Source organism: Ambystoma mexicanum, chromosome 1q (assembly GCF_040938575.1).
Source record: "Ambystoma mexicanum isolate Mex_15411 chromosome 1q, UKY_AmexF1_1, whole genome shotgun sequence".
NCBI classification, from domain to species: Eukaryota; Metazoa; Chordata; class Amphibia; order Caudata; family Ambystomatidae; genus Ambystoma; species Ambystoma mexicanum.
In genome coordinates this window covers 1,034,858,537-1,034,930,625 of record NC_090922.1, presented here as the reverse complement: position 1 = coordinate 1,034,930,625, position 72,089 = coordinate 1,034,858,537, and the positions used below count along the sequence as shown (strand labels likewise).

The 72,089-nt window shown below is 44.0% G+C and overlaps 1 long non-coding RNA gene and 1 pseudogene across 1 annotated transcript; one reads left to right on the top strand and one right to left on the bottom strand.

The window, feature by feature from the left end:
• Positions 1 to 2,561: 2,561 nt before the first annotated feature.
• LOC138521992 (uncharacterized) lies at positions 2,562 to 4,038 on the bottom strand. Its single transcript, XR_011283206.1, has 3 exons — positions 3,811 to 4,038; positions 3,090 to 3,206; positions 2,562 to 2,991 (listed from the first exon to the last, which is right to left on the bottom strand). It is a non-coding gene; the product is annotated as an uncharacterized lncRNA (long non-coding RNA).
• Positions 4,039 to 44,288: 40,250 nt separating this feature from the next.
• Positions 44,289 to 68,578, top strand: LOC138559977 (vitellogenin-A2-like; annotated as a pseudogene).
• The last annotated feature ends 3,511 nt before the right edge of the window (positions 68,579 to 72,089 follow it).

Sequence of the window (72,089 nt, the reverse complement as noted above, 5' to 3'; positions counted from 1 at the left end):
CGTACCCTGCTGATGTCACGTGTGAAACTTCCCCTGCACCCCGAAATACACGTACCCTGATGAAATCGCGTGTGGAACTTCCCGCGCACCCCTGAAATACACGTACCCTGCTGATGTCGCGTGTGAAACTTCCCCCGCACCCCGAAATACACGTACCCTGATGAATTCACGTGTGGAACTTCCCGCGCACCCCTGAAATACACGTACCCTGCTGAAATCACATGTGGAACTTCCCACTCACCCCTGAAATACACGTACCCTGCGGAAATCGCGTGTGGAACTTCGCGTGCACACCTGGAATACACGTACCCTGCTGATGTTGCGTTTGAAACTTCCCCCGCACCCTGAAATACACGTACCCTGCGGAAATCGCGTGTGGAACTTCCCGCGCAAGTCTGGAGTACACGTACCCTGCTGATGTCGCGTGTGAAACTTCCCCCGCACCCCAAAATACACATACCCTGATGAAATCGCGTGTGGAACTTCCCGCGCACCCCTGAAATACACATACCCTGCTGAAATCGCGTGTGGAACTTCCCGCGCACCCCTGGAATACATGTACCCTGCTGATGTCGCGTGTGAAACTTCCCCCATACCCAGAAATACATGTACCCTGATGAAATCGCGTGTGGAACTTCCCGAGCACCCCTGAAATACACGTACCCTGCTGAAATTGCATGTGGAACTTCCCGCGACCCCTGAAATACACATACCCTGCGAAAATCGCGTGTGGAACTTCCCGCGCACCCCTGAAATACGCATACCCTGCTCGCACGCGGCCAATCGCATGAGGTACTTCCCACGCACCCCAGTGATACACGTAGCCTGCTTGCCGTGCTGGTACAGGGTTAGCGCAGCTCTTTGCGCTGGATTGGGGATTTTGATGGCTTTTCCCTGCGCGAGAAGCGTTCTTGGGGGCGTAACTGGCGCTGCTGCAGAGTCGCTGCGCCACTGTGCGCCACGGCTGGTTTTGGTGGCTGGAATCCATGAATATGCTGTGCGCGGAAATGGATTTTAGCGCACGCGGCTGGCGCAGGGATTCGCACGCGCACACTGTGCACCAGCCGCGTGCGCCACTTGTGCGCTGCATTCTATGAATTACCCCCTAAATGTCTCCACCGTGGAGGCAAAGACCTATCCATGCATAAAGCTCATATCTCCCCCAATTATATGCACCTTCTCAAATGTTCTGGTATTTTCAATGCAAATAATCCTACCACATTGCAATTCAAAGTGTGGTTCGACATACAACTGCACTTGGCTTGACATGGACGAGAAGGTCAATGGCTGCTTCCTGCTCATGCCTTGCAGATTTGATCTGATGAAAATGGAATGCAGTATGCCACTGTGTCCCACAAAGAAGTCACCAAAAATAATCACCCTTTGTTTGAACATCACCGAAGTGACCTGGGAGGGTGAACGTATGAAGCCCCAAATGACCCTGACTGTCTGGTGAAATCTCTTTTGTTTTATATCTCTAAACTAGCATCAGATGTTCCCTGCTTATTAGTCATGGCCCGTTCTTGCAAAGCAAAAGAGCATACAACTGAAATATCTGGTACACCAACCGTCCTATATGAAAGAACACTCTTGGTAATTTCATGCCCAAAATGTGGAAACCTGCTAACATACCAACAATTTACACTAATCATTCTATTCGGCAACATCTGTCCAACGTTTAGCCAATGCCGGTTGAGAAGCCCGCCAAATGATGTCAGTCACTGGTCATAGAAGTGCCTCCTCTATTGATAGCTTTTGGAAGCCTCTTGCAAATGCACGTCATAAATGGGCATCCATCCTACATCATGCCAGTTCACCTTCTCCTACAGAGTGTGCTTCCACGAATCCACAACTTTACCCATCCTTCCGATTCTACTTTCCTCACTACTGCCTCTTCTACTGCCTCTTCTACTTCCTTTACTAATGTTTTCAGTAATCCTCAATTTGCTAACTGTTCTTTCACATTTCATGGACATGTTCAATTTAATCACCCTCCACAGTAACCCTATTAATAAAACATACTCTCTTTTAGTGTTTTCTATGTATTTCCATGCCAAATGAACACTTCTTTGTTATATATTTCCACAACCGCAGTTCATATTTTTTTTGTATGCTGCCATAATCTTCTACTCATTGGCTGGATCTGTTAGGTGGTTTACCCTCACATTATGTGACACCTGATCATTGCACAGTAAGTGCTGTGCCTTTTTTCATATACCACTGTGCCGTTAGTGTTTTTTTCTTGTTGCATTCAGTTTTTTAATTTAAATGATAATCTGTTCCCACCTACCTGTATACAACAAATGATTGAGGGGAAATTATTAGATGGCCCCAAGATTCATCCCCCCTAACATGGGCTTGTGCAAACTTCAAGACTTAGGAATCCTGTTGCCTTTATGCTGGACCCCATAGGAAGTGCGAGGAACACTATACAAGAAAAAGCCTGTGCTTGTTCGCTAAAAACACACCACGGCACTCAAAAAGTAGTACATTATAACACATGACTTTATTAAGATAATAAATCTATTAAAAATGTATTAAACAATTCATATAATCATTTCATATTACTAAAAAACTATTTAATATAAACATTCTAACCTCTAAAACTCATAACACTACGAAGCAATCTCAGGGTGCAAACGTACTTGCTTGTTACTCACAAACCTCTCATACCTATATTAAATCTCACTCACATACCATACAAAGTTAAATAGACTACTGTCGAAAATACAAAAAAGAGAGCTCTCAAATTCTAAATTGCTCCCTCCAGCCAGTTTGTGCCCTAGTTAGATGAATCCTTTTAAATGAAAGGTTCTCATTAATTAAATTAATTTTTATGTAAAGTTGCCTATTAATAGGGCAACCACAATGCCCGACATGTTTCGTTCTAATAACGATGTAAGACAAGTGATAGAACTTCTTCAGGAGAAATTCGACAACCAGGTTCTCTCGGTCTTCTTAAACTTTGTGGGGAAATGTTCCTCTGGGATCCTGTGGGGGACAGCATAAAAAACAGCTATAAATAATGCTGCTATTTAATTACATATGGTCATACCATTCGTGTGCCAAATCTCCCATGGTTGACTCACCGTGGTAACTTCAATATTTTAATCCGTTCCCGGTTACGTAGGCTTGTTTCCAAAATCAAACAATCCACCGTTGTAGTTGACTACCACGCATGCAGGTGTCACTGTCCTGCTACAGTACTGAAAGAAACACGACAACTCTAAATGTCGCTCATCAAGCATCATTGTGCATGCACTATTTTTAATTCATCAAAAAAGTGTCATTTTAGGAACCACCTATCTTATTATAGTAGAACTATTGATGACAGCCTATAAGATACTTTAAAAATTCCCACCTTAATAGGTGGCTTCAGTCTATTCTCGTGCCCTCCCCAGAATACATCTGGACACTAGACCCACATTGGGCCATTGCTGCCCATCCATTCATTAGTGTGGAGCAGATTTTACCCCGTATTTTTTAATACATTCTTTCCTTCTCTTATTTGAATATTATTTAAATGGTGTTCACAACCGTGAAAAAAATGCTATACACATTAACATGGGCGTAAATGAAACCATTATAAAGAGATAAACACTTCCGCGTGAAACATCGATTTTACTCTAAAGGCAAAGGTTAAGCGACTTAGTTCGTTTGTATGGCGCCTATCTGGTGTTCTTTTTGGAATTCTTTCTTGCACTTAAATTATCCTAATGGCATTATGTTAGCATTCTCCCAAACGTGCACAAATGTTAAACTCCTCGTAACAGCCATGCCTGACAAAATTACAGCGAGAAAAGCACTTACATGTAGAGTAATAAATTCACTCAAAAGCGAAGGTTGCTGACCCGAGTTCGCTAATTCTTGTAGCCGGGGTAACCCCCTCTGCTATGGCGTCAGATTGCCACTGTTGTTTGGAACCTCTTCACTGTTCTGCAGTGAATGGCTGTGAACAAACCAGTGAAGCGTTACATTCCATAAATACCACAACAACACGCCTGGACCGTGCATCTGCTGACTGTCAGCCTTACACAAACTAATGCCATAAATCTTACAACTCCTGAATGTAATCACATACAGCGAGTTGAAATGGTAAGCGTTCCACAGTCAAAAAGCCTCTGCACTTAATTTCAATTATCTTGACGTCTCGCGTTGTGTCCTCCGTGTTCGCGTGCGTGTTGCCTCAATTACCTGGTACAGGGAGGGGCATTTTCCCATCTTCTTTTAAAGGTGGAGTGCGCACAGCACATGTGCCTGTAATTAACATTCTTCCCTTAACGGGCGGGGGGAGAACGGTGTAACACGAACCAATGACAAGTGTTGGAAACACTGCTGTCATAAATTACTTCAGTCGGCTGTTTTTTTAAAAAAAATGTATTCCCTGAGAGCAAGTGTTACAAAACATTTCACATTCAAACGAGGTTATTTAGTATCACAAGCAGCCGAAAAGAGCACTAAAAACCCACGAATATTCAAAGTATAAATTAGAGCTGTAAACGATATTTTCTACGAGATGTCGACGTTACGTCTCTACCCACGTCCGGTAAAATGGACTTACCGGTCCAGTAACCCAAGGCTTATAGGGGGTACCCTGATAAAGTGGGATTGTTTAGTCACAATTACACTATTCAAAAATAATTAAAATACTATTGCACGCTATTCCAATCCACCATTTCATTGTGTCCGGTGACAGCTGTGCTACACAAAAAGATGAGCCACTGTTCCTTTGACTGTAATTTCTTTGAGATGTCTATTTCACTTCCCGAGGAGATATGAAGTAAGACTGTCCACTTAAAGTCATTTGGACCATGGTTCATCATCATAAAATGACTGACCATGGGGGCTGTAATGACCTTATTTTTAATGCAGCTCCTATGTTCAGAAATGTGAATCTTGATTTTCCTTTTGGTCACACCAATGTATAACTTTCCACACTGACACCATATCGCATACACAACATTACTCCTGTTGCCGTTGCTGAAAGACACTTGAGCCCAAGGTCTATCCAGCCCAATGTCTACTTGAGTGGTCCTGCTAGTCTGAGAACAATTGACACATTGGCCACACGGTGCATGGCCTGACATTTTTGGGAGACCCCATGTTTCTGTAATGCTCATTTGTTGTATCTGTTTTTTTGAAATGTCATTTTTTGTCATAAGATCTTTCAAATTGGGACCTCTCTTGAATGCACATAACGGAGGATCGAGTGGACACTCTCCTCCTGTCAGTATCCTCCAATTTTTCTTAACGATATTAATGACATGGTTTGTTTGAGGGGTATATGTGCTTACAAACACTATCTTGCTCTTTAACTCTGGTGCTATAGTCCAACAAACCCGCACGATCATTGTTTTTCGATCTTTTTAGCGCGCGGCGTACTAACTTAGCTGGGTATTTTCTAGCAGTCAGTTTTTCACTCAAAGAAAAATTTCTTTCGTTGAGCTATTTCGCTTTAACCGTAAAAATTGCCCAACTGGCAGGTTCTCCCTTGTATGTCGGGGATGGCAGCTGCCAAACTCTAGAAGTGAGTTACTGTCAGTTAATTTGTGGAATGGTCTGACTTGTAAGATGTTCCGGTCAGTATCAACCCAGATTGTAATATCTAAAAAATTGATCTCAAGATTACTGTGTGGAGGTGAACTTCAAGTACGGGTTCTTACCATTGATCCAAGACATAAAGTCTTCGAACTCCTCAGTAGTTCCATCCCACACTATTAGAATGTTGTCAATGTAACAACGCCATAACACCAATTTACCAATGAATGGGTTGGTAGAATTATAGATGGCCTTACGTTCAAAGCTTTTGACAAATAAATTAGCTGCCGAAAGGGCTACTGAGGAGCCCATTGCTGTGCCATGAACTTGATGAAACAGTTGTCTGTCGAAAAATGAAGTAGTTCTCATTTAGTGACATTTCTGCACACCACAAAATGAAACTATTCGGTGTGTTCCCTTCAGTTCTTTTAGTGAGGAGCACTTCTTGCAACACCTGCACACTTTCCTGTTGTGGGATGCAGGTATACAATGACATTATGTCTAAATTTACGAGTAACTGTGTGGTCGGGTCAAACTGCATTTCTTCGATTATGTTAATGATTTCAGTGGTGTCCTGCACAAAGGAGTACATGGTATGCACGTAAGGTTTCAGATACCTATCTGCAAATTTTGATAAAGGCTCAAGTATAGCACCAGTACCGGACACAATTGGGCGGCCAGGTGGATTAACTATGGTTTTGTGGATTTTGGGCAGGATGTAAAATTTGGGTATGGTGGGGTTCCTCACCATCAGATATTCACTTTCTTGCAGGCAGATCCAGCCTATAGCACAGGCTTTTTCAACCTTATGATTAATAAAGGTTGCAAGTCTCTTCGTCGGATGAACCTCTAACGGTTGATAAAAATGTCTGTCTTGCAGTTGGCGTTGGCACTCAGTGATATAATCTTGTCGGTTGAGCATAACTATTGTCCCACCCTTATCTGCATTCCTCAGAATAATGTCGGTATTTGTAGCGAGGCTTTTGAGGGCTGTTCCTTCTAACCTAGAGATATTCTGAAACAGGTTATTTAACCCTTAACTCTCTCACTGATGTAAATCGTGCCACACTCTTTTAGCGAACACCACCGCTTCAGGAGTATAACTGCTTGTAGGTGGATTAAAAGATGATTTATTAGGGAAACCACTTTCATTTTTCTCCATATCAAACTTTTGGTCAGCAAAGAATTGTCAAAAATGGATTTTGCGCAGTAACTGTTCTATTTCTGTGTGTGTTCGAAATTTATCATAGCTGACAGTGGGGACAAACCCAAAACCTCTATTAATCAATTTGACCTCTTCCACACTTGGAAGATACGAGGAAAGATTCACTTATGGGGTCGGCTGCTGCGTAGCTGCCTCGGTTCGTCTCACATATCTGGAGTCTGGCGGGGATCTAAAAAAGGTTGTGGTTGTTGTTGTTGGGGGCCTCCACTTGTGAAGCCCTGGTTTCCCGCATTATAATTCCTCTTTCATCTATTTATTTTCTCACACTTTCACCATTAACTCATTTTGTGGAAAGTAGTTTTTTCATTGTTGCCCTCTACTTTTAGAAAATCAGCATTGCACCTGCAAATCATTTTAGTGCAATTTGTGTTAAAATATTAATACAGTTATATTCCCTGTCAGTATTGAATTCATGAAGTTTGTATTTTTTCAGTTTTATAAGCCCTCTGATTACACCAGCCATAATGCCCCACCTCCTCGGGTTCTATTGCTACTGTTCTATATACACAAGGTAAAGATATTCCAGTGAGTAAGTACTATTTCAACTAATCAACAAAATAGAAAACACAAGCAATACTTCAGGTGAGTAAACCAAAAGTAGGGAGTTATGCAGATCATGAACACAGTTCAATGGTAAGTAAACTCACTTTTTATAGCAACTCAGAAAGTGTTCTGTTGAAGGAATAAAAAGGTTATTTAACATCAGCAATAGCTTTTCAATATTTAAAAAGACTTGCCATACTTTTCAGAGGCCTAAAGGATTTAGCAGTCCATCCCTATCTAGGTATGAGTTCTTCGAAGTCAGGCTAGAAGGAAAGACGGTAAGGCAGAGCAGCAGAAAAGACAAAGTTCCAGAGGATTCTTCAATTACAAGTAAGTAAGATGCTTTTGTGGGTCAAAACATTTTTCAGGGACATTGGGAAAAGCTCCCCATAGGTGCACAATCGTTAGGCCTGGGAAAACAGTATGGGCAAACACCCAAACACCAGAATCAGCACTTCAGTAGCACAGGCGTGACACAATGCAGGCGTGACACAATGACTTGAGGTAAGTACTACCATGAGTTCCATAGTACCTGAGGAGTGATGAAGAAGGCGCTGCTGGTTTCTTTCACTGTGCAACAGTGGTGTACCAGGTCTCCTGTTCCTTGGTTGTGGTGACAAAAGGATGGACTTTGAAAAGGATGTTGGAGCAGCAGTTGAGAGAAAGGACTCCCAGCAAATACTTCTTAGTGCTCCAATATCAGTCTGCCGTTTTGGTGATGTTTCAGCGACACCAAGAGGGAAGGTTTACGCCCAGTCAATCAGCCTTGATTCTTCAGCCCTACACTTTAGTGAGGGGACTGTGAGTTAGCGGATGTTGGGCCTCATTACGAGTTTGGAGGTAAGTAACTGTCCTTAACCGGCATGGAGCAAATACTGTGTCTGTGTAGTAAACAGCCCGCTAATAGAGCTTTGCGTCATGCAGGTAACGACATTACCGGCATGCCGCTAAAGTCCAAAAAAAGGACTTTAGCGGCATCACGGAAAGCGCTGACAGCACTACTGTCATCAATGGATATGGCATTAGCGGGAACCGCTATTAGCGGTGACGGTTAAGAGCGGTGACCGCTATTAGAGGTGTCCATAAATAAGCGGAACCGGAAGTAGCGTCATCACACAGGAACGGGAAAGAACACGGCGGCCATCTTTAAAAACACAATCCATTGCCAACCTCAGTACCCAGGACCTGGAGCATATTGCTGCGTACATAGGTCAACCTCCAACAAATATATAATGCCCAAAGCAGTTAAAAAAGGTGCCTCCCGCCAGCGGAAGGAGCGCTTTAATGAGAATGAGCTCACCATGTTGACTGAGACCCTGGCTGACTATGCCAATGTCGTATTTGCAAACGGCCTCCAGAGGGTTGCAATCCTCAAGAAGAAGGACATTTGGAAACTAGTCGCCCAAAGGTCAGCACGGTAGTGTGTAGAGGAGGTACCAAATATGGCCTGCACTCCAGCCACCCATTTCGAGATATCAAAAGCATACTCGCCAAGATACCTGACGTATAAGGAGCAAATGAACCAACAGAGAGCCACAGTGGGGCTCTGTCCAGTACCCATCAGAAAGACTTGTATACCTATTGAAGCGCCAATAACCAGTGAACCATGGACTGCAAGGTGCCCATTAATAAAACCATACCAGCAGCTGACGCAAAATGAAGACCACTTACAAACTGTCCCTGAAGAGACCCAAAAGGCTCTTATTGGAGGCGAATGGTGACAACACAATGGCCCGGACAGACGGTCAGATGAAAGAAATGACAACCAAAAAGGAGATAAAACAAAGATGAAATGTTGCGAACCATGATGTAATGGACATAGAAGAAGAAACAATGCTGAACTTTAAAGAAATGTAACCATTGAGAGCAGGATGGAAATGTTTAACTGGCCAAAAGCTTGTAAATATACTTGGAACGCAAGAAGCGAAGGAAACGGTACTGCTTGCAATGCTTAGTAGGAGGATAGAATGGCAAACACCAACTATATGTCTGCCTCAAGAAGCAAATTATACAAGTGCGACTCCATTTTACGAAAGCAGAATTAAGCCCAGGATGGTAGGGGCCTAACAGGACAGGATTCATGTACCAGCACAAAGTCGGACGAAAGAGCGGAATCGAAACTTAGCAAGAAGCAGCTCATGGCTAGGAATTCAAGGTCAACCCAAGGAAGGGAGGAGAGCAGCAACTCCGAAGAATTGAAACCTAAGAGCATAGAAGCCTGCCCCGTGAAGGTCGAGATAAGGAGGCCCATGCAGGTGGCGAGGCCGAACAAAGAATCAAATATGCAAATAGATGGAAACTGTAGCAGCTTCGCAGTGTACTGACACGTGACCAGCCAAGCGCGAAGAGGTACCAACGTCTGATGTCACCCAAAACCGGAGGATGCCATAACTTTTCCCCGATAAGAAGTTACAGTTTCAAGGCCATCCTCAGCCAACTAATTGACACATGGGCCTGAGGGTAGTGATTGATGGAAGGGAGGCATGGTAAATCTTGGGCCATCCCGCACCTAGCCAACCATTCTTCATGCTGCTAATTAAAGTGAAGATTTATGCCAAAGGGTGTAACCCACCCAATCACAATGGACCAAATAATCTAGGGTCCCATAGCTAGTAGAACCAATGAAACGTAGTACTTTTAGTGACGTCTATCACGAGTGATGTAGAGGGATGGGCATAGACGCCCACCCGATGAGAGTTATCCAATCCCCACACTCTGCCGCCATATACAAATATAGTACCTATACTCAAGTTACCTTTTCCAACCAATAGAATTGCATGTCAAACTTATGAGTTTTACACTTCAATGATGACGAGAATTCGCTATAAAAGTTACTGTTTGCATGAAGAATTTGGAAGTTGAAGTGAGACAAGCAATCGCAGCTCTGATGATTTCCATTTGTTTTCCGTTTTTTTACACTTGTCATTAAACGGACTTCCCTTTGCCAAACCATTGACTTTTCCTTATTGAGTGGTGTTGGAGTAAGAGAATCCTGCATCCCATCCTCCTCAAGGTGCAGCTATCTCGACTTAAGGCGCCGGAGGGTGAGCTCTGAATCTCATGGGCCCGTTCAGAGGTCGCTCTGCCCTCCAGTACAAGACAACACCCCCCGCACCACAAAGGACGTCCGCAAGAGATGGAATGACCAGCACCTGCGAGTCAGGAACATCCTGTCCGCAAACAGGAGCCAGGCCATGGCTACTGGTGGAGGAGCAAATTCACCAATAAAGCTGATTGGTGGGAGGAGATCTGTGCCAGCATGATTGTGATTAGAGGCCATCAAAGGAGTGGGCGATATGGAGTGTGGGCCACGTCATCGGCAGAGGGACGTGAGTTGCATAAGAAAACACTGTAATGCAAAGTCTGATGACAGTCCACCAATTTGTCTGTCTAAAGAGGCAAGGCATGGCCCAATACATACACATTCCCAGCCTAGTTGTTGTCTGCAGCGCAGACACATGCACATGCCCACAGCATGGCAATGCCATACCTGACACACACCACACAAATATGAAAATGGCATAAGTCATACTGCACGCAGGCGACAACAGAAATGCATGTCACATAGCATACGCCCGCCCCAACATGAGTGACCCTGACGGATGCCTGCATGATCCACCCATATAGTAAGCAACTTGATCATCAAAAACTCCACTGCCCATTCCCCCTCTAATGTATAGATGAGCAATAATACAAATGTCTGCAATCAATGTCATGTTGCAATCAGAGACATATGTTCTTGGAAATGGGGAGCGGGGCTTGTGTATGCTGCCAGTTCACCAGTCGAACTACAGAAGTTTACATTGGGTTATCTAGACCATGGGAACAGAAGATGTTTTCTAATTGAAATTCCCAAAATGTAATATGCTATATGGTGTCCATGTCCGAAATTATATATCGGTAAAACAGAGCGAAAAATTAAGATCCGTATTAATGAGCATAGAAGCTGTATTAGGACTAAAAACCTTACGGCTCCTATGGTTGGCCATTTTATAATGCGTGACCACAACTGTAATGACCTAAAGTGGACTGTGCTAAAAAAAACTTCCTATTACTAATAACAGAGCTGTTATCCAGAGAGGAACTTAAACTCATTTATATGAGTAATAGTCATGTGGTCGGCCTCAACAAATTAATCAATTGGAATATATAATTTACGCCATTTGAATATTTCTCTTTATCTCCCACCCTACGAGAATGACTAGAGTACTATTCTCAATACGAATATTAGTCCGATATGTACTGGGTTATGATACTCACAAGTTACGATATAAAGGGCTATATATTTGAGGTACGTAGTGATCCTGTTACATTGCTCGTTCGCAACTATGTTGCACGTACAGGGTATGAAGTAGGGCTCGGGGCCTTTGACAATAATAATGTAGAGGGGCTTGCCAATGCTATGCGAATATTTTAGATAGCGTGATGGGTCAGACATCGATGTCAAAAACGCACAAATTACAGTGCATTTGTTGCCGATCCCTTATGTCAAATGACGCTTGATACGCGGTGGTCATGTGACTATATGAAAATCAATTATATAATTCTAAAAATTCAGAAATTCATCAGAAGTACCTATAACTGTGCAAATCTAGAGTCAATTAATGATAAAATAACCTATCTGATTAGGTACCACACAAATATCATATCTCAAAGCCAGAATACCTCAGACATACTTCCTTCATACACACTCAAACATTCTAACCTTCTCATTTTTGATACATTCAAATTTAAACACTTATATCGAAAATATAAAACAAGTATCTAAAATACAATCACAAGTCAATATTATTTAGAATAGTGAAATAATGACATATCAACAACCTTCTGAGGTTTAAATCGCTACTACCGTTGTGATATGATCTGATTAACAATGATATACAAAATAGGATTGTTTTTCCCAACCCAACATGTTTCTTTCTGTACTCAGATTATTATGCAGAAATTCATCAGGGGTTAAGTATATCCTGAGTATTCAGAACTGAGATATTTTTCAATGTAGATCGCCGAACAGCAGCAAGAACTCTCCTATAGAAAACAAACACAGAAACACGCTCAATCAGGCTCTAAATGCAATTGTATACTGATTGATATAAGCTATCTTCGTACTATTAATGGGCGAAGTGCACAATTAAAGAGGTAATTCTAACCTCTCTAATATCGTCTTCTGAACAGAAGAGGTCACTATTACCAAATGGTAAAGTAACTAGGAGACCAACTCAATTGGTCTAATCCTAACATACTCCCACAATTGTGATCACCGCTTGACTCACCCATACCACCAAGACTATATGGTTCTATTAGACACACTGTGACAGTGTCATTAATTTTTATAATCACAGGTGTGGTCCGAAATAGACAAAGAGAGGAAAGACGATTATCTTATAACCCAGTCACCAAATGTGGCTCTATATTACAGAAAACCAGCAGGTGGATAGTAAAGCACAATGTGTCATATACTTCGTAAACATAGTGAACTCACTGTTTGAGAGCAATTCCAATTCTTTCGGGTTTACGTCTCTGAGCAATTTCGTCTCTGAGCATCAGTTGGTCACAGTCTACTATTTTATAAATAAATGTAGCTGCTATCAGGCCCCTCGTAACAGGAGGTCTTGAGTGTCCAATATACTGTGGACCATCTCTACAGAAAAGAAAGAATAACAATGAAATGGCATGAAAGCCATTGAAACCCTTTTATGATGTCGAGTTTCATTTTCAAAGGGTATACAACAAGGGTCTATTATTAATACAATCTCTCTCTCAATCTTAACAAGATGGCCGTAGCCGTACCCACCTTATCACTGACAGTAATAAATACTAGCAGTTTTCATTGTGTAGAGCATCGACACAACTATTAAATGTCGTGAGCAACCAATGGGACGTGTTCTCCTCATATTACGTTCCACATTATGAGCCCAATCTGTGTATACAACAAAGTGGGAACTGTATTTTAGTTCGAAAGGTTCAAACTCCGACTTTATTACATTTAAGTTCCATTCTAAGTCTTCCTTGTTACCCGATAACGGTAAGACTATAAGTATTGTGAATCGATCTGGATAAGCATACGTTGTCAATCTAAAAATATCAGTAATTCCATAATCTATAAGTAAACTTACCGATAAGCGTTCGTTGTGTCCCTAGTCGGTGGCTTTACGGATAGCCGGCTCCGTCTGCAAGGCAGTACTCGGGCTATAAATACGCTCTTTGGTCACCTTCTTTGAATCCATACGCACTCCGCTAGGTGATAATATGAATCCCAAGAATTCAACTTCAGTCACGTTGAAAACACATTTTTCCAACTTAGCGAAAAGTTTGTGTTGACGCAATCTCTCGAGGACCATTTTCACGTGTTTCCGATGTTCAGATTCCGATGAAGAATAAACGAGGATGTCGTCAATGTAAACAACAACACACACATCTATGAGCTCTCAGAGGACATCGTTCATAAAATATTGAAAGGCGGCCGGGGCATTGCAAAGTCCGAAGGGCATGACCTGATATTCAAATAGCCCATACTTGGTGCGGAAGGCCGTCTTCCATTCATTGCCCTCTTTTACTCGTACCAAGTGGTAAGCTCCTCTAAGATCCAGCTTTGTATATATGCATGCTTTTCTGACTTGGTCCAGGAGTTCAGGGATCAATGGTAACGGATATCTATTCTTAACGGTGATCTGGTTCAGGGCGCGATAATCTATACAAGTTCTAAGGTCTCCTTCTTTTTTTAGAACGAAGAACAAAGCTGAAGAAGCAGGGGACTTGGAAGGACGAATAAACCCATTCGCTAGGTATTGATCCAGGTATTGTCGGAGGTGAAGGTTCTCAGGCTCGGTGAGGGCATAAATTCTACTACAAGGAGGGGTAGATCCAGGTATCAGGTCTATCTGGCAGTCATAAGACCTATGAGGAGGTAGAGAGTTAGCCTGATCCTTCCGGAAAACATCTTGGAATTCTAGGTATTCGGGAGGTAACTGGGGAGTCTCCGAAGAAATTGCTGCCAGTGCAACACCAGGTGGAGGGTGACAAGTAGAGACACATTCTGGAAACTGAACCGTTCTTACTCGCCAATCGATCTGAGGATTGTGTTTCTCTAACCAAGGTATTCCTAGAATAATCTGGAACTGAGGGGCCTTGATCACATCGAACACGATCTTCTCATGGTGTCCATCTTGACTTACTAGCGTCACTTCTTGAGTGGTATGCGTTACTGGTCCGGAGGCTATCTCCGTACCATCCACCGTAGTAATGACGTCCTTTACAGCCTTGGGACAAAGAGTTAGATTCATCCTCAAAACCATTTCATGATCCACATAATTGCCGATGGCACCGCTGTTGACGTAAGCTTCAATCGCATGTAATCGATCCGGATGATCAGGGCTAATGAGGACCATAGGTATCACGAAATGCGAGGTCACGGAACTGGTTTTAATGCTCGACAAGAGGACCTCTATTCTTGTTGGGCGAGGTCGTTTCCCTGCTCAGAGTTTGTGACCTTGGTAACTGCAGCTCCTACTGCCTTCTTGGCTGGTTTCACCGGACAGTCTCGAAGAAAGTGCCCTGAGTTTCCGCAATAGAGGCATAATTGCAACTGTTTTCTCCTTTCCCGCTCCTTTTGTGTTAGTGGTCCTTTCAGGCCCCCTATTTGCATGGGTTCCCCGGAGTCTACTCCTTTGGAAGGAGTTGGTGGTTTGGAAAATACTCGAGCATCAAACTTGGAACGATCGGCCTTCCTGTTCTGCAGTCTGTGATCTATTTGAACGACTAAGTCTATATAGTCCGAACAGTCTTGCGGGGGATTCACTACTTGGGCTAACACATCTTTGAGCTCTCCACGTAGACCTCTATAAAACAGCGTAATCCTTTTGTCCTCAGGCCATTGAGTTTCCACTATCAGTCTGTTGAAAGACGCAATATAAGCCAAAAGGTCTTGATTACCCTGTCGCAACGAAAGAAGCTCATTGTCCAAGGCCTGCCCCTCTGAATGTCTTGCGAAACGTTTTTCCATACTGAGCTGAAAAGCTTGAAAATCATGGAGAACCGGATCATCTTGATTAACTAGAGGGATCGACCAATCTGCCGCATTGCCACTAAGGTATGAAAGCACGAAAGCTACTTTAGCTTGATCAGTTGGAAAGGCTGCTGGCCGGGATAAGAAATGCAACCGGCACTGATTAATAAATACTGCAAACCTCTTTGGGTCACCAGAAAATCGTTCGGGCGGAGCCAGAGGTACATTCCCAGGTAGGTTGATCTGCACTGAATTCATAGAGGATGTTGAAGGAAGATTTGCCCCTGATGCGGGTAACGGGGTCTGTCCGGCTTGTGACTAGCAATTGTCTAGCGAGATCGTCTGTTCGCTCCTTGGAAATAATCAGTTCCCTTCTTAGAGCGTTCGTTTCCTGACGGGCTGCATGACTTCTGCTCTTAGTTCCCCAAGTAACTGGGCTAGCTGGTCGGTATCCGAGGTTTCCATAGCGCCTGGGCGGGAGTTTTGCGGTAGGCTTTGCGTTCTGTAACGCTCACCTGATTCCCGCAGAGGCGCCGGTCTTGACTGGGCGAATACCGTATCTTCAAAGGTGATGTGTAACACACGGTTGGCTCTTTGGGCTGGACCTCTGTGCACTGTATGTCTGACTCGAAGAGTAAGATGTCTGCAGATAGAAAATATGGGATTAATGACCTGGGTTATTGGGTGTCTCTCTCTTCTTCCCTTTCTCTTCTCCTGTAGAACCCCAAAGGTTAACGCTCTCACCTTAGGTAAGTGAACGCCGTGCTCTCCATCTGCCTCGGGGCAGGGTGCCGTAACCAGTTTCTTCACTGGATAAGGGTGCAGGCCTCTTGACTTCAGAGGACTGCTGTCCGTCGTTTACTGCACGAACGGTAAGTTCCGAGCATTTCAAATGTCTTTAAAAGTCTTTTGTAATGATGTCTCTTGTTTTGCAGGGTTCCGGCGATGGCGGATGACGGGCCGAAGTGAGTTGAGGATGGAACCCGTGTGAGGAATAGAAGCGCCTGGAAGCACGTAAGTAAGTGCTTGTTGCCTGCTTCACGATGCGCACTAACTGTCCTTTTATCTTGCAGGTACAAGTTCGGAGCTGCTGAAGGGTGCCGGAAAACCCACTGGGTTCGGCGTGGGAAGGAGTAATGGCACGTGAGTATTAAAGTTACCCAATGTCTTTAAACGCACCTTCTTTTGTCTTTCAGATGCAGGATGCAGCGCCGAAGGCCTCCGGAGCGTGCGCAGAGTTGGTAAGCTTTTGTCTTTCAGATGCCGGAATGCAGTGCGAAGACCTCCGGAGCACGCGAAGAGTAGGTAAGCCTTTGTCTTTCAGATGCCGGAATGCAGCGTGAGGCGTTGGTGACAGCCAATGGACCAGGTAAGAGATGCGCTGTCACTGAAGACCGTAGTGCTAACCTGTTCTTTCTTGTCTTTATAGGTGTTGCTGAAGACTGGATTCAGGATGGTAAGCCTTTTTCCCTTAGGCCCAGGATCAGATGCAGAAGACACGATGAGCGTTCTGCTGCAGAGGATGCAGAATAACGCAAAGCAAGATTCATCCATCAGGTGTGGTTTAAATAGCCTCCTGTAGTGCTTAGGTGTCTCCTTCCACAGCCTCGCCTAGAAGAAAAGAGTTCCTGCTTTCCAGAAGAGTTCCAGTGTTCTGAACCTAGGGAGTGGCTCCTGCCCCACCCAACAGGAAAAGTAGTCCCAAACAGAAGAGGATCAGAGGCTCAACTGGCAGGTAAGTAAGCAGCATGGTCTGCTGCAGGTAAGTCCACCCAAGCATTATGAGCCCGGCGCTTACAGCGCTGAGACTGGGCATATTTATGAGCCTGGTGCCACTGGCGCCAGGACAGGGTCCAAAAGGTCCCAATTGGGACTGATTGGCACTCGGAACCTGGGTTATGGGTCTGCTTCCAAGGGAGTTGGGTAAGTCCTGACCTTTTGGAAGCAGATATCATGACACCCGCCAAAAAGTGGAACAAAGGGCCGACTTGGGTTGGAGTCACAGAAGCGAACACAAACGCCATTTTGGAACCAAGTTTCAGCAAAAAATACCAACCAGTGATTTTATATTAATGTAATAAACCGGCCGTATGTTCGAGGCTATATTAAAAAGTGGTAACCTCGAACAATGGGAAAATCCCATTGGAAAATATTCGCGGTCGAATATAAAAAGTAGTATCCACTGCCAACAGCGAAAACTCGATCAGGGGGGACGGAGACGTGCCCCCTCGAACAACTGACCCCGGGGCAATCAAATTGCCCCGACCAGTACGTCCACAATATGATGGTTTGTAGTGGTTTCTGTTCATAATTTGGGACTAGTAAAGTCAATGGTGACTTTGCATGCCCTGGGAGACAGTAGTCAGTCCCAGGGTATGGAGTCTATGTTTGGGGGTCACTATGACACCCCTGGGTTACTGCACTGAGGGTGCTGTGTAACCCACATACCAAAACACATGAAGCCCTATGGGGAAAAGGACCCCATAGCCCATAAAACACATTCAAAGTCAAAGGAACACCTCAAATCATGTCTAAGAGTGGGAGAAAAAGAGTCTCACTCTTAGCAGGAGAGAAAAAAATAAACCCCAAAAATCCAGCAAAGCTGCTGGGGGACTCACTAGGTTTGGGAAATTAGCCTTAACAGAGAATTCTCCCTAAAACTCGCCCCCCCCAGACTAAGGGACAGGAGGATTTAATCCACTCCTGGATGAATCTCATACCTCTAGCCGGTTACAAACACCCTAGAGAGACCATCAGCATATCGGTGGAGACACCACAACCTATGTTCAGTGGTAGAGTCAAAGGTTTTCCTTTGTAAGCTATATGACCTACAAACCCTTTGAGGAACATTAGTCTTTTTAAAGTTATAGGGGATCTGGTTGACCAGTCCCTCAGAAGTTGTTACAACTTCTGAACCTGTGTTAGGCTTTTTCAAGGGATCCTTATGAAGGATTCCCTTAGATTTAGAGGGGCCTCCAGAGGTCCTCACCATCTCTCTGTTGGGAGAAGGTTGGGTTTTGGGCCTCTTGGTTGGAGAGCATGGTGATACGCAAGGTACATTCTTCTCCTTCCTCTTAGATCTACCTTTACCTACTTTAGGAGTTTCCCCCTTAAGACTAGGAATTAGTTTGGAGTCTTCTGTGGAAGGTCCAACGGTCTGAAGGTTTTCGGCCTTAGACTTTTCTTTTCTGGTTTTCCACCAGTACTGAGAATTACTAGTTCTCTCAGGCCTAGTTAGGGTTCCAGTAGGTCTATCCACATCTTCCTCAGAAGCAGGGGGAGTCACAGACTCTAAAACTGGGGGAACAATGATTGAGCTTGGTTGGGGCTCCCATTTCCCTAACATTTTAGCCTGAAATGTGCCTGGGTCAGAGGTCAACTTACCAACACCAGGGCTTGTAGTGGGGGTCTCAGTAGAGTTTCCCAAAGGCTTAGAGTGGTTCCTTATGGTGGCCTCTCTAGCCAATTTGGTTTGGTTCTGGGTCTCCATACTGGGAGGCCTGGGGGTACTGGATACTACTCCTAGAGTTCTTAGATCATTCCCCAACAGGACTCTCCCAGGCACCTCAGTCTGAACACTGACAGGAATCAACACTGTCATGTCATTACACTGAATGAGGGCTGGTAGAATTGGAACCATTTGGACAGGGCCTCCAGGCATCTTAGTGGGACCTTTGGGTGCCTTAGCAACAACCTCAGGACTGCAAAAACCTTTCATCCACTACTGTTCTGCTGGCCCCAGAGTCTCGCCTGGCAGGAGTATCCTGGCCATTGACAAGAACACTGTCCATATAATAAACTTTAGAGTTTTCTGGTATGAGTTGTACACACTCCTATTCTGATCACTAACCAGATCTATGTACTCTACTGTTACACTTGCTTGAAGACCCAAAGGTTCTTCAGCAAAGACTTCAAAGTGAGCACTTTCCATTTGTACTTCCTCCTCAGGAGTGAAGGCTAAGGAGACTGTGCTTATCCCTGTAGGTTTACCCTTACATCTGGGATCCCCTTTGATGTGGTCAGTTGCCCCACCGAGATAGCATGTTCCAAATGCTCTCTGAAAGGGTGGCTTGGTCTGACCTCCTTCTGGTTTGTGACCAGAGGGTACACTAGCCTGTTGTGGTTTACACTGGGCTTACCCTGGTTATTTTGTTGTTTGGCGCCGTCTTTGGGTTGGGAGGTATTAGAAGTCTCTTGGTTCCCTCTTGGTGGCTGCTTTCCCTCATCCTCTTTCTGAGTGACCCCTGAATCCTTGTGAGTAGCCCTGTTGGCAACCCACAAGTCAGCAGCCTTAGCTAGTCTTCTAGGATCTAATTCCTTTGAATGACCCAAGTGCTGTCTGAGCTCAGGAGAGCAGGCATGATAAATTGACTCCAACATTACAAGATTTCTCATTCCCTCATAAGTGTTCACCTTGTAACCCTTAATCCATCCCTCTAGGTTTTTCAAACACTCACTCACCCAGGTAGCCCAAGAGGTATTATCATTCTTTTTGAGGGTCCTAAACCTCTTAAGGTAGTGGGAAGGGGTCTTCCCAAATCTAGCTATCAAAGCTAGCTTCACACATTCATAATCCTTCCTATCCTCCTCCCCAACTCCATTACCACATCAGTTGCAACAGGGGGTAGCCTAGAGAACAACCCGGAAAGTAACTAATTTCCTGTAATGTTCTGGAGCCCATGATTATATTCAAACAAACTCAACCAGTCCAACACATCCAACTTAGGCTCATACATACCCACCAACTCCTTAGGCATCCAGGGTCTTTTGGGACTGGAACTCCTAGAGGATTCGTAGAGAGAAGCACTTTCCACAGACAACATTTTAATTTCTAGCTCATGGTTGAGCTCCATTTCTCTGAGCCTTAGTTCTTGGTGCCGTTGTTCTGTTTGAGCATTAATTCTTTTGAATTCTAATTCAAGCTTCATTTTTTCTAGTTCCATATATTGAGGATTAAGTGTGGGAACTGGTAAAGGTCCAGTAGGTACAGCTGGCAGGGCAGGTAGAGGCCCAGGGGAGACAACTCTATCATCTTCCACCTCCTCTTCTGCTTCTGACTCAAAGTTATCAATACTAACATTCATATCAATATCATTGCTGTTACCAACAGTTGCTGGAGTGGTATTTTCCTCTGAACCACCATCCAGACTTTGGTTTGCTAACAACCTTTCTAGTAGCTCAATTTTCTTGCCCTTAGTCAGGAGGTTTGTATGCTTACAGAGAACTCTTAAACAATCAGCAGTTTTTGTAGCAAGGGACTCTTGACTATAGCTTTCTATAGTTGACATGTTTTAGAAAATACTTCTTTAGTGCTAAGCTTTGTGGTTAGTTGCACTAAGGTATCTATAAGCACACTAAAATGTATACTCAATACAAATCCCACCGCTGTACACCAGTGTTAGGCAGAAACCTGTGCAGTTCCCTTAGGGACCACTGCAAAAGACTTAAGACTACAGGTGTTTGGCAGTAAACCCACTTGGTAGCAGTCTGTACCACACAGATTCACTTGCTAGCTGTGGCTGAGCAGTCAGACTTCCCTCAAGAAGAGTTAGGCAGTATATAGAGTATACACAATAGGTACATGGATACAGTAGCACAAGCAAACACTGACCAGAGCTTTGGTGTAAAAGTATATAGTTATTTATTTAAAGACACACTTGTAGATTACACTAGCACAAAGAGAAAAGTAAATTCAGCACACAGTCACTATTATATATATATATATATATATATATATAACCCTAATTACTTATTAGACAAGTCTTAATGAGAAACACCACTTATTTTCAGACAGAGGTGAGTGCTTTACATAAGATGGCACTCTAATAAGTTATGAAAAAGGGAGGGGAAAAAGGCAGAGTTATCGAAGCACACAAATTTCAATACTTTTAAAAGAACCACAGTAAGGCACGATAGGCAGAGTTCTACTGGAGAGCAAGGAAGTCTATTGCAAGGCCCACTCTTGGAGAGAGCAAGCAGAAGGGGTCCAGGTCCACACAGTGGGGTTATGCCCAAAGAGTCTTGTAGATAGTTCGCACACAAAGAATGAAATTAAAGTCAAGAAAAGTTAGCTAGGTTACCCAGGCCAGCCCAGGTTAGAAAGTCGAGGCTTTACTGTCACCCCGAACGATCTGTCGCAAGGGAAGCCAGGCGGGACACAGTACCTTAAGTGTGAAGGAAGCTCCAGCGAGGGCAGTTGTTCCTGGCAGCGGGTGCAAGTCAGTGTTTCGTCCAGAGGAAGAGGAGGTCTCGCCGCGGAGGAAAGGTAAAGGTCGTTGCACTGCCAGGGAAGAAACCAGCCGCGGTTAAAAGGTAATACCCTTGTCTTCGCGGTAGTGGTAAGCCGTGGTATTCCGGTTGCCGGGGTGCTTGGCACGGGCCAGGCGGCCACGAGATGCTCCAGGAACGTGAAAAGAAGGCAAAACTGGTTATCCCCACCAGTCAAAGGAAGAAGACTCTCCGGACTGGAGATCTCCTCTGTCGTCGGAAAAAGTGGTGAGACGGTTCAGCAGAGCTCCACCGGTGGTGTCGTCATTGCAGGTCGGCTCAACTTCTCCCTCTTCGGATTCTTAGGTCCTGTTGTGACTTCTGAAGTTCCAGTCCCCAAAGCCCTGCTTTTATGCAGCAAACCCCCATTCATTCAGCCTAGCTGTCAATCAAACATGCTAAGTGGTGAGCCGGCCGGCTCACCACTTGGGCCAATCACACAAGAGTGCGACTTGAGTTGCCAAGGCAGCTCAGTCCAGGGTGCCTAAACCCCCTCCCACACCCCCTGTGGCACCCAGACAGAGTGGCACCACTTTTGGAGGCTTCTGTGGAGAAGCCCGCCAAAAAGTGAAACAAAGGGCCCGACTTGGGTTGGAGTCACAGAAGCAAACACAAACGCCATTTTGTAAATGAGCTTCGGCAAAAAATACCAATCAGTGATTTTATATTAATTTAATAAACCGGCAGTATGTTCGAGGCTATACTAAAAAGTGGTAGCCTCGAACAATGGGAAAATCCCATAGGAAAATATTCGCGGTCGAATATAAAAAGTAGTATCCACTGCCTCCAGCCAAAACTCAATCAGGGGGGACAGAGACGTGCCCCTCGAACAACAGACCACCGGGCAATCGAATTGCCCCGACCAGTACGTCCACAATATGATGGTTTGTACTGGTTTCTGTTCATAATTTGGGACTAGTAAAGTCAATGGTGACTTTACATGCCCTGGGAGACAGTAGTCAGTCCCAGGGTATGGAGTCTATGCTTGGGGGTCACTATGACACCCCTGGGTTACTGCACTGAGGGTGCTGTGTAACCCACATACCAAAAACACATGGAGCCCTATGGGGTAAAGGACCCCATAGCCCATCAAACACATTCAAAGTCAAAGGAACACCTCAAATCATGTCTAAGAGTGGGAGAAAAAGAGTCTCACTCTTAGCAGGAGATAAAAAAATAAACCGCAAAATTCCAACGAAGCTACTGGGGGACTCACTAGGTTTGGGAAATTAGCCTTAACAGAGAATTCTCCCTAACAGCTGCTGATGTGCCTCTGCCTGTACCCTGGCTCTTGCTGCCTGCACATCCTCCTCCGGCTGGGGTGCAGTTGTTGAGGTGGCCACCCCTGCCGGACGTCCGACTCCCGACTGTGGCAGGGATGTGTCCTCCACCAGCCTGGCCGCAGGGTCAGAGGCAGCTCCACAGGGTACCCAGGTGATAAATAGGTGGGAAGATGGCATGGAGGACGACTGCTGCATAGGGGGTTCAGTTGAGGAGGGGGTCGAAACAAGGTCCAGAAAACGGAGGAATCCGGCCTTGGTGAGCTGTCCCAGTAGGTCAACGCGGTCAACGAGCCATCCGAGAAGACGTGCAGTCTCCTCATGAAAAGACTGCAGGTCAGCTCGCATGGCCTGTTGACGCAACGCCACCCCACCCAGGACAGGCTCAACCCGGTCCCGGATAGCCACGTCCGCAAGGAGAGGAAGGCCAGTTGTTGTAAGCGGATCTCCTCCCTGAAAACGGGTCTGGACGTAGGCATCCCTGCTGGTGCGGGATGATGCAATCACAGGATCGGGGACAGGATTACACACAGGCACCTCTTCAGTGGCCTGTGCTGCCTCCTGTCCCTGCCCCTCTACTGCACCACAATCACCAGTGGAATCCCCACCTCCAGACCCTGTGTCTGTCCCTTGCACAGCCTCCTCCTCCACCAAACCCCCCACCAACCTGGATGACTCCGTGCCATCTTCCTCCGTCGGACCCTGTGGGGTCTCAGCTGCCCCTTCTGCTGCCGAGGAGTCTAACTCCGACCTCCGCCTCTTGGACCTACCCGCGGCAGCTGCGGCCTGGAACACGGCACCGGACTCCTCACTCCCGGACGAGATCACAACCTGGGAGGGGAGCCGGGCCTTGCGTCACCGGCTGGTGGTGAGGTCCCTGCCACTGTGCTCCACAGCACACTCTCCTCCCTCTTCATCAGTTGACGCTGCAGACAGGGAGAGATAGGAGACAGGCATCAGGGCACTGTACAATGGACTGATACACACATGACAGTTCCACATGAGTGGCAGTGTCAAACTTCAGACATGGCATCGCAATCTCCAACACACATGTCATTTCAACTCACACACATGAGCTATTCCACAGCCATATCACAACGGCCAGCAACATCCATAAACATACAACAGCATGAGCAGCCAAACGTGAGCCATACATCACATGAAACACAGGGAGTGCACTAGACATGCACACACACACCACCACACTTACATCCATGTCTACATCTCCTGCAACTGTTTCAGTGAAGAGATTGCCATACATGTGACATCTGCCATTCATCCTTCTCCATATCAGTGTCACGTGCATCCATGATGCATCACATTTGCACACTTGTGAAATACACATACATGCACATGTACACAGTGCAGATACATGAATTATGAACCACCATCCGTGCCACAACCATGCCAATGAACATACGGAGAGATGGAAACCTGTGTGCTCCCACACCTGCATATTCCCAGCATGCTTACCAACACATACACCATCAATGTGTCTCACACCTGAGAGGACTCACATGTGGCAGCCACACACCCATGTTCATACAAATCCCTACAAGGCCCTACATAAACACATGTGCAACCTGCACACTACTGGCACAACACGACAGGCACAGCATACCATCAACATGCATGTACACTTACCGCTCGACTCCAGACGGGTCTGCCGCTCAAGGATCTGGACGTAGAGCGCTGGGCATATGCGTTCCAGGACCCTCATTTGATGGTCTGACAACTGGCCCCGGCGCCCCTTGGCATCCGCTGCCTTAGCGAGGCGCCGGGCCGTGTTGAGGGTCCTGGACCTGAAGTCCTCCCAGCGCTTCTTGACATGTTGTAAGTCGCGGACTGCCACCCCTCCGCGTTGATGGCAGTCACGATGTCCATCCAGATCCTGGTCCGTCCTTCCTTTTCGGCGTGCGAACTTCCAAAGAGGGCATCATACTGCCGCAGGACTTGCTCCACCAGGACACCAACTTCGGTGGCACTGAAGCTGGTGGCCCTCTGCCTCTCTGGCTGGGGGTTGCCAGTGCTGCCAGATGGTGTAGTGCTGGAAATGGCAACCCCAGAGGCAGGAGTGGGTGGGCAACTGGGTCCTGGGGCTGGGCTGCGGAGCGATGGAATCCCAGTCGGGAGTCTTCGGTTCCAGCAGGGGTGGTCACGGCAACTACACCCCTGGCTGACATGCAGGCAGCAAATGTCGAGTTAATGGGATTCCTTGTGTGCTCCTAAGAGGCGCGTTGGAGCAGTTATTAGTTTTTTGGAACTTCACTCGCCACTGCGAGCTTGAGGCTCTTGCCGCATCTAATTGGAAAAGCGCTTCCTGGAGGAGGCGTGGTGTGCATTGCACCTGACTACATCACGTGACTTGGCTTCCCTTCAAAGCCCGGAGGCTGCCGCCCGCCCAGTGTGAGCGAGTTCATGGGATTCCTTGTGTGCTCCTAAGAGGCGCGTTGGAGCAGTTATTAGTTTTTTGGAACTTCACTCGGCACTGCGAGCTCGAGGCTCTTGCCGCATCTAATTGGAAAAGCGCTTCCTGGAGGAGGCGTGGTGTGCATTGCACGTGACTACATCACGTGACTTGGCTTCCCTTCAAAGCCCGGAGGCTGCCGCCCGCCCAGTGTGAGGGAGTTAATGGGATTCCTTGTGTGCTCGTAAGAGGCGCGTTGGAGCAGTTATTCGTTTTTTGGAACTTCACTCGGCACTGCGAGCTCGAGGCTCTTGCCGCATCTAATTGGAAAAACGCTTCCTGGAGGAGGCGTGGTGTGCATTGCACGTGACTACATCACGTGACCTGGCTTCCCTTCAAAGCCCGGAGGCTGCCGCCCGCCCAGTGTGAGCGAGTTAATGGGATTCCTTGTGTGCTCCTAAGAGGCGCGTTGGAGCAGTTATTAGTTTTTTGGAACTTCACTCGGCACTGCGAGCTCGAGGCTCTTGCCGCATCTAATTGGAAAAGCGCTTCCTGGAGGAGGCGTGGTGTGCATTGCACGTGACTACATCACGTGACTTGGCTTCCCTTCAATGCCCGGAGAGTGCCGCCCGCCCAGTGTGAGCGAGTTAATGGGATTCCTTGTGTGCTCCTAAGAGGCGCGTTGGAGCAGTTATTAGTTTTTTAGAACTTCACTCAGCACTGCGAGCTCGAGGCTCTTGCCGCATCTAATTGGGAAAGCGCTTCCTGGAGGAGGCGTGGTGTGCATTGCACGTGACTACATCACGTGACTTGGCTTCCCTTCAAAGCCCGGAGGCTGCCGCCCGCCCAGTATGAGCGAGTTAATGGGATTCCTTGTGTGCTCCTAAGAGGCGCGTTGGAGCAGTTATTAGTTTTTTGGAACTTCACTCGGCACTGCGAGCTCGAGGCTCTTGCCGCATCTAATTGGAAAAGCGCTTCCTGGAGGAGGCATGGTGTGCATTGCATGTGACTACATCACGTGACTTGGCTTCCCTTCAAAGCCTGGAGGCTGCCGTCCGCCCAGTGTGAGATGTTAATGGGATTCCTTGTGTGCTCCTAAGAGGTGCGTTGGAGCAGTTATTAGTTTTTTGGAACTTCACTCGCCACTGCGAGCTCGAGGCTCTTGCCGCATCTAATTGGAAAAGCGCTTCCTGGAGGAGGCGTGGTGTGCATTGCACGTGACTACATCACGTGACTTGGCTTCCCTTCAAAGCCTGGAGGCTACCACCCTTGCGGCTTTAAGCCAGGCGGAGTCAAGCCCATTGGCTGTTGTGAGGCTGTTGGGGAGCTGGTGGGGCTGAAGTTGTGAAAACATTGTGCAGTGGTCAAGTAAGGGCACAGAGTTTGATGTTACTCCTTAGGGGTATTTATCAAACGAATAACTTGTATAGTATTTTAAAATTTTAGTAAAAATATATTGTTTTATATACTTGCATGGGATTACTCGAACTGTTTACTTGTATTCATTTTTAGTACTGCAGCGTGTTGTGGTATTTTATTTTCTATTCTTGGATGGTCAAACAAATGATTGGGTAGGACAGCTTCTAAAATTTTTGTAACATTTATTTTATTCAATTCATATTTATATCTGATTACTTAGCTTCATAAAGAGTGGTGACTCTTTTGGGTTTATATAATGGGAGTCACACTCAGAAGTATGGGAAGTATCCCAGAGGAAACCATAGTACAGGGCGGTAGAGTCCCACCACAGGTGGTAATCTCTCTACCACATTTTTCCCAAGTGACACAAGCAGTTAAAGTGGGTTCAGTTCCTTCCATGGGAGAAGAGACTCTGGTAGTTCCTCAGGGAAGTTCCACTTCTCTAGGTAAAGAGGTCCCCACGGATTTTGGACCAGAGCAAACTAATCAAGTGGACTCTATGGTAGAGGAGGTGGGAGTTATAAACCGGGCTTTGTTAAACATTGAGTCAAAGATGAATTTTTTGGCTGACGAACCAATGGCGGCGGAGCGAGATTTAGTATCAGATACTTCTATATTAGCTCCACTGTTGTCACATGAGCTTTCTAGGAAAGTTCACGGCCCAAGAGACCCTAAATGGAAGGATTCAGTAACCGCAGTCTTCTCACCTAAAGAATGGGGCTATAAGGAGAAACTGTCACAGTACCAGTTTAGTCATAAGCAAGAGAGGGAAATTGGTCGAGTGGATGAGGCTACCTCACTAATAATTCGGGACAGTGAAAGTGTTAAATCAGGGGACGACGACTCCATAGTGGAGAACTCAGAGACTAAGGTTGAAGAAATAGAGGCTGAAGAAATAAAAGAAGTCTCTCAACAGGATCAGCTACCCCCAGTAGATGAGCTATCATTCCCAGTTCTTTCTAGAATCATGGACTCTATGGATAGAGGTTACGACACATTGAATTATGAAATTTGGGAACTTAGCCAATGAATGAAGGAAGTACTGAGTAAAGTGTATTTATTGGAAGGTTACATAATGGCAGTCTCAGTCTTAAATACTGTAAGTCCAAAAAAGGTGGACAGTGACAGGGCTGGGGTGGTACAAGGTAACAGAATGGAACTTAAAAGTATGGAAACACAGGGGGAGAAGGTTGAGTTAAAGGGAGAAAGTATTTTGGTAGTAACGGAGGTATCAGGAACAGCCCTCCCTTCGGTATCAATGTTGGGGAAGGAACAGGTACAGGAAAATAAGCTGATGAGTAGTAGCCCAAAGGCGAGAAAATTTAGTAATATTAACAAGCAGTATTCTCAGCAAAAAAAATCCAAAAACTGTAAGCTCCCACCTTCACAACAGAATAAAGGGTCACGGAAATTCCTGCGTAACCTAAGGTTGGCAGTGGCAAACATATGCAAATTGATAGAGATATATTAGATCAGAGAAACAGGAAAGGGGGTATAAACAAGGAATTAGAAAGGGTTAAGGAAGCTGATAAGGTTTCATCTGTGTTGGAAAATGTGCAGGAGGGGGATAGTCCTTCCTTCGATCTAAGTAATATATCCGTTTATCCAGTAGACATGGAAGAGGTAGAGATTGAATGGACTAAGGAGTTAGAGGTCCTAAAAAACATTGAACCTGGAGTTGGGAAAGGAGTTGGCAAGAGTTGTACTTTGGTGGAAGGATTGTTGGTCCCACCGCACACAACAGTAGGAAGGGGACTGGTGAATCCTTTGGTAGAAGTTCCAGAAACAGGAAATTTATCGGCTCCTAAATTGTATGCAATTCTTTCGAAACCCGGGGTGGAGAAGACGGACTTGGGGAAGTTGCCTCCGCTAAGGGTTCCTCAATAGTGCCTTTTCCGACCCCAAGATCAGTGGAGGAAGTGGGTCTGGGGACTCCAAAGTGTAAGTTTTTGGGTTTATCGAAGGGGGTGGGGGAGAGTATGGGGCAAATAAGATCGCCCAAAAAATGGAATTCAAGGCAAGAGTCAAATTCGCAAAAAAAGATGCCAGTTAATGGTGAGCTAACCATCTTTTTGAATCGTTTGTTTGAAAGTTCAAATAGATACCCTCTAAATAGACACTATATCCTGGCTTTAATGCAGGAAATCCCAAATCTGAAATTGATATCCTCAGGGGACATTAAGACGGTAGAATTCGTCTACGACGATTGCTTAGACATTGTAAGACTTCATTTAAGGTCTTACTTAACAAAGGAAATAATATTGGGGGGGAGAGAGTGCTTCCTAGCCCTTGGTTTTGAAGTAACAGATACAGGGCCCTCAATTTTATCAAGTTTGGTACCCATCCACCAAGTAAAGAAAGGCAAGATACAAGATGAAAGAGAAAGATATAATAAGGAGATTTATAGTTCCAGAGGGTATACGCAAGTTCCATTTGGTAGAGGGGTAAATCAGGAAAGGGAGGAAAATCGATTCCAACATACATGATGGTCTAACTGGTCATTAATTACATGGAATTCAAGAGGGTTTAAGAACATCATGAAGAATCACAAACTTTTCTTAAATTTTGATATTATTTGTTTGCAGGAAGCTTATCTGTTAGATACACCCATGATAGATGGATTTAACACAGTCTATGTCAGGGCCCAACGGGGAGCGAAGGGTAGGCCGTTTGGTGGACTTTTAATAGAAGTTTAATAGAAGTTAAACGTTCTTTGGGACTTTCAATGCAGGTAATTGATAGAGACAAGTCAGATATCCTGGTTGTACTTTTAGAATGGCAGGAAGATGATGAGAGTCATGTAAGCAATTGCCTTTTGGTAAACGTTTACTTTATTCCCCTAAAGGATAAGTTGGAAGAAGCCTTGATGGCAATCTCTTTCACACTATTGGGAGAATTCCCAGACGATGGGGCCTCAGTGATAATTGTTGGAGATTTTAATGCAGAATGCCTAGATGAAAAATGGTATCTAGAGAACGATAGAAAGTATGTCTGTAAGGAATCCGGGAGAGAGGGAAGAGGATCATCCAGGAATTCGAGGCATGGAACTTAAGTATAATTAACGGCAACATACAGATGGACATTCCGCCAGCTTTTACATGGCAGAATGGGTTGTGGAAATCAACAATAGATTATATTTTCACTTCGCATGATCTAGCCATAAAAGGAGTATCCCTGGAAATAAAATCCCTGAAATAGAGTGACCACTCCCTTTTGGAATTTAAACTGCTTGGTGTGGCAAAATATGTTGAAACAGACACTGTGGGAGTGGAAATAAACTCAGGAAAGAATGAGGTTAAGTGGGTTCCTAGAATTGCACCTGCATTCTTGTCTGGAATCGTAAACTTGCCAGCAAACAAGATGGCCCGTCTATGTACAGCAGAAGGATTCCCTACCACGGTGAGGGAGTTGTTAGGTAGGTTAACAACAGACAGGGGTTTAACCCAGATGGTGGCAAGTAGGAAGGGTTCTCACTTCTTTGATGTAGAAGTTCAGGTACATAAAAAGGAACTACATCGAGAAGTGAGGCATCTTAGGAAATCTGCACCTCCGGGTTATATGGAAAAGGTGAGGAAATTAAAACAAACATATAGGAATTGGGCAAAAGGTAGAAAGTTTATATTATACATTAAAGATGACGAGAGAATGCTGGCTTGTATGTCAGGGAATAGGCCTGGTACATTTTGGGACCTAATTAAACCCAAAGGTATACAAGATTATCTTCAGGCACAGGCGGTTAGTGACATTGGCTGGGTGAAACATTTCACTGATTTGTATATGGTGGAAGGTTTGGACCAGTCAGTCACATGGCCAGAGGCAGATTGGAGGGGTGCTATAGAATGGGACTTGGAAGATTTAAAGAACGTGATATAGAAAAGCAAGTCCTCGAACGCACCGGGCCCAGATGGTCTCTCTAACATGACCTACAAAGGTAATTTAGCAGTTTGGTCTCAGGTGTTGTCTGCTTTGTTTGTAGATATTTTGGCTAATAATTTGTTTCCTTCCACTTGGTCAGCAGCAACCCTATCCTTATTTTTAAAGGTGGGGACAGGTCCTCTCCAAATTATTATAGACCTATATCCTTACTGGATGCTTCTAATAAAATATTTGCGAAAATACTGCTGAAAGCTTTACAAAAATGGGCCGTGGAATCTGATTCTCTAGATGTTTTTCAGTCAGGTTTTCGGCAAGGGCTGAGTACATCTACTAACTGTATGGTGTTAGATCTACTAGCACACCAAGCAAAGGTGCAAGTACAGCCAGTATTTTCCGCCTTTTTAGACATTAGTAAAGCGTTTGACATGGTTAATAGGGCTCTTTTGTGGAAAAAACTGTATGATAGGGGGTGTCCGATAGCCCTGCTAAGTATTTTGGTGGCTCTCCACACAAATACAAGGATTAGGGTAAGGTTGGATTAATTAGGTAACTACTCCCCCTGGATACAGACAAATAGGGGCTTAAGACAGGGGTGTGTCTTGGCACCCTTTCTCTTTTGCCTGTATTTACTGGGATTGGGAGGCTGTATGGAATTTGTAAAAACTTTCCCTCCAAGATTGGGTGCTATGGTTGTTCAATATTTACTTTATGCAGACGACATTGTTTTATGTGACCTTACAGCTATCGGGCTCCAAAGAGCATTATTAGCCATGGAGGGGTTTCTGGAAAAACTAGACTTAACACTAAACACTGTAAAATCAAAGGTTCTGGTGTTTAAGGGGGAAGGAAAAGTTGTAAAGTAATGCCCTGGTATTTGAAAAACGTCAAACTAGAAGTTGTAAATAAATGTGTGTACCTAGGGCTGGTAATTTATGACAAGTTCTCTGGTCCTGAATTACAGGAAGACTTAAGGGCAAAATTTGTAGGGGCCGGGGTACAACTTCGAATTTTCGATGGAAAATTCGATAGATATTCTCTTTTACCAGTCCTAAAATTATACAAACAACAATTAACCCCAAAATTAATCTACAGAGCTCAAACTCGGAGTCAGACGATTAATTGGTCATTATTAGAGGGGGCATTATGCTCCAACTTCCGCAGTCAGTCCCTTTAGCAGGGATTCTGTTTGAATTAGGTTTGTTACCAATACAGACTATGGTAGATTGGGGCAAGTTTCAGTTGTTGGTTAATATACTGAACCCACCAGTGGCGTCAATATACGAACAATTAAATCTGGTAAGACTTCAGGGTGGCTGCAGGGTTCTCAGGGACTGGGTTTTGAATTGTCAATTAATGCTTCAACGGGCAAATATTCCAATGGAGGAACTGGAGTTGACACCAAAGGTTGCAAAGCTAAGATGGTGTAGACATGTATGGTCTAACTTGAGAACTGAGATAATGGAGTATAAATGCTTTGGGGAACATTTTCTTTGGTAATGTAAAAGTTTCAATACACCAGCACCTTACCTTGAAAAACATCCATCGAGATCCTTCAGGTCACAAGTGCTAAGGCTCAGGTTGAACTTGTTACTAACAAAAGAAGTACTGGGCCGTCGGGCGAATATTCCGCAAGAACAGAGACTATGTCGGCATTGTAACAAAAACATCGAGACTTTAAAGCACTTGTGTGTGATTTGTCCCAAACTGACTGATTTGCGGTCTTGCTTCTTAGTAGGCTTAGTTTACTCCTCCGAGAATGAACTATGGTGGAGGATAATGAATTGTAATGAATTAAGTTTGACCATACATGTTTTAGAATTTTTAAGGAAAGCTGCAGTCATTTTATAAACGTTGGATATTTGTATGTTGGATTGTGTATTTGTGGATTGTATTTATATGTGTTAAAAGTATCGTAGTACTGTGGAACACAATAAAATAAATAAATAAATAAATAAATAAATGGCAGGGCATGTGGGCAGCAGGCAGTCAGGCAGCAGAAGATGGCAGATGGGAGCGTGCTCGGGGCTCTGGGGGGCAGTAATTTGGTCTTCTGGGCAGGAGTGTGGTCTTCCGTGTGTTTTCGTGTGGCCAGCTTGATACGGAGTGATTTGGCACGTGAAAATCTTTCACATCAGCGTGTAATTCGAGGAAAGGGCCTTAGCGCGTAAGTGCGTCAGCACACGCATGTGATTCCATTGGACCAAAGTCCCTTAGCGCGTAAGCGCGTAAATTACATTACGCGCGCAGGCGTTTCCCTCATAGCACGTGATGACAGAGCACACGTGGAAAAACTGCACATCCGAGTGTCATTGCGTGTAATTGGAGGAAAGCGCCCGCGTACACGCGTATCTGACGTGTACGTGTGGGCCGGTTTAAAAGCTACGTGTAGGACACCATTTCCTTGTACGTGCTTTTCGTGGAGAGCGAGTGGGTGAAATCTGTACTTCTTGTCGGTTCACACGCGATTACTTCACAGAGTTTCTAGTTCGTACTCCCTGTTACCTCTGACAGCTCTTTTCTGATTTTTTGTTGGGCCTGTTTCGTCAAAGAGTTCACTTCTCCTTTTGTCCTGTCTCCTCAGACAGCGTACAATTCTTCTTTTGGCGGGGGTGTTACCAATGCACACACGCGTGTATTTTTCACGTTCTTTTTCCAGGCAGACGGTGAGTTCCGCATGTACTTAGCAACTGTGCTTGCCCCGTCTGTCGCGTTCCCCTTCAGAGGTCATTGTAGGCTGCATGTATTACGCATACGCTTATTTTTGTGTTTCTGGGTGCCACAGCATAGTGCGGGTTCATTTTTTCCACGCACGTGGTCTACGAGGGGTTGCGTGCACGTTTATTTTTGATTTTGGGCTGCCTGTGCATTGTGTGACCTGTCATCTTCCCCCAGGGGTCACAAACAGCCTTGTTAGAGCACTAGGGTACGAATTCCATCTGGTATCCTACCCATTTGACCCCCAATTGCCCAGGACAATAGTTCACTGCAACTCCCATCCGCACAACAACATCAGTGCCATGGTTGGGAGGCAACCAAGCGGTAAGGGAGGCAAAGGTGGCCGACCCTCAAGAGGTGGGTGTGGTGGGCGCGGTAGGTGACGTGGCCGGGATTTGCAGGGTGCCCCTATGCCCCCATGTGTGGAGGAACAATCAGGGACACCCATGCCCCCCCCATGGTTGAGGGAAACGTGGCTGACACCATCCAAGCTCAGCCCCTGTTGGACCAGCCCATTGTGGCACCTGACCTGGCACAGGATGACTCCCTGGCTGACTTCCAGGTCAGCAAGTCTAGGCCACGTGCGGCGGTGCAAGTTGTTGTCACCAATCCACGTGGATCTGGGGCAGCTATGTCATCTGCTGCCCCAAGTATGCAGGGTGGGGAGGCTGCAGGGGCAGCTGCAGATCCATCCGCCCCAGCTCTGACTCTCCCAGCCATGTCAGTGTCAGTCCCGGTCCATCAAACTGACGTTCCCCCTGCCAACATTACCCTGCAACCAATGCCTGCATCAAGACCTATGGTCATTGTGCATTCCCACACTCCTACTACCCAGTCCACCGGTGATTCTGCCCCTGGTGACCAGAGCGGCGTAAGCCACTCTGACTCTGCTCCACCTTTAAAGAAGAGGAAGAAGGGTGCTCTGGCACGACAGGCTGAGACCCCAGACACAGCTACACACTCCGGTACCTCAAGGAAGCCTTGCTTCAATGATCCGGAACTTGATGCACTTGTGGGGTATGTGTCGGCACATAGCCACGAAATGCTGGTGACTGCAGGGTGCAAGACCACACCTGGTCAATGTAAGGCACACTGGCAGACCATCGCCGACCGCATAAGTGCCCTTGGATTTGTGAGGCGCACAGCTGATGATTGCTACAAGCGGTGGAATGACCTGAAACGCAGAGCAAAGAACAAGCTGGCCTCAAATTGTGCCGCTACTCCGGTGACTTACGGTGGGTCTCCACAAGAGGACAACAAACTCATTGAACATGAGTCTGTTGCTGGGGCCTTCGTCACAGAGGAACAGATCCAAGGTGTGGGAGGACTACCTGATTATGATGCATTGTCTGGTGACTGCCCATGCATGTGTGTGCAATGCATGTGTATGTTGTTTGGGTGACGGGTTCTGATTGAGTGCCAGCTGAGGGTGTGTGTGCCTGAGTGGTATGGGTCACCCATGTGCTTCATCCAAAACATTCAGCGCCCTTGGCTTTGGGTGTGACAGTATCCCTTCTGCCCACATTAGTAATTTAGCGCAACATTACGGCAGTTGCCCTTGAAGTAGCATCTTGCAACAACATTGTTTGTATTTTTCAGTGTTCGTTCAGGCTGATTGTTTCAATTCTCCCACTTTTGCTACGCATTCCTCAGCCCTATTATCACATTTGTGACATGCTTCTGTCATTGAAGAACCCCACATTGGCCCACATGTGTTACCTTGTTAGGTGAATGATTTGACCATTCAGGCTAATTGAGTATTGGCCTGCTCACAGGAATGTTTGGGTCCTGTTTGAATGTGTAACATGATAGTTGTTTCCTGTCATGTTGAAGTGCACAAACATTGATGTGTACATCGGCCTGCAATCACTGTATTTGTGTACACTGGATGTGTTGCAGTGTGTGGCACATGCCTATTTTGTCACACTATGTAGCATTTTTCATCTCATCCAGACCTCTATTCAGGTGCTGATTCGGATGATGAGACCTATGTGCCGTCGCAGGTAAGTGTTTCTGGCAGGGATTCTGTTCTGTCCAACCCACCTGCACCAGGGGTAGAACCCTCTATGGGGATGTCAGTGTTGGTAAGTCCACCTTTGGCGGTTACGGATGCAGGGTCACACTCCACAACATCTGATCCTGTTCCTGGGCCAGCAGATCAGAGGGGGAATGCAGTCCTGCAGCCTCAGGCAGTGCCGGCACAGCAAGGCGCAGATCGCCTTGCCCCAAACAGGTGTAGTGCCCGCCGACCCAGTGGCCGTACGCCACCAGGCAATACCGTATGGGAACAATCCATGTACGGTATGGCAAGCCAACAGGCAGCTTCAGTTGAGATGATGGCTCAAGCAATGTAGAGGGTGGCCACTTCCATTGTCCCCCCTGAAAGGCAGATGGAGCAACTACAGCAGGCAACAGACTCCATTTGCCAATCACACAGGGAGGACATGTTGGCATCCAACAGGGACAGACGGGCGGCACTGGAGACTCTACGCCAATCGGTATCAATAAAGTCCCAGGGCCACAGGGAAGCCCTGAGGGTAGAACTCCATCACCTCAGGGAGACTCTTGTTGCCCTTGAGGCTTCCACTAACTTGAGGACAGAACAGCAGCTGGAGCGGCTCACACGTTCGCTCTCAGCTGAGATGCAGGCAACTCGGGAGGAGATCCGGGCATCACGTCAAGTACTGCATGGGGATCTCCGCACTATAATACTACAGAACGATACCTTCCACACCTGCATGCTTGCTGCCATGGAGGACCATACCAGGGCTTTGGGTGGGCTGCCTCCCATAGCACCACCTCCTCCTGTGGCAGCACCACCTCCTGTGGCAGCACCACCTCCTGTGGCAGCAGCAGAGGGTGATGAGAGCGACAGCAGCAGTTCTCCCACAATGGCATAGCCGTGCAGGCCATGAGCCCATGGAGGTGTTTTTTTTTCCCACCATCCACACAGGTGGCTGTTGGTGCCCACCCTGTCTCCTGGGTGGCCTCCCACCCCCCGGCCCCCACATGGCTATTTTTGATTTTTGATTTTTTGTTAAAAAAATATATATTTTTACAGTGTGTTGCCTTGTGTGGCTCCCGTGGGCATCCAGTGTATTCCGGCTGGGCACATGGAGGCTTGTCCTGAATTTGGGTTAGATGCTTGGGTTCGTGAGACACACACCCCTCCTGCTTCCCATTTACATGGGCTTGCTAAGGGTGTGCCCAAGTGACAGTGACTTACACAGTGACGTAGGACTGCCATGAGCTGTGTGGGCAGTCTGTAGTCAATACTGTGTATACATTCCTAGTGGATTTTGTTGTTGAATTTTACACTGCATGGTGTATTACTATGTGCTTGTGCATCCATGTCTTTCTCCTAATTTGCAGGTTAATTCCATATGTCTTCACAAGGCTGTCTATTTTGGAGATGGAGTTCATGTTGTAAGCAGTGCACTTAGACATTTGCGTGGCAGCAGCACTGTACAGTTGGAAGTGGTCGATGTGCTGGCTTAATCAGGTTTTAAGACTACCACTACTTTAACTTAGTACTGTCATGTTTATGCTATGTTTGAGGTTAGGAGCTGCATTGTTTTGTTGGTAAGTATTTGGTCATGTGTGTTGTTAGTTCGACATTACTGGTAGCATATTGTGTGTGGGCAGTTTCCATTAGGGACACTGTACTTTGACACTTGTGTCATGTTTTTGGGGATTGCTTTGTTTGCTCACACATTGCATGACATGCCATGGTGTGTTTGGTGGCGGTGCTGCGAGGGGTTGGGTGACATGTCACTGTTGTCATGTTGTATTTTGCAAGGGGGTAATGATTTTAGCAGCATAGAAGTGTGTCTTTTGATGACACGGCATTGATGGTGTTTGCGTAGGTAGGGATGCACACAATGTAACACTTCCAGGTGACCTATTTTAGGCTGGTATGGTTGTGACAGTTGACTGTCCCTTATGTCATCATTATTGATTGTCAGCTGGTATGTGCCAGGGCTGTGTGCACTCCACAGGGGTGTGATTTTAGGTAAAGTAATTAGCCACCAACTGCATACGGGCTGCCTCACCCCGTGCCCTTTCCCCTCCCATGTGCAGCGGCCGTGCATGTGGTTGGGGATGTGGGGGCACCACCATGTCCACAGAAAGACCCCAGTGTGTTGCAACGTTGTGCAGGACACATGCTGCCACTATGATCCTGCACACTACTGGGGGAGCGTATAACAGCTTCCCGCCAGAACGGTCAAGGGACCGAAAGTGTGACTTGAGCACTCCGAATGTGCGCTCCACTATGCCCCGGGTTGCAATGTGGGCTGTGTTGTATCTTACCTCGGGTGGCGTGGTGGGGTTCCGAATTGGCGTCATCATGTGGGTGCTCAGAGGGTAGGCACGGTCCCCTGGGGAGGTGATGATGGGTATCATTAGTGGGGTTGTGACATTAATCAGTATGTGACATGCATGCATGTGCTGTGGCATTTATATTCACCGAGCAGCCATGTATCGCCATGCCGCCCAGCTTCTAGGTCCCGCTTTAGGGTTGACATTCTGTAAATAAAACTGTCGTGGGTAGACCCTGGATAGTTGGCATTACTGAGGTGATGATTCCCTTGGCATCACATACTACCTGGACGTTGATGGAATGCCAGTGCTTGCGGTTTCTATCGATGTGCTCAGATGCCCTGGGAGGACGTAGAGCCACATGGGTGCAGTCAATTGCACCTAGCACTTTGGGGAAGTGTGCCACCCCGTAAAAATCCTGGACGACAGCCTGCCTATCTGCAGGTGTTCTGGGCAGGTATATGTGCCTGCGGACTGATGGGCGTGCATTCATGATGGCAAAGACCTGGTGTATGCAGCGTGACTGCGTGGCCTCTGACACCCTCCCCACTATGGCACTTGTCCGCTGAAATGATCCAGTGGCCAAGAAGTGCAGTACATTGAGGACCTTATGCAGGGGGCTGAGTGCTTGGGAGCACAGCGTGGGTGATGTGAGGTCATCCTCCCACTCACTGACCAGGTCGAGTATTATGTGAGGTGGAAACCTGTACCTCCCATACATCTGGTCATCAGGCATCCCAAAAAGGCTAGTTCTGGGTGTGACTATCCTCCTCCTCCTCCTGCGGTATCCCACGACCACTGCTGCTAGGAACGGTATATTCATCCTGGCATCTGTGCTTGTTTGTTGGTTGCGCGCACTTTTATGCTGCGCGGGTCCACGTACGCCTGCTTCCTGCTGGCGTACGTGTTTCCTGATTAGTGCGTCTTTTTTGGCGCCGCCTTAGCCCCGTTCGATTCCATGAATACATGTTTTGAACGTGCGTGTGGGCGTTCCGCGCACTTGCCTCCTGTACTTCCCCCGTGACGCCCACATTTTCACGAGATGTTCCACATTCTGCGTGTCACGCCCCCTGTTCCTCCTACTTTTGTTGTGTGCGCCGCGCTATGTGTGATTTCACTGTGCACGTAGCGCACGCTGTTTGGAGACGTGTGCGCCAGTGTGCTCCACGCAGAATTTTGGTGCACATCCTGGAATTTACACACGCACAGACTTCCATGAATCGTTGTGCGCGGGTTTCGCTGCGATTTTTGCACTGGCACTGTGATTCGCGCGCTTTCGCTGAAAATTTCAGCGCACATTAATTCCATGAATCGGCCTCTTAGTCACTAAAGTTGGCCTATCAATCAAAAAACTCCTTCCCATACATCTCCCCCCTTCAGATTTAACAACTGTTCCATACGGCATATCACTCTTCATAACATTACTCCTCATCCTTCAACTATTGACTTTCTGGCACTCCCAATTCCTCCTTCTATGAAATTGCCCTCCTCTATGAAGGTTTACACAGTGAGAATCTGGTTTCTCTAATGGGCTATTTCAACATGCTGTACATGTCTAACACCAGTCGACTGCCCAGTGGTTCCACACTCGCTGATCACTTCCTAGTCTCCCTCTGCAATTAGCCAAATTGCAGCTGGGGCACTTTCTTGAGATAACGTTCCATTTCTCCTCCTTCATCCACTCTGTGTCTTATATCTCGCCCCCTCCCTCTGACACCCCTCTGAAGATTTACCATGTGTCACACTTAAATAGAATTGTGAAGTTTAGCCATGCATCACACTTAGACAGAATTGTGAAGATTGATCATGCGTCACACTTAGATAGAATTGTGAAGTTAGCCATGAGTCAAATTTAGATAGAATTGAAAAGATTAACCATGAGTTGCACTTAGCTAGAATTATGGAGATTAGTCATTTGTCACAACAGATAGGACTGTGTAGATTAGCCACATAGAAGAATTTAGCGAGTTGCCAAATTGTACTAACTCCACGCTCTTACTTCCTCAAACACACCACCCAAACACTATACATGCCGACTGGGCTAGCCAACATATACCCAAACACACACCCAACGAAAGCAACACACACTTACAAAAAACAAAGCTGGTCACTGGACCTTACCTGTACTGACACAACAAGCCAGTATGCACAGCCACCTGCCAATCTACACATGAAACACATGCGCACCCCAACATAACAAACAGTCACATAGAAACATCCCAGGCATTGGACTTTACCCATACGGATACAACAAGCCAGTGCACACAACCCTAAATACCTGCAATCTACACATAAAACACACAGACACACCCCATCACACCAAACAGCCACAGAGAAAACATCCCAGGCATTGGACCTTACCCGTGTGGATAGAGCAAGCCAGTGAACGCAACCTAGCATCTGCAAGCCAAGACACAGCACTGGTTTCTCCTGGCTTTGGACCTATGCTATTGTTCTTCCTTCACTAACCAACCCCATCCACTTTCTTGCAGAGCCACGTGAGTGCCTGGAGACTGCCCTGGGGTGGTATTGGAGGGCGCTATAAATTAACATAACATAACATAACATAACTGCTCCTGAATTCACTTCTCAGGCTCCATGCCCCTGCTTCCAGATGCATCCCTTTTTCTCCACTTAAATAACAATTTGACTCCATGTTCACCTAGTTTCTTGAAGACAGGGCTTCCATCCTAGCCCTCTCCATTCACTACACCAAGTCTATCACACACTGCTTTTCACATGGTAACTCAGCACTGGTCTGTCCCTTTGATTAGCACAATCTAGCTCATTCCGTCATTCCCTCACCCCGAACTATAACAACATTCTGAACGAAAAGCGTTAAGTGACCATGTGACTGCATAGGCATTGTGGCACTAAAACACTGTCTTGCCTTCTATGAATTATAAAAGGAAACTCTTCTTCGCCTCTTCTCTTCAATAGACTGCAAACTCTTTATATTTTCTCCATCCTACTCTTTACTCTCTTCATCCATCCACACACTCTAGAAAATGCTGCCTGGTGCCTTGTTCCATTCCCTCCTCTCACTCTGAAAAAGCCCTTGCCCTTTATCCTCATCAATCTTTACAATTAGAATCCTTAACCATCATCCCTTCTTCTTCTTCGTCCACTCTGTAATCATTTCCCCTCACCACCCTAGCCAACCTTAGGTTTCCAACAGTAATGGGCCAAAATGTCGCCCTCAGAATTCTGACTTTTTTTTACCCCCTCTTACACCACATATATATGTGGGGGGTATGGGATATAATAGTAGAATGGTGGGATTCCGGGGGTCTCCCCGCATATGTATGTGGTGTAAAGGCGGTTTAAAAAAAAGTCCGCATTTTTGGCCGTCGGAATTCTGGGGGCCACAGTGATCACATAGATCTGTTTCGAAGCTATGCTGTGTCCTGTCTGATCTCACAGAACATATAAAATCAAGAAACTGGCACCTATTACCTCCTCTTCCTTTTCTTCTTGAATCAATTACTTATGGAATCTTCAAGTTTACAGCAGTTTGTTATTGTTCTTCATATCATTGAAAAACACTTCAGCTGATTTAGCAATGCAGTCTTACTTCCAGACTATTTCCATCTGCCACACTATTACAGCATGCAGTACCAGGAGAGCAACAGCCCCTGAGATTCCCTTCATTATGAGATAATCACTAGTCACTACACATAAACAACACTCAGCCACATTTCTAACTTCCTCACCACTGCTAACCATTACAAGTTCGCCACTGTGCCTATCCTCCTGAACCAGCTACGGCCAATGACTTGGTGGACCATCCTATTCTTTTCCTATTTCGCTATCCTTGTCTTCCACGGCACTGCCATGGCCCGGATCATCTCCTTTCTTTCTTACCCTGCCTCTATCTCTTGGAACATTGGAACCCACTCTGCAACCCTGTCACCGATGATGGTCCATCAGGGGTCAGGACCTGTCTCTTTTTGGAAACCCCTGCACCTCCCCACTAGACAAATGTATATTGTCTTTTGGTTTCTTCTACCACATTTTTAAGATTCTATACAAATCTTCTTCTCCCTCTCCTTTATCCTCAAACCTTCCACTCAAATTTCTATCTGGCGTGTTGCCATATGTCACTGGTTGGCACTTTGTTGCCTAATGCTAAACTCTTCTAATTCTGAAATCAGCTTTCTACTTTCTGTGAAAGCCTTACCCCTTCGCCTCGCTCTTATATCCTCCCACTAGAACTCCTCACACCATACCTGAAGGTTTTCCAAACTGTGGTCCTTACACTCCAATTGTGCACTACCTTCATGGACACAGCAGCTAGGATTAGCCTCCTGAGCATCTGTAAAATCCATCCCCATCTTGCCTGCTACTCTCCCACAAGCCTAATTTCACCTCATGTCCTCACCAGGCTTGGCTATGATTCAATCTCTTGGTGGTACCTCTCCTCTATTGTTTTGTGCCACACAACAAAGTAATCGCCTTTGCTGCCAACACTCTTCATTCCCCTTTGATTATCTCTCAACTCTTCCCACAGATTATGTGCAGGCTGCCCTCTATGAAATACCGCTCCTCTTCCAATTCCTACTCTTTGTCTCCAAATCCTTTCCACCCAATACCTGGTCATCTCTACCTCTCCCCACACAATCTTCCTTTGCACTCTCAAGCACCTCTCAACCTCTCTAGTCCCCCTTCACCCTACTTTTCATCATGTGTCCGCTACTTCCCACTTGTTGATCCCTACCACTGAAATTACCTACTCTCTGATATTAAGACTGGTGTCAAAAAGCACATCCAATCCAGGGACAGGGCACCAAAGACCTAGAGTGACACCACCTCTCCATCCTAACCTCTAACCTTGAACTTCTCTGAACATAATTATATTATCCCCATTTGCTGGCTGAATCATCCTTTTTACCATCATAAACCACACTGCTATTCCTTATGCACAGTGATTGTTATAGAAACACTATGCGTTCTCTCCAATAAATGCAACAAATTACAAATACAAATATGTGGAAGGGCAAAGCAGAAATCCTGCCTTCAGTCCCAGAAAACAAATTATTTGGTTTCATTCTAGCTTCAACTGCTTCACACTTTTGTTCCTTGTGCATTTCCCAGTTTACATGAATGCTTCCCTTCCAAATGTTGCCCCACTCTACATCGTCTTGTTGTCATATCTCCAATTAACTATTTGCTTGAGTATGCCAACAATTCCAGATTGGCCAAATATTACTTTCATCATAACCAAAGAGTGCACATTTTTGGTAGGATCTTCACTCTTGTGCTCTCTCTCCGTCTCTCTCTCTCTCTTGCTATGATATCCATTTTAGTACTCAAAAGATGCTAATGTTACATGCAATATATGTCTATGAATAAATAATAATGTAACCCTTGATTCTGTATTGTGGCTGTTTGTAGTGCCGTTGCATTCTTGTATTTTGCTGAAACACATTGAGTCTGTCTTTTGTGGCAAGTTTCTGGGATGTCAAAAATGAATGAATTACGGGTCCTTGGGTCCTGGGGAATCATTTCCATAGCTCCGCATGAATGACTATTTTCTTATGAGAATAGAAAATGCAAACCTGCATATATAGTTCACAATTGTAAATTGGCATTACAAATGGCAGCTGAACTTTGCAAGGGAGTGACCTATCTACAAGGTGGATATAAAAGTAATTGATTTATCCAAGATAATATGCGTTTGTACATTGGTACGCATTATGGGTCACCAATGTCAACAGCATTTTACAATAATGTCCAACAAAACCCTCCATAGTGTCTTTCCTGACATGTTGATCAGAAGCTGTGCCTGACAGGACGGTAGATCTCAGCTTATCACTGTACCTTCTTTTCATTCTTGCCATGAGATCTTTTCTTTGTTTTGCCCCTATTGAACATGTGCATTGATGACAAGTAAAACAATTATTTGTATAAATGAAATCTATTTTTTATATTGCGCTTCATGCTAGACTCTGAGCACAATACTGGGACCGGGAAAGGCACCTGTGCTGCTTTGTGTAGTGTGACGAATTGCAGGCATTCATCCCTTGTCCCCAAGAAGGAGCCCCCCTGTGAGGCTATGGATGGTGAGCCCGCTCCACAATACCCTCCCAAGAGGTTGAGGCAAGTGGGACATCACTGAGAGAGACTCCCCTTTTGGGGACAAGGACTCCTCTAATCCATTCCCCATTGTGGCATACATGAGACTATCAGAGGTGACAAACAGGATAAAATCCAGAGACTTGGGTGAAGACAAAACTAAAACATACTGCTACAAACAAGAAAGAGGATCTTTCTCTTTAAAAGGAGACATCCATTTAACTGAGATGAGAAGGCTACAAAGAGAGCACATACTGAGGGCAGGCAAAGCAGAGAGATGTATACACAAACAGGGGAATCTCCCTGATGGCATCACACCTGAGAGAGGAGGGGCCAAGGAGAGCCACAGTGCCTGCAACTTTCTGAACTGCAGTGAAAAGGAGTGCGAAATGCTAGAAGCCAAGCATTGGTATGGAGAGAGAAACAGAGTAGAAGAGAATTTACATTCCGGTGGTGGCATGGCCACAACGACTTCATGTTGGGCATTTTGCCAATCCAACAAGGTGGAAAACACTACGCAGAGAAATCAGGAAACAATCCACTTTCCCGCAGTGTTACTGGTTCGCACAGGGAGAGATATGACCGAAAGCGGGACACCAGAGAAAACAAACTGGAACAATGGAAAAGAACCCTAGTGAGCTGCGGCAGTGGAGATGTTCCCCAGGCGATTCCAAGGTAACTTGGAGAACTGGAGGCCAGGGAGGCTGCTGAGGAATCGTTATGCAACAAGAGAAACTCATCCCAGTAAAATTGACGAGACAGTAAAGTTGATGAAATGGAACTGTAATAATGTGAGAAAGAGAATCACGATGAAAGCTGGAAAAGAGACCATTCAGAGTGGGGCACACATACCTTGGGAAGGGAAAGTAACCCACAAAGACCTGAAGAGTGGGTCCAATCAGAGAGTGAACATTCTCTAATAAGATAAATAGAACCCTGAGTAAACATGAAAGAGAGAGACCATTAAGAACAGAGCACAAATACCCCTCAAAGAGGGGAAAGTGCCATATATGTTAAGAGGCAGAGATGGGTACAAACAAGAAGGAGAATTCTACAACGTAAGGGTAAGCAAAGCCCTTGAGAGAAACATTACAAATCACCAACCACCCCTGGAGGGGCAGGGGGGATTAACCACCAGGAACGCATATCCCATATAAGAAAAGTTACAGAAGTACAGCAATTTTCCGTACCTATACTCATTCAATTACAGAATGCTTGCAATATTTCAGGAACAATTGCCAGTTAAATGGACCATGATTTTTCTGTTTTGGTTTCTTCACGTAGGGTCATAAAGAGAAGGCTTTTTCATTGGTAGCTCTTCTGCACTTTTTAAACCAAAGTGCTCAGCTACTCATATGGTGATTTCTGTATACAAATAAAAAAATATACCAGCTTGATCTGATGGGAATTTGCCTTTGATATTTTATATTTATATTTCCTTTGTACCACTTTTGTTCCCATATTTTAGCCTGCGTTTTTGGGATACAACAAGCCTCCAATGTTGGCAATTACCGCCCAGGCTATGAGAAATGACAAGAAGAAGCAAGAGTACCAGGTACCAAGTGAGCTTGTACGCCAATTACCACTCCTCCAAACCCCAGATCCAGGCCTATGTGGTGGAAATCGCTGGCGCCAGTAGGTGGCGAGCCTGTGCTAATGCTGTCGTCGTCAACTCTCATGGGGCTCAGGTGAGGCAGAAAGGAAAGCTCAGAGAGAAACAAAATTCATGGGGAGGAGGAACATTCCATCTCCTCTCACCATCTACATTTACTGAATTGATGTTTTATCTTATGATGTAGGCTTCTCTGAAATGGGGACAGAATTGCCAGGACTACAAACTGTCTGCAAAGGCTGAAACTAGCCACTTTGGCAGTCAGCCAGCCCTGAGGGTGAACGTAGAGTGGCCAAGAATCCCTTCCAAACTAAAATCAGCTTGGAAATGGTAATATTGCATGTTTCCTTCATGTTAATGCATGGGACAGACGGGGCCTAAATGTGGAAACCTTATGGTGGAGAGATATTGTTATTTGTCCATTAGCATGTGGGACAAAATCATCTAATCATGTAAGTGCCATGTTCTCTTGCACACTGGCCAGTTTCTAGTCAACACCGAAATCCAAGAGATGGCCTGATTACTAGAAGATGGCTAAAGCATAGAAACTGTGTAATGCATAGCAAGCTTTTATAGTAAGTATTTTATTTATTTATGGCCATTGTGTAAAAGGCATTGTAAAGGTATTCAGCCGTTTACCTATGAGAGGCTGCCCTGTCACATGGTTTCAACGTGTTGAAGGACAACTATGCCTAGTAATGCATCATTGCCTGCATTGCACCAGTTTAGCCAAGACACAAATAAGTATATTGTTAAAGAATTCACCTACACTTATAAAACGTATAATTTACGCACATAGCATTGTGCTTAATTCTTAAAGCTTTCAGGATAGTTCAGGGGCAACGTCCTCCTCTTGGGAGCAAGACAGCACCTAGCAGATGATTCCATTCTTAGACACTGGAGTTTGTCGTGGAACACGCAAAAAAGAAAATCCCAACTCTCTCCCACTATTAAGACTTTCAGGAAGGAACTAAAGTAAAACCCTGATCTATCAAGTTTCTTCGTCAGACCCACTTTCTCTCTTCTTCACTGTACATCACCCCTTTTTTGATGTCTAACTGTGCCTTCCCTTCAGTTGAGTATATATTGTGTATTCTTCCATGCTATGCATATGTCCCAGAATACCTGTCCAAGCCGCCTGTATCTGAAGGATCATAATTCAATCTTTAAATAGTGTACCATCCACCTCTAAAGTGTCCATGGGCTTAATCGTTGCCCAGTGGGTTCAGTGCTATGGGTGATGGATACAGAGTATGATAAGCATTGTCGGGAATGACCATTAAATAAAAAGCAGTGAGAATCCTAGAGAAGCTGTAAGACTATGGCATGAGCTTGGGCTGTCTTTCCATAAAACATGCAATTCGCCCCCAGCAGTAAGTTCAATACAACATTCTCAGATCATTGATCTAGGAGTCTAGAACAATCCCTGTTCAGTCTCCCCATTTTTAAAACCCATATTTTTCTCTTCTTAATGGTAAAAGTATGTCAGCCTCATTACGAGTATGGCAGTGCAGGCAAATTCACGAGTAATGTGCTGGTAATTCTGTTGCTGCCATGTTACTGTTGCATTCCCGCACCCCCATACTATGAGGTTGGCAAAGAGGTGGAGGATTCATCTCCAGCTAAGAGCTGTAGGTAAATCTGACACATTTCCACCAAATTTAAACCGCAAAATTGACGGAATGACCTGCATTAATTCTGCCAAAATCCCCATGGAGACCTATGGACTCCAAATAATGGAAACTAACACCATCGCTTGTAATCCAGTGGTAATTTCGCCAGACCAAGTGGCAGTAATGGTAATTTAGTTGGGTGGCATCTCAGCGAATTTACCACTGAGATACCACAAAACTCGTTATGAGGTACATGCACATGAGGTTGCATTTTGTAATGAAAGCCTTATACAGTGCCCTCCCCTAAGGGATCAGCATGGTCAAATTACGTAGTGGAAAGCAATGGACAAAAAACTTCTACTTTTTATGTTTTTAGTGTCTGCTCATTATGACTGTTCAAATGAACATTATGACTGTCAGCAAACAGTCTTTGCAGGACCTTCCCTACCCCCATATCCTCTGCCATGTAAAATCACACCGACGCAACAAACCATTGCATGGGGCATTAAAAGATGCCCTTATGTTTGCCAACATTTAGAATGTATAATACTTGTTTTGAGACCAATAATTTTTGTTTTCATTGTCCATGTGGAGATGGCTATACAATGTCGTAAATAATGGATATTTTATTTTTGAAAAAAAGAAAAGTGGTAAGGAATGCTTTCAGTATCGCCATACCATTTACCTCCCTAACAGGAAACAATAAGATAATTAGGCTATCGTCAATATAATTACATTTAACAAACAACTAACAAAAATAACAAGGTATCTACAAGAAAAGGTATAGGGTTTTGAATTCATTTTCGGGAAAACATTTCCAAAGATGCAAACACATCATAAGGAGCAACATTTCAAGATAAAGAGGTGCTTGCAGCTAACAAACATATATAACAAATGTATATAGACCTATTACAGTATTCTGTACGCAAACAGCCTTCTTCTACATGGAAACCCTGTGTGATGCCATGGACTGCAATTTGAGTGCGTGGAGAAGACAGAGCTCACAACCTCTAGCAATTTACCAATGGGCGAAACCTATCTAACAGAATTGAGAAAGAAAGAAGGTGTTAAATCATTTTTAGCTGTAAAAAGGAGAGATTCATTATATTAGACTTTCCCAATATTAGGACATTCCCGAGTCCTAATATCAAGCAAGTTTCAAAAGATTGTGTTGCATTACCAACCATATCCATAACACAGCTTTCAGGTTGAGTATTATTGATGATAGCCATGATAACTCCAAATGTATCTGTTCGAACCATGAGTGCAATTGATAACTCTTCCAATTATCCTGTTAATTAATTCCTGCATCTCTTGGTATTTTTCTTCTGAGCATTAGGGCATATGAGCAGTATATACAACATCCCTCCGCAATGCTAATCCTCAAATGAAAATGATCACAAATGCATTTCATGATCAGCATTTCTTCTAAACATATATCAGAAATATGCACTCTTAAGAAGAACATTATTTTGCAGGGCTGCCCATTTTATTCCAGGAGCAGCATTTATGGTGGGATTATCTGAAAAGTTCCAGAAAAATCCCCATAAAGAAGCAAAGGTCATCCTCTCGCTAAGCTCGTCAAGAAGGATGGACACCCTAATCGAAGTGCCAAGGGTAAATACTTTATTAAAACCTATACAGGTTTACCATCTATTACCATCTGGGATAACATTTAGAGCCATTCATGATGTATTTCTTCTCATTCGATTGCAGCTCACACTATATCGCAGATCCATTGAGCTCCCAGTTGCGATTCCTGCTGGTCCACGTATCCAGGCCTCTGCCATTCAATCCCACAGCTGGAATATCTTCACTGAAGTCCCTGACCTCTTGCTAGACAAACTGAGAGGTAATTAACAAGTCTTTGCCTGCAATGAGATTTATCATGCTGGCCATTCACCAGCGTCCTCTTGTGTATGATGTCAAGTGGAATTTAGATTGAACAGAGCTCATGGCATATTCAATAAATCTGACTTGCAAAACTGTGACCAATTAATTATCTGCGTACAAAAGATATTATATTAATCAAGTACACATTCATATAGATAGAAACATGTTATATTAAAATACATTTTTAGTTTGTGCTCAACCTACGAATATTTTGATCTCTAAATATAACCATTAAAGAGCTTCAATATTTGCACATGTGAAAAGATCACTAACAATGAATAGCACATTACTTTCACATAGAAATGTATACAAAAGTATCTGTCAATGCAAATAATGCATGTTATTATTTTAGGTCACTGCACGGTGTCACAAAATAGAATCACAACCTTCAACGCTGTTACAATTAACTACTCAATGCCTGGAAGTTGCTATCATGTCTTAGCCCAGGATTGTAGCCCTTAGCTGAACTTCTTGGTAATGATGGAGACAGCGGAAGAGTCCCCAGAACATAAGTCCATCAATGTCATGCTTGGCAGCTAGTAAGTGATGACAGTTCTATGTCCGTTGCCACATCTATCATACAGTGCATACATGTCTGCAGTGGTAGCATGCCCAGCATCTTGCTTGATATGTACATTCTTTTTGAGGGGGCCATGATCTTAGCAATACCATAGAGCAGTAGTATTCAAACATTTTGATGCCAAACACTCCCTTGAGGAAAGATAGTGTTGCCGGACACCCATTTGCCATATCTGCTTATGTTTTCTATTGAAAGCAATCAGCATATTTACTTTTTGGAAGAGAATTGCACCCCCATGGCCATCTTTCGGCCTTCCTTGGGGGGGGCCTGCCCCGCAATTTTAAGATCAGTGCCAAAGAGTGAGATGTTCAAATTGTATATCCAGCAATAAGCCTTTAAATTCTCGCCACATGGGGAATGCTTGTTCAAAAAGTGGAAATCACCTATGCATAAATGCAAGACAGTACAAATGTATCCTATTCAATTTTCAAAGAATCAACATTGGTAGAACATTTCTTTGCTTCTTTTAGTGTAGGAACTAACAAATGAATCCACAAGAAAGATCAATTTCTTGGTAATATTCTTGAAGCAAGACTGTATGCCTTTGCCTAACATTTAATAGTTTTTTGAGAAGAAACACTTTCACACATAATTTCAAGCAATAAAGGCAGTATACCATACAAGCAAACAACCCTTCTTGTAGGAAATAACATTTGTTGGGGGTTATGCTGATATTTCTTAAGAAATCAATGTGTTGGAGAGTCAGGAATCTAATAATAATGTACACTTAAGCAATGTTAGTTGGTGTAATTCATAGATGTATATGTACATTTTAGGGATTTTTAACCTGTCTGATTGTTCAGTGCAATTTTCGTCCTAACCATAATTGCCTCAATTAAGTAGAGCTTTGGCAATTTGTTTCACAACTTGCATTCTGATAAATCAATAGAGATGATCAAACAATTCTCCACAGCAAGAGATAACTTAATATTTAGATTAAGAGTTATGTCATTTTTTCTCACATCACTCAGTCAAGAACGAAGGGACATGTAATTAACATGTGAAAGTATCTTGCCAGTGCCTGAGCACAGCTCCAGCCAAACATGATTGCTTGAAGGTTTACATTGAACAGTTTCAACGGAGTCTAGTACGGTGGTCAGTCATAATTTCGACATTAAAAATGTCGACAGTCAAAATTTAGAAAAATAAATGTCGGAAAAAATAATGTCGACAAAGAAAAATGTCGACATTTTTTCAATATTTTTTCGAAATAAGCAAAATAAGAAGCATTCATCACAGGTAATGTATCTTTATTTTCTTTTTTTATAAACATATCATATCATAACATATCTATAAAATAAGTAGTATTAACATTTTATTAACTTATTTTTATGTTCTTTTCTTTTTATAGTATTTTTTAAATCTAAATATAGTTTATAAATATAAACTTTTAAATTCATGTAACCATCCAAATAAATAAATAAGTGTATCTTGAGTTTAAATTTCATTGTAACTTGTAATATATTAAATGACCATCAGATGGTGCTATTGCCCTAAAAATGTATGTAAACTATTAACAACAGTTTGTTATTGTTTCTTACGCACGGTACGTCCTGCTACGTAAACGTAAGTGCCATTTTTAAAGTTCATTCTGCAAATGGTTCTCCCGCGGTCGCGTCTCTGTTTTTTCGGTCTTTGATTTTTTGGATTTTTTCTGGTTTTCCTCCGTATTTTCTTGTATTTTTCATTGGATTTACTGGGTTTCTTTGGATGCTTCCTGGAGTCAGGTTTTTTTCGAACGTCGTGCTTTTTCGCATGGATTAATACATTTTTTTTCCTGGATTATGGTTTTTTCTTGGCTTTTTTTCTTGGAACAGACATAAGGATTACAATTTCACATCTGGATTTATGGATTCTTGCCTTGGATTTGTCTTTTCTTTTTTTTACCAAGTCACCGTGGAGCGTGGATATTTTTTTCTTTGGTTTGGGTTTTTGCCTGGAATCATCATTTTTTTTTTTCCACTGGATTATGGTTTTTTTGTTGGCTTTTTCGTGGATCATTCATATGGTATGTAGCTTTACACCTGGATGTATGGATTTTTGTTGGAGTTTTCACCTATTTCACCGTGGAATCCTGATGACCAGCAACTGTAAGTGTTTTTCAACATTTTAAGTTAAATGCCAATGAATCTAAGTAGTTTTCTTTGTTTTCCATGTTGAAATCTTGTACTATTTGCATCAATTTACTGTCATAATCTCTGTACTTTTTTCGTTTTGGTGCTTGGTTAGCCAATGATATTGTTTGTGAAATACGTAATTCCTGCTGCTGTTCTTCTATTTTCAAATCCTTTAAAAAATGCCATAGATTCGGATTGTGTTATTCGTTCTTGGTGTGTTTTCCAAAGTTGCCTGGTAGCAATTCCACAATTCTATTGGGTATTTTGGCCTGCGTCTATTTCCACTTCTCGTTAATTGGCCTATCCAGGTGTTCTCAAAGTAGTCCAGTAAATTTGTACAGTCCTCTTCATGATTCTTATAGTATTCATTGTCTATTAAATGTTCGTAAAAAGCAATGACATGATTTTCTTGAACAAAAGCTAAGCAAAAAGTTTCTTAATGTTAAATTGAAAGCAACTGTCCTCTGTATATTTTGTATATTTTGGTCCCAAACCCAATTTTTGTATCTTTCGCCAAACACTCTGTGTAAAATGAAAAAAACATCCCTTTACTTTAGTCTCTCTGTACACTGTTGAAAATGCCTTGATCTGAGCTGTTTCATAATCCATGATTATTGTTTCTGGTTTCGATTCTGGTGCTGTTTCTTTAATTTTACTGTACACGATTTTGTACGTTTCCTCCGGTTTTTTTTAGCATTAAAAAGTATACTAGCGGTATTATTTTATCATTTATGGTCCCATGTACTGTGTAAAATTGATAAAACGGTTGAGGGCATACTTTAAATGTTGCGTCACTGTGCCATTTTTTACTTCGACTCAGATGCTCAAAGTTAGTTACAGTACAGAATATTAATATTTTTTCAGTGTTCATCTCAATTGTGCCATGGTAAAAATTCTCCCCTATCCATATCTGGAATTGTTATATCTTCAAATGACATTGGTGGTGGTGGCAGGTTTTCATTCACATGTTTTGTGCGGTTTATTGTGCGCTGCATTAATTCTTCAGCCAGCAACTGAGCTGTTATGTGGGTCGGTAACTGGCCACAAACTTCTCTAAGCACAGATCCGCTAGCTTCCCCCTGATGTTCAGTGGCTTTTCTTTTCAGTTCTGTCAAGGTTTTCCTGCTGATTATATTAGTTTGATCAGGCATATGGTTGTGTTCATTTTTACCTTGTACTTCTGAGCCGACTGTTATTGCGCGTGCGTTACATTTAGTTTTTGTATATTCTGCGCAGCGCCTGTAAATCTGTTCTTTTCTCTGAAGTTCTTTATAGAACACGTAACCATTCAAAATTAACTGCTTTCCGCCTTTTTGACCTCTTATGAATTCCACTTTGTTTTCCATTGTATAACCTGAAACGATAGATACAAATATTTTTTGTGTTATTTCATACTATGGGTTTTATAATATATTAAATTTTCGTTTAATGTTCGTTTGTCTTACCTGTTTTGAGTATGAATGAATTCTAATCTATTGCCTGCAGTACGCTCTCACGAGATGTTCTGTCAGGTAATGACGGTTTTCCACAGCCGTTACTGGTTTACTGGTACCAAAACAAGGTTCTTTACTCAGGATTGTCACCTATTGTGTTAACCATTTCGTAACCTACTTTTTTCGAGTATGTTAGACGAGTGGGTGATCAGGGGCGAGGGGAAGGGAAGGGGGTGTTGGGATGGTTTGTGATGTAGGGTGAGGGTGAGGGGTTGGGGGGGAACCCCCCAGTAATAAACGGTATTTGTTATGTTTATTTATTTCGTGTTATTGACTATGTTAAATGATCTTTTTTTTTTCGACATTTTTTTTTCGGAAAATTGACTTTCTCAATTATATGCATAGGTTGTCGACATTGTTTTCGACATTTTTTTTCGACATTTTTGTTTGTCGACATTTTTTTTCGACATTATGACTATAAACCGTCTAGTACATGTACTAGTTAATTTGTGCAGCAGCATTTCTCACTGTATGTCAGCACCAGTTCAGCAAATGCATGTGCATAATGTTGTACGTGAACCTTGTTCAATGGCCAGCCCCATCTCTGTCATGGCTCTATCTTTCTGAAAATGTCTGAGCTTTTTACATTACCTAGCACATTTCATTTATTGAAGGAGTCATCAAAGAGTCGGCTGCACCCTGGGCATGGGGGGGTCAGGAACCTTTGTCTCTCCAGAAATGTTGGACAACAACTCCCATGAGCATTAGACAGTATAGTCAATGATGAGTGAACACAGGAGACAAAGTCAAGAATATCCAGGCAGTCACAGTTTTCTGAACCCCTCCTGCAGAGGCTGGTAAATACAGATCCTAGTTAAGCAGGCTTTTAGCAGTAAATAGTTTGAGTGCACCTCACTTGCGAGATGGAACTCTGGCTTTAGCAGACTTTAGAATGCCATTGCATCTAATGCCTTGATTTCTTTAAATTGTGTTTATATATGACCTTTCCCACATTGATCAAGTGACACATTTCCCATCTGTTTTTAGAGCACACCTTAACATAAAAATAAATATTTAATGTATAGTCTTATGATGTGGCTCAAACAATTTTGATTTAGGATTCATGCATAGGAAAGACAAAGGTTGATACCATGTTGCCTTTACTAATGTAAAGTTGGACTTAATGGGAATAATGATTTGACTGTGTGAGTCTAAGTGCCCTTATAAACAGACATGTGAATAGTAACAAACAATAATGTGTTGACTCTGGGAAGACTAGGGGGGTTAGGGGGGTACATGTGGTGTTTATTGTTGGATCTCTGCAAGTAAATTGTTGGTATTATACTATTTTTCTATTTAAAACACTAACATGACTATGTGTATATGTATATGTGGGATATTTTCCCTGTAGACAGGCAATTTCTCTCCAATCTTGCCAGTAATGCCTTCAGCATTCCTCTGGCAAGTGGAATATACATTTCTTCAGAAACGTCCACATTGCGCACAAAGGAGAGCATACGATTTAAAAAAGGTTTTGTACGCTCTACTGCCATTCCACTCAGGGTCTTGATGTTATACCCTCGGCTGCATCTCTGGAAAATTTGAAAAATGTGAAGGACATAAAACCACCCAAAATGTGTGAGGGTAGGCAGATCCCCGGACTAGATTATGCCATATCAGCCCTTTTATATTGTATCTGCTGCCGGTTCTCTTCTAAATGGGCGACTAATGGCCTCATTACGACCCTGGCGCTCACGTCATGAAGGGTGCCGTTATCGGACCTGCACCCTTCATTACATGAGCGCCGATTACGAGGTTCCCTTTGCGGGACCCGGACCAGACGTCTGGTAAAACCAGACGTCCATTCCGGGTCCCGCGAGGGGAAGAGGGAGGTAATAACGGGCCATTTGTAATGTGCCCGTTATTACCTCCCTCCCCATTCCCATTGAGCCCTATGGGGCCTCAAATTGGAATGCGGAATGGTTCCTTCAAGTAGGAATTACCGGGTCCTCCAATGTTGGAATGACCTGGTTATTCCTCATTGAAGGAACCCGGTAATGGAGCCCGGTTTGGAGGCAGCCATGTTGCTCATAGCACCATGGCTACCCCCAAACTCGTAATGAGGCCCTAAATGTTCACATCATCCTGGTGGTCAGTGTTATCATCAGAGTAATAACTCACAGCCTAGTTTCACAGGAGACAAAGGGTGCTTGCTAGCACACAATGCACTAAGCATAAGTGTTTTACAGAGAATTGAGGGCTCAGTGTCATCCTATGTTTTCTGCCATCTAATATTCATTCCTTCAGGGCATGTCTTAAATCCTCTGTCCTTTTTGTTATCTGCTCTCTGATCTGTAGAACATCTTCACAAATATGCGCCATCCACAAACCTCAATCTCTATGTCCTCTTCCTCTTCTTTGCTTTGCCTTCCTTAGCATCACTGGAGAACACATTTCCTCACTCGTAGCCCTGATTAGTTTCCATCATTCTTTGTCCTGATTAGCTCACCATGTCAGGGCTTGAGTCATTCTGGTGTCTTGTACCTCACACTCAAAGACAATGCTTAATACAATTGTGTTTTCCTCTTTTTTAAGTGACATCACCATGTCTCCATCCGGTGACTCCCAGAAGGTGACAATTAATGGAATTGAAGTCACAAGTTTGCCCTATCAGTCTCATTCAGGTATGTACTGTGATTTAATAGAACATGATATGGACCATGTCCACTGTTGGTTAAAAATATTATTTAAAAATCTAATAAAACGTAAGTTAAATGAGAACCTGTACAGCACATGCCTTGTACTACACCCATGTATGACATTGTTTGCACACAATTATATTAAATCCTGCCATTTCCAACTGTCAAACATACCTAGCTACAAAAGGGTTTCGTTTATTCCAATGACAATTGGGCCTCATTAGAAGTATGCCCGTGCAGTGTTAACATGACAGTAATTCCGTTTATGTGCACGTTACTGCATCATCATACTCCGAGCTTGCCGCTGGATGGCCTGATTTACCTCCTGACAAGAGCTGGAGGGAAGTCAGGCACCCCACTGGCAAAAAACAGCTGGTATTACTGACACCGGTATTACCAGTGCTGGTAATATCAGCAATCCCCCAATGGAGTCCTATGGGGCTCTATGGAATGGGGATTTACCCTTACTGGCATTTGTAATCGGCCGGTAATTCTGTCAGACCAAGGGCCTCATTACACGGACGGCGGTGGATGTCCATGACGGTAAAATACCTTAATGGGACCAACTTTACATTAGTAAAGGCAAAATGGTATAAACCTGTGTCTTTCCTATGCATGAATCCTAAATCAAAATTGTTTGAGCCACATCATAAGACTATACATTAAATATTTAATTTTATGTTAAGGTGTGCTCTAAAAACAGATGGGAAATGTGTCACTTGATCAATGTGGGAAAGGTCATATATAAACACAATTTAAAGAAATCAAGGCATTAGATGCAATGGTATTCTAAAGTCTGCTAAAGCCAGAGTTCCATCTCGCAAGTGAGGTGCACTCAAACTATTTACTGCTAGAAGCCTGCTTAACTAGGATCTGTATTTACCAGCCTCTGCAGGAGGGGTTCAGAAAACTGTGACTGCCTGGATGTTCTTGACTTTGTCTCCTGTGTTCACTCATCATTGACTATACTGTCTAGTGCTCATGGGAGTTGTTGTCCAACATTTCTGTAGAGACAAAGGTTCCTGACCCCCCCATGCCCAGGGTGCAGCCGACTCTTTGATGACTCCTTTGATGACTGGAGGAAAGGGGAATTACCGCCCTATTCCAAGGTTGGTGGGGCGGTAATTCCCCCTTCCCCCATTGCCCTTCCCCATTCCCATTTTTGCCCCATAGGGCATAATGGGAATGGGGAAGGTGCTAATTACGGCACCGCAAATTGCGGTACCGTAATTAGCTCCCTGGTCCCTTTGCGGGTTGGTTTTTTACGCCTGCAAAAAGCAGGCGTTAAAGTCTCCAACCCTCATAGGGACCTCGTAGTAAGGCGGTAAGGGTTAACGGTCACCGGTACCATTAACGGTGACCGTTAACCCTTACCGCCGTCCGTGTAATGAGGCCGCAAGTACCAGTAACCGGATTTACTGGTGGGATACCACCAAACATATAATGAGCCCCAATGTCCGAAAACAGCAGTTGTTCTGGCTGGAAAACGTTAACAAATGCGCTATCATATAAAGATATTTGTCCAACTAGCTTTATATTTTTAAAATGTGTAAATTTTATTTTGAACTGTACATTTGTATACCTCTCATGATTAACAGCTTAGCACGTTTGTTTATATTAGCAAATGGTGACTTAGTAATTCATGGAGCTGTAGCGGGCCCCCTGTTTTATGCAATATATTTTAATTGATAAGTTCTCCAGAGCCAGGTGAAAAAGATGGAACAATTGCAACTGTTTACGGGCTCATAACATCCATTTGGTCGCTATATATATACATATTTTAGTTTATTACAATCCTTTAAAAGTGCATGCATTAAATTTACACGTTTCTCTTTATAAATAGATATATGGCAACAATGTACAAATATTTAATTTCTAATTAATTGTAAACACGCACATTTAGACATTTAGTACCATATCAAACGTTTTGCACAAGGTTCGCTTCAAGCAGAGGCTCCAAGTTGTATTTACCCACTAGAAGGAAAGTCCGATCCCTCTACGAGCAAAGCAGTTAAGTCTGAGACTGTGGGCCTCATTACGACCCAGGCGGTAAGTTACCGCCTGGGTCGTTCCTTTACCGCCATGGCGTAAACTATGTTTACGCCATGGTGGTTGGCGGATTTACCACCCCATTCAAAGGTGAGTGGGGCGGTAAATCCCCATTTCCCATTTACCCTTCCCCATTCCCATTTTTGCCCCCATAGGGCATAATGGGAGTGGGGAAGGACATAATTACGCCACCGTAAATTACGGTGCCGTAATTATCTCCAAGGTCCCTTAGCGCCATGGATTTTAACGCCTGCAAAAAGCAGGCGTTAAACTCACCATGGTGCTAAGGGACCTTGTAATCAGGCGTTAAGGGTCGGCGCCGTTTACGGCGCCGTAAACCACTTAACGCCTGGGTTGGAATGAGGCCCAGTGTGTTTTTATTGCAATAGCCCTTTATTAGCAGGACATTTGGTACTGTCGTGGCTGTGGGATTAACAGACAACTCATATCACAAAATATAAAGTTCAAAGAGGGTATTTTACAATGATAAAATGTCAAGGGTTCCAGGTAGATTGTAACCAAACTTATTGGGAACTCATGAAAACAAAACAGAGCCATTCTAACGTGCTTGTTGACTATAGTTTGTCAGTTCATCCCTCTCTCCCCTTTTGCTCTGCCAGTCAGTCTTTGGGGGTGTTAAGTACACATGACACTTCTTTCTTCTCATGTTTGGTAGGCTGTTCTTTTTCCACACTTGTCAGGCTGTTGCTCTTTTTAGTAGCTGGTTCCACCATCTTGTATTCATGAGGTCCATGGATCGTGGGTCAAACCTCCAGACTCGGAAGACGTTGGACTAGACATCTTGGGGAAGGCGAATTTCATAATGTGGAGCCCAATTTGTGCTGTTGACAGATGCTATGACAGACTCACCAGCACCAGGTGATAGGTATTACACCAGTTGAGTGCTACCACCCTCTACTCACCCACATACTCTTTCTCTCCTCATCCGGCCTTTTGCTCTGTACTTCTTCCTCCTTGAAGCACCACAATGCTTTTGCCCTCTTCAGCTGTTTTTAACTCTCCCTCTTGTCTCTCCTACCACCTGCTTCTCCACTCCAAACACCTCTTCTCCTGCACTTTCCCTGTTAGTTTTCCCTCCAGCAAATCCACCACTCGCTTCAGCTACCTCTCTTAGACCTCATGAAGTTCCTCCACCTCTTTGCCACCTACAACATTCTCCATTTTTCTCTCCCCTCGAGCTCATTTTCCTCCTCATTCTTTTACAGTACCAAATGATCTTTTCCAAACTCCTCCACTTTTTATGTCTCTCTGCTTACCCTCCCCCTTATTCTTCACCATTACCTCCTGAACTCTTTTACCTACTCTGAACTCCTTTTTCCCTTCTGCTCTCCTTTCTTCACCTCAGTGTACACTGCCAGTTCTGCACTCTCTCTCTCTCTACTCCTGCTCGACCTCCTACTTCTTTCACTGCTTTGATACCTCCTTTCTGCACTGATTTGTAACCCCTCTCCCATTGAACCTCAAAACCTTTCTCCTTTACTCACTGTTGCTCCTTGGGAGCTCTTATACATACCTGAAATTGAAGAGTTCTGTACAGCTGTTATCCTCTTTGATCGGAGCCCAGACACTGGTTCCCCATTTTTAGTCTGAAGCTTTTTTTACAGATCCCCTGACGTATCCCTCATTATAGCTATCCACCATGTTGATTTTCCGTACCTTTCTTTCATCGTTGCCGGTCTATTGCGCTGAGACTGGTGCTCAGACAAGCACAGTCCCTGACGAAGTGGACCTCACATTTGTTTCTCCTTAAGAAAGTCTTTCCAAAGCAATTTCCAATCAAAGTCTTTGGTATTTGGTTTGTCTTTCCGGGTTTCATAAGACTTCTTATGCTGGCGGTCACAGGGAAATACGCCCACCTTGTTATGCACATTTAGGACATGATCTCTAGCACATCTCTGGGGATAGGGTCTCTCTGCAATGAGCAATAGGTTGTCTGTGTCAGCGGATCCACATAACATAAAAGGTTAGCGATGGACTGGGAGACCCTGTTTTACATCCTCCAGGATGTAATTGACATTGTGGTTGTTGATCAGCACCCTCCATGGCTTCCCCTTTCCCATCCTCTAACCTCAAACATGAGACGTTGTCACATTAACAATATAGATGAAGAGAGATATACTGTAATACCATCACTGTATTAAGACTTGCAAAAGGAAAATGTCTTTGAACAATCATTAATTTGATGCTGAAAAGCTATTAGAATTACCTGATCCAAAGTCCTGTCCTTTTAATATTGTAAAATAAAGTGTCATTATAATTACATAACATGATCGTTAAATAGAGTAGAAAAGTAATGGGCAACAAAGCCCACTCAGCATAGCTTAAGAAAACATTGATTACAGAGGTTTGGTGTCTGTAATGTCATAAAATGTCCTTTAATCACCCCAATGGAAGTAAATGTCACTGCTTTTGAGACCGTCTGAGCTATATAATGTTCGACAGCAAGATGTGTATTCAATCATTTACTTGTTATGTCAATAGGTCTTTGTCTTGATCTTTTGTTCTCTCACTCGTTGATGGTTTCACTCACTCACTACTTTGCTACAAAAATCTCCCACTCACTTAGAAATATATCAGGGTCCACAGACATCCACATGATACACGTATATGAGCATCTCCAAACATGGGTTGTCCAAGAGGGTCTTATTGATCACTAAAATAACTACTACAGATCAGGTCCTGTGCCGTTCCTTGGACGCGCAGAAGTAAAAAAGCCCTGAGGAACATGAATCTGTATTCTGTGTTTGTGGACCTCCAGACCACTTTCGACTACGTGTCACGGGACATGCTGTGGCCCATCATGGCTGATAGAGGCATCCCAGAAAATCTCCTTCAAATTACCATTCAATTGTATTCGAGTAATACAGAAACGGTGCGATAGGGCTTGGGAGGGGAACTGACTGAACCATTTGCAGTAACAAGAGGGGTGAGGCAGGGATATGTCCTTGCCCCCTTGGAATTTGTGCTGTATATTGTCGAAGTCATACGCCATGTCAGATCCAAGAGCCTTGATCATCCCAAACTCGGTATGGAAGCCATCCCGATTCTCCTTTTTGCGGATGATGTAGTTCTCCTGTCCATGTCCATCAGGAGGCTGGAGGTTACCTTGCAATCATTTGTTGAAAAGCACAGAACTCCAACTGGAGGTTAACATAGGGAAAACAAAAACACTAGTCTTCCTTCCTAAATTTAAAAAATTTGCCACGGTTAAACTGTATATTAACAACATTCTGATAAAACAAGTACACAGTTTTGATTACCTTGGTGTTAGATTCCATTACATGGGGGGCTGGACCCCACATTTGGCTAAATCTAGTGCAACCCTAGACAAATACAGTGGTGCAATATGGCGATTTTACTGTGCACAAGGTTGGGGGGCTATTACACCTGCCCTTACCATGTATATTGTCCAAGCTAAGTCTGCTGCAATGTGCGGTGCAGATATTTGGGGCTATGTAGCTGCTAACAAGTTGGGGTTGGTAGAGAGAGGGTTTTGCAAGCGCCCGCTTGGTTGTCCATCTTTGTGTCCGGGTATACCAACTTACCTAGAGTTGGGATATAGGCTGATAAGTGCGGTTGTTGCCCTAAGGTCAGTTTTGTATTGGGTCAAGTTATGGACAATCCCAGAGCTCAGTATATGTTGCAGGGCTATAATACATGTGTTGGAGCACGAGGGCAGCAAATCTCTGCCTGGTTTGCCCAAATCAACATTTTCCTGATGAAATACCACCTAGAGGCCTGTTGGGATAACCCTGCAGATCTCCCAGCGAGCCTTAGCTGCTAGGTTGAAAAGCATGTTGTGGAAGGATACAGAAAAAATATGATCCAAGTTTGTAGCAGGCTGGCCATGGAGGCTTTCTACCTGGAAGGTAAATTGCTCCCGTGGTTTGAGATCTATTTAGATGTGTGTTAAGCAGAATTACATGCAGTACCCTTTGGGAACACTACACACAATTAAGACTACATGTGTAAGCACAAATGCACCTTTGGTACACGTCTGTACTACACAGTTTTGTGGTAGCAGGACTGAGCAGCAAGGCTTATCTCAAGAGGAATGTGAAACTCAAGGTTTCTTGGTAAAACAATATTGATTTATTTACACAGTCATTTAGAAAACATCGACTAGCAATAAGCAGCTCAATAGCACACTAAAGTACACTCCAGTACCAAACCAATACGTTTCTGAACAAGTTAGGCTTCCCAGAAGTGGGAGCAAAATGGCACTTCAGTTACTTAAAATGGGAGTAAAAGACACAAGTTATAGGAATTAAACACAAATACTTTATTACGCAGGGCAAAGAGTTTCAGTTCACTACAAGAGGCAGTTCAATTCAATAGGCCTGGGCCAAAGTCTATGGATCAGTGTCTTGGATAGGATAGCACCGTTCTGGTAGTAAACGGTTAAGTCTTTGTCAATGTTCTCAAAAGTAGTTTGCACGAAAAAAAGAGCCTTATGTTGGATTAGGAGAGAACAAGACTCCAAAGTTGGGAAAGTTTCACGATCTTTCACCGCGGCAGAGAGGATTTCTCAACCCTGTTTGCACGGTACCTTGGTAATGAAGAAAAGCTATAGCTGAGGCAATTGTTCCTGGCATTTCCTACAGATCTAGCTGTTCCTGGTCCTCAGTCGTGGGGACAAGAGGGAGGACTTCGAGAGGTTCCTGCACTGCATGGGCATGGATCCACAAGCTTGGCAAAACGTCGGTTTAAGGTCTGAGTGCCTTAAAGTCCACAAACTGGTATCCTTCTCGCTGGCTATCTGGTTTTCAACAGCACCATGAAGAAAATTCGACCAGTATGGAGATGGTTTCCAGGTGGCTTGCGAGTTGGTTTTTCCCACCAGTTCAAGGGAAGAAGTCGTCCTGAAGGGGCTTCTCTGTCGAGGGAGTTTCAGGCTATTCTAGGTATTCCCACCAGCACTCTGCTGTAAGGCAGTGTGTGCTGGGTCTAGCAATTTAAAAAGACTAGCAAAGTCAATTTAACTTTACATTCACTGGGAGACAGCAGTGAATCCCAGGGAAGGTATTAAAACCTTGGGAAGTCTGGAAGACATTCCTGTGCCACTGCACTGAGGGTGCTTTGTGACACACAAGAAAGGATGATGCCTATGGAGTTGTCTATAACTCCATATCCAAACAACACTAAAGTAAAACACACACCAAAATACGTGAAAGAGTGGGAAAAAAGGCTCACACTCTTTCCAGGTAAAAATGTAAGTCCTAGAAATCCAGCAAAGTTGCTGGGGGGCTCAAACGGTAAGGGAAATTAGCACATTTATGAGAATTCTTCCTAACAATGTGGTTATACCCCCATGTGCACGTTATGTGTATATGAAATTTAGGATGTGCCAATTAAATCTGGCTTATCGTACATGCAAATGGGATGCAGCGTGAAATGACAATTATCAAGTTTGTGGCTTGGCAAAGGAGACTCAGTCCCATTTCCTGTTCTTCTTCCAGAGGTATGCCACCCAGTGGAATAAGTATCTAATGTCGTTGTGCAATAATTCTGGCACACGTTGCACAAGGGATGCTTTGCTGTTATTTCGTTGTTGTCAAAATATTAACATTGTAAACTTCATGGCAACCTATCTGTTCCAGGCATGGTGTGCAAGGTTAAGGGTTATGAAGGCAGTGGGAGGCAAGAAAGCGGGGGCCCTTTAAACCCAATAAGCATAATTCCCCTTGCTAGGCCACCTAAAATCTGACGGCCCATGAAATGTGATGTGCCTTATGCGTTTGGCAAATGATTACTGGTAAACAACATTCCACACAAATCTATGGGTAACGACAGACCTGCAGGGAAAATTATTGAACTGTACGGTAACAATCACACTTTAAAAAGCAGCAGCCACATACTGCCAATACTGTTTTAAATGTTTTTTAGCTGTAAATTAATTATAATTATTGTGTGTTTTAACCCTTTTATTATGTTTTTGAACTGCATGCTTTTATGGCCGAGTGCCGAAATAAAGCCAATTTGAAATCAATTGAACTGTATACCCTACTTTAGGTAAGCGCAATAACATACACAAACAAATAGCTACATAATTACGTACATATATGATATGCAATCATATGTACATTATGCCGACTCTCCAACATGGGCTGCATGAGCAATTTCTTTCTGGTAAAAGAGGACATCACCTCTTCTTTCAACTGCAGAGCCTCATGTGATGATTGAAAAGGAAGGCGATGCCCTGTCACTAACAGCACCAGGCTACGGCATCGAGAAGCTGTACTACAACGGACTCACAACCAAGGTACGCTAATGCTTTATCAACACCCACAGGTCGGCTATGTTCACATGATGATACACAGACATTTATATATTGGATCTCTCTTTGCTTTGTCCTAATGAAAGTTGCCACAGCTCTGTGGATAAGGGAAAGACGTGGAATTTGTGGTCACCACGACGATGAGACGGAACAGGAATATCAGATGCCTGATGGTGTTGTGGCAAAAGATGAGGAGAGCTTCGGTCATGCATGGACTCTTTCAGACGAGTCCTGCTCTGGAGGTATAAAGAATTGCAACTTTTATTATAAAATACTCCTAAAACCCACACTTCCAGCACACGTTCTTCACTTTTGGTACTTGAATGTATCCATCTAGTAAGAACAACATGCACACAGTCATCAGTTTCAGAGGTTACTCCCCACTGATGTCTATAGAAGGAACACAGCATTAGCCGTTTTAGGGTAAATTTATGCAAGGCAATTACACACCTTATTATTCAATATGGCAGGAAATGTACTCTGTCACAGAATACATTTTATAAACACAAATATTTAATTCTAATTCAGTCCGGGGCCCTTTAATGCTCCTATGCTCCCAATATGAGCCATGAACACAGACCAGTGTCTGATAAAGTGACCCGCTACATTTATTTTCAGCTTGTAAACTACAGCGCACGCTTGTCAAACTTGAAAAACCCATTGTCATTAATAGGAGAGAATTCTAAATGCTACTCAATTAACCCAGTTCTGCGCTGCATGAAAGGATGTTCTCCAATCAGTACTGCACCAGTATCTGTTGGTTTCCACTGTCTAAAATCTGGTAAGTTAATAGCTTGCCTAATTTATAAGAGTGCCATCCTGCATATGGACCACTAGTAATCTATCCTTGATTGATGAATGTCTCATGGTTTCCTTGAGGCAAAGTCTGTTAGTTTACAAGACATATGCCTCATTAGGAGTATGGCGGTAAGGCAACACCGGCGCCGGTATCGCTACCGGCACCGTTGCTACCATACCGCCATACTAGGACTTCTGCTCGCAGGTACCCAAGCAGCCACCTGGTCTGACCAGGGAGCCGTACCGGCACCAGTGAGCAGGACATGATGGCAGCAACGGTACCATTATAAACAGGACTGTTGCTACCATCCTCCGCATTCCCATTGAGCCCTATGGGGGCTCAATGGGAATGGGGATGTACCGGCTCCGGCACCCGCGCAAGGGGAATTACTGAGTCCACCAAGGTTGGAATGGCCCAGTGATTCCCCTTTCGCGGGTGCCGGAGCCAGATGCGAGTTTGGGGTAGCCTTGCAAGTAAAACCTGCAAGGCTACCTCCAACCTCTTAATGAAGCCCATACAGTTGTAAGAGTTCTAGGTAGCCTGGTGCATCAGTAGTTGAACCCTGTCGGTCAATTCACTTGAATTGCCACCTTTAAGTAAAGTTGATTATCTTACATTTCATCTGAAATACTTTATTTACAATGTAGGACAACATGATTTTCTAACTTAAGTTAAGGTGTATGACATGAGCATTATGAAAACCTAAAATTCTATTGCAAATAACTGTTGACTTGCATGACGGATTTGGCAGACATTTTCCACCAGAAAGTTTGTCACGGCATCCCCAGACAGGAAATAATCAAAAAAAATTGTTAAAAATGTTTAAAAGTTATTTGGAATGCAAAGAAACCGCTGTTTTGGGCCTATTAGCATTAATTTTCCCATAGAGGTGAAGTTCACATTTTTATCATGCAAAAGAACAAAACACGTTGGAGGGAAATGGACCAAATAAGAAACAACTTGGGCACGAAGTGTTGACTTAATTTCTGTGACAGGTTTGCAGTTATTCGGTCCAGTAGTTTTGAAAACATTTGATGGGGAAGGGGCGTCCCTTTTTCCCAAAAATATAGCTATTTCTTCCATTGTACTTCGCAGCAGAAAGGATTTTCAGGAATAAAAAGCTGCCTTTATTTTATGCCTGATGCAAGCGAATACTGCAGTAAAAAGAAAGGGGAATTCGAAAATAAAAAGCGCAACAAAACATATTTGGAGGAGGAGAAAGGCTGAAATCGCATCAGGCTAGGTGGGGAGGAGGAAAGAGGACATCATGTGAAGCTGGGAAGTTGGGTGTGGTATGGGGACACAGTTACATAACAGGCGTTTTCGCATTATTGGGGGAATCCCGGAGGAATCTGACGAGATTACTGCAGTAATGATGCAAGACGCACTGGGAAATGAAAATGCATCACATAAAGCAAAGATAGAAAGGGAGTAATGGAAAGGGGATCAGGGAGTTAAAAATCAAGTAAGGTGTATAGGGGAGCTAGGGAAAAGGAAGGAGGCACATGGGGAGGCCTAGCAGTACTTTATTTTTGAGCGATGTTGCAGTAATTGTCAGGGTATTCTCCGTAGAATGGAAAATGAGGAACAAAATCTGTTGTGAGCACATCTACTAGGCCCAGTGAAGTGGGGCTTTGTGCCATTGAACCTGGCCAGTGGGCCCAAAATAAATCCATTTGTGCAACATGTGCACAGGCCATAGCCGAAGGCCATGATGAGTGTGCTTGAAAGAAACCTAGGGCCTCATTCTGAGTCTGGTGTTCTAGAAATTGCTGGTTGCAATGTACTGGCATGCTTTCTGGACCACCAGACTACAACCATGCCGTTGCTCCCAGCAGGTTTTCATGGAAGCACCGCTAGTAACGTGCTGATGCTTCCGTGTCCACATTCCCGTGAAGTCCTGTAGGACTCCACAGGAATGGGGACTTACACCTTCCACAGCCTGATATCCCCGGCCTGCAGGGACTTGAAATGTCCTGGTAGCACCGGGATATCAGGTGGCGGAAACGGTGTTACAAGTGTGGTGCTAACCCGCGGGTAGCACCGGAAGGTTAACGCTGAACTTATAATGATGCCTCTATTGTCTTAAAATATACATTGGGCCTTGGCTAGTGAGACCCAAGGAAATCTATAGGTGAAACATGTACAGTGGCCAGGGGCAAGGAACATGGCTAGTGGCCCTATGGTAGAACAAAACCCTTGACATTCAGTGACAACATTTTAGTTACGGGACAGTTAGTGTGATCAGGTTTATCACAACAAAACCCTCAAAATTCAACAGATGCGGGAAGTGATGATCATCTTAACTAGGCTTCCACACTGTTGAAAAGCTCATGAGTACATACATAACAGATGGGATTCACAATGACACACAAAATTTGAGGACGGCAAGATAGCTCAGTGGGTTGAGAGCTTGCTGCAGTGATTAGTGTGTGGTCTGCATGTTGCAGGTTGGAATTCCAGCAGGGATAACTTAACTTTTCTTCCTTCTAAGGTCGATAAATGAGTACCAAGTCCAGTTGGGTGATTTTGTATCAATATGTGTTCTATGGAAAGCACTTGAGCGTAAACGCTATATAAATAACACATCATTAGAACCAAGTGGTCATTAAAAGGGGATGCCGAGTTAAGGTGATCATCACGTCCCACATCTGCTGAATTTCAAGGGTTTTGTCTATTTATTTATTCATTGTAATGTTATTTAAATGTGTATTATGTACACTTGTTGCGTTAAATTCGATCACCTTAACTGTTCCTTAACTAAAGCTTTTTCAGTGAATATATATATATTATATTAGAAGTTAATAAGGCACAGAGATACCGTGATCACACTCGTGCTCTCCAAATGAAAAATAAGACTCCCAAGTTTAGTAGATAACACAGTCCATTATTCACATTTCCTGAAGGTTAAAAAATGGATGGGTTCACCACATAACGGGTTAACCAGTCGCTTGTTCACATATATATATGTAGCAAACCCACATAAATGTATACCTTTTTATGGATGTATGTTGTAATTTCACCAAAAGAAATGTGTCATTTTAAGCCACTTTCATTGCACCCTTCAACGACACAGGGCAGTTAGGTTAGGGGTGAATGACACTTCCAAAGAATGCCCTGCAGGATTCCGCCTAAAAGAAGTCTTGCTCCAAAGTTGGGATTTTGGAATCAGTCAATCTCGCCTGAAGAGCTTCATTTATACTTCTCGTAATATAACCTTCCACAATAGTTATTGAAGTTATAGAAAAATGTAATTCTCTGTTAAAAGATAGGGTTTATTTTGTATTGGTGATTTGTATATGCACCCATCATGTTGGAACTCTTTCATGGGTCAATACACACTGTAACTTTAAGCTATTTGGCTTGTTTAATAAACAATCATACATGCACATTCATATTTCTAACTAACAATGACAACTTTTCTTTTCATTTATTCTAAACGATCTCATCTTGCTTCAATAAAAAATCGCTTTGACTGATTTGAGACAATCACTTTAAGGCTAATTGAATGGCACATGTTAATGAATTTCAAAATTGATTTTGATTTCCATTCCTGTAATGCATTGCTCTCTTCGTTTACAGATGCCTCTCTGGACCTGGCTGAAGGGCAGGTGAAGCTGGAGAAAGCTGAAGATGTTGTGGAAATGGTTGATGCACACACTGCATGCTCCTGTGGAGCATTGCCGTGCGCATCGTGAAGCACAGATTCCTAATACTCCTACTAAACCAATGCAACATCCAGATTGTTCTTCCGAACCATTAGCTGTAAATTGAGAAATTGAAAACACTTGATATTAATGTGTTCAATAAATAGTCTTTTCATCCATATAACCATTTGGTTGATGTGTTTATTTGTAGACAAATTGATGAGAACCTGAAAACAGGGACAAATCCATCCCATCAGAGAAAGATCCTCTAAAACCCGATTAATGCCATATTTCCAATAACATTTCCTAAACATGCCAGTCACCCGTTCTGTTTAGGTTATACACCCACACAAACTATGTGGTGTTTTTATTGTCTACAACTCTTTTAATTACTCTGGCTTTTTTAAATCTATATATTTGATTCATGCAATATATCAAAATGTTTCTGTTTGGTTGTGTTACAACACTATAAAAGAGTAATTTGGGAGATAGCCCAAATAAGGCTTCGCCGTATCTGATGTCCCAGGTTTTTTCATGGCATAATGCTCTATTTGGGATTTTATTGAAGAACCCAGATTAATTGGGTGGGCCGCAAAGGTTGGGCATGCCCAAGCCAGCCCTGGTGTGTGGCAAAGTGCTTTGTGAACAGGGCGTTTTGTAAGCCTTTCCTAAACCTGGTCATGTTGGATAAGGCTCAAGTACTCTCAGTTAAGTCCAGAGCTTCAATCCTGCAGTCAGAGAATCTTCCTCCTTTGCTTCGATGATCTGGCGGCAGTTTTGGTAGACCACAGTGCTGTTGCTACGGTTTTCGAGTGGGCTTAGTGCATGGCCATGTACGTTGCAAATTGGCCCATTCTTCATCCCTGTAGACTTTGACCATTGTACATATTTTCTTGAATGTGAAATATTGTTGATTGATTCATTGTTTATTTGTATAGCGCCTATACACAATGTGTTTCAAAGCACATCACAGCAGGGAGGGAGCAAGGGAGAATACAGTAACATTCTTACAAGTCCTTGATACATTCAGAATGTGAAAAATAACTATCATAATCATCCTGACGAGATTTCAGATAGTGCAAGTGCAGGGACAATGAAGAGGAGGGGAGGTGGGCGGAGGGGAGAATGAGACAGACAAGCGGTTACATTACTATACTTGACAGCAATTGTTGTAGTGCCAAAGTTTAACAAGAGGGGTGAGGGGTGGAAGAGGGGTTGGAATAAGGGCAGAGGAGAACAAAACAAGCTACTATCAGACATGCTACAGATATTGCTGGAGGGGGAGTGGGAGAAGACAATGAAGGAAGGGGGAAGAGACAAACAAGCTGCTATCACACAGATCACGAGACCGATGATAGAGTAAGCGCTATTGGGCAATGAAATGCAGGGGAGGGCAAAAGAATGAGACAGACAGGCGGCTACATTACTATGCCTGGCGGCAATTGAGGTAGTGCTGGAATTTAACAAGGGAGGATGAGGGAGTGAGGGAGAAGAGGAAGAACAAAACAAGCGACTAACATGCTCGGCCAGATGGGATATCAGTGTAGTTCTGGGGGGAGGAGAGGTAGGAGAAGAACAAAAAAGGGGGAGGGGAGACAAAACAGGCAGCTATAAAACAGGCCAGGTGACATGTCTGAAATAGCAAAGTGCTAGAGTACGGTGAAAGGGGAAGGTGGGGTGCCAAACCAGGGGACCAGAGGGGAATGGAGCAAATACAACCGTAATGGGGAGCAGAGGGGGCACATACAGCCATCACAGGGGGGCAACGGGGTGGGGGATACATACAGCCATCACAGGGGTAAGGGGGGTACGGGACACAAACAGCACATTTAGCTATCACAGGGGGAGGGTGTGGGGGACACATACAGCCATTACGGGGGGTCAGAGGGGTTGGGGGACACATACAACCATCACAGGGGGAAAGGGGTTTGGGGGACATATACAGCCATCACAGGGGCATGGGGTTGGTGGGGGACACATACAGCCATCAGAGGGAGTATGGGAGGCAGCATCACAGCGTTCCAGAGCAGACAGGGGCAGGCAGGGCCTTTGTTGTGGGCCTTAGTTAGTGAAGGCTGGCTCCTGCCTTCTGGTTACTCCGATTGGCTTAAGGGCCAAAATACAACCAATGGGAAGGGGGGAGCCAATCCAGCCCAAGGCAGCAAGACAGGGTGAAAATGTTGTGGCCATGTTTGGAAGGCCAACAAAGAACAATGAGGCAATGTGCAGGATGCCTACAATGTGGCAGAAACTCAGGAATAGTAAAGATTCAACAAACGCAGCACCTCTGGTGGGAGCATCATAATTGCACACATATTATTTTTCAATTTAGGTGATGTTAACATGGCAGCCAGTGTAGCTCTTTCATGGATGCCGTGATTTGGTACTTCTTACTTCAAATTAGACATAGGACCTCTGAGATCTCAAAGGATCTCAGGGATCTCAAATGTCCCTGGCAAGTGGGTCTGGATGAGATTGTTCTGTCGGGTTTGATATATTTTGGTGATGCATAGGGTCATAAGGTTCATTTTGTTCTAGCGTATTGTTTGATTTCTGGGTTAGACATTTGTATGTCCAGAATGAAAACCAGGTTTAAGGTGTGTTCTGCCAGTTTGAAAGTTGTGTGAAACGCAAGGTATGTATGGGATCAATGACCTCCTTACCCTGTTGTACTCTCTGTTGATCCAGCATCTCAAAGCTCCCATCAAGATGTTTTTTGTAAGCATGCTTGAAACATGGGCCGGTGGGAAGATATCTTCCAGGAAGATCATGTGATAACCTCACTTTCGATAGATTGTTACCAAGTGGAACAAAAGGCTAAAGTCAGAGCAGCAACATGTGATTACAGTTTTGAAGGAAGAGAGAGTATTGCATTTCAGGTTTCTGCCATGTCAAGAGGCCTCCAGGGTTATCTTTGATGCATTCCTGACCTAATTCTTTATTATCCTTATGGACGATATTGTAACCTGAAGGAAGCAACTTCTCAAAATTATATTTGTGGCATGCTAAACCATGAAATGCTTCTGCTTCCAGCAAATCATGGATGTCTGACATAGTTTCGATGTTTGTTGATTATAGTTTTCGATGTTTGTTGATTAAATCAATCTTAATTTCGGGTGTGCTGACAGTGATTATGAAAGTTGCTTCACCGGTCTGAACTACAGTTTGGGTTAATTTTTTTAACTCTCTCAGGTCAAGCTACGGGACCTTACTCCTGGATTCTGCCAAAGCACCTGAATGGGAATCCTTAGAAATACTTATGCATTACAAAGATCTGATGTGCAAGGTTTGTAGGAGTAAAAACATACCTCAGTTTGGATGTCACACACACACACACACACACACATACACACATATACCTGAGTAATGAGTAATATACAAAGAAACACATGACCCTTTTTTGTATTTGTATATGTGTTTATTGAAGGTTATCATTTCGACAAGGCATGACGTAGCTAGGAAATAATACAATACTCATCGACCCTTCTTGTAGTGTTAGTAATAGAACCCTAATTAAATGGGTTTTAGCTATATACGGTAGAGGACAGATTGGCCTAGTTTTGGAAGGATGATCAGGATGTCTTCTTGAAAAGGGGGCTTTTGACAGTCAACATTTTCCATACATTCCATTTGAAGTCTACTAATCATTCTGAATGGCCCATCCATCAAAAACTATTGA